We start from the raw sequence: 72,089 nt of genomic DNA on the forward strand, positions 1-72,089 counted from the left end.
TAGCCAAGCTGGCACATCACAGAGCTGCAGACTTAAGAGTAACAGTTACAGAGAACAGCAAGACCTGATCCAAATAATGAATGGTCCAAATGTATCATTAACCTTGCAAGCTAATTTTTCTTTTTCCAAAGAGAAGGGCTACAGGTCACCAGTTCAATCCCTTAGGGATTGAATCTAGGGGTGCTTAACCACTGACCCACATCCCCAGCCTTTTTTTTTTTTTTTTAAATGGGGTCTTGCCGCAGTCTCTCGGCTGGGCACAAATCACCGAGTCTCCACACAGCTTGTAGATTCAAACAGCAATTCTTTATTCCCGAACTCACACCGGCCGTCTACAAACACGTTCTGGGGGAATCCCCGTTCTCTTTCCAAATCCACACTCTGCCCTGATCCACTCTCTCCCAAATCCACTCCACATGGGCTTCTGTCTCCCAAAATATACTGTCTGACCCTAAGCACTCAAGAGGAACTCAGCAGCAGGATACGCCCTATTCCAAAAGAGGAACACCCTAATCTCCTATTATACTAAACCGCCCTATTCTAAAGGGGAAACACCCTACTCTCCTATTATGCTAAACTGCCCTATTCTAAAGGGGGAACACCCTACTCTCCTATTATGCTAAACTGCCCTATTCTAAAGGGGGAACACCCTAAACACGGATCCTGCCCTGGTCCTTGAGCAAGGTCACCTTTCAGAAGTCCTTCCACTAGACAGCGTGGGAGTAAGCTGGCAAGGAATTTGTCATACCTACTTGGCTGATGGCTCCCAGCAGGGTCTCCCTAAGTTGCTTAGGGCCTCACTAAGATGCTGAGCTGAGGCTGGCCTTGAACTGCCATCCTCCTACCCCAGCCTTCTGAGTTGCTGGGATTACAGGAGTATGCTACCATGCCTGGCCAAAAGTAGCTGCTATTTAGTGGTGCTCCTTATGCACCAGGTATTATCCTAAGCATCTAATATGTAGTGACTTCTTTCTGGGCCTTTTTGCCTCACTCCTGCCACTCTGCAATCCTCCTCCACATGGTGGTTTAACACACCCATCACACCATGCAGCTCCACTGCCTCCATCTTCCAATGTCTCTCCTTCCACACAGTGAAATCTGGGTTCCTGAGCCTGGCACCAAGAGCTCTGCCCCCTGCCTTCTTCTCCACCATTCCTACTGCTCCTTCCGGCCGTCTCTTCAAACCTGAGGCTCATTGTTCACGTTCCCCAATGATCTTTCTTTTCATCCTTCAGATTCCTTTTGAAATAGAACTTTTTCGGAGAAGCATTCCCTGACCAATACATCGTTTTTCTTTTAATTAATACATAACAATGATACGTATTTATGGGCTACCAAGTGGTGTTTTGAGGGACCTACACAGTGTACACAGTGCACAATGATAAGTAATTAATATATTCATCACCCCAGCATTTCTCATTGCTTTGTGATAACAATATTTGAAATCCTTTCTTCTAGTCTTTTTTTCTTCTTAACTTTTTTTTCCTTTTTAGTTACACATGACAGTAGAATGTATTTTGGCATATCATACACACATGGAGTATAAATACATAACAGAGATCCTATGGTATATAATGTATACATATATAGTATAAAACGTGTACATATGCTATATATAGTGTATATATGTATATGTATACATTATGATCTCTAGTATATAATGTATACATATATACACTACACACACACACACACACACACACACACACACTATAGTCACCTTACAGTGCAACAGAAAACCAGAACCTATTCCTCCTGTAGGTATCTGTAGCTTTCTCCCTTTGTTCAACCCTTCCCTATCCTCTTCTCCCCTGCCGTCCCCAGCCCCTGGTCACCACCATTCTACTCTCCACTTCTGTGAGATCAATTTTTTTTTAATTCCACAAATGAGTGAGATCATGTGGTATTTGTCTTTTTGTGAGTGCCTTATATCTCTTAAGAATATATCTTTAGAAGTGGGGAGACACACACACACACACAGAGAGACACTGTCTCTCTCTCTCTCTCACACACACACACCATTTACTTGAGTTCCACAACATGCAAATATTTCTTTGATAGACACTGTCACTGTCTGAAGTGATGTTGCTTATTTGTCCCCTCCCGCCACCCCTGCCCCCAGAAGATGAGCATCATAAGGCTAGAGACATAGTTGCCATATCTTGCTGTGTGACTGCACAAGGGGCCTCACCTGAACCCAAGAATCTGTGATAAATCTCCACAATGACGCCATAACGTAGGGGCGTGTTGCCCTTGGTTTTACAAAGCAAGAAATGGAGAATGGGAACGTTGAGTTCATTTGCTCAAGGTAATTGGCTGGGAAGAGCATAGCCCATATGGGAGCCTATTCCTCTGCCCTGCCTCTCAGCTCTCCTAATAACAAGTTAAAACTATTCTATCCTGTATCTGAAGTTACTCCATTATTCTGAAATGAAAGTTACCAGCTTAGCAGAAATCCCCTAACATGTACTGCTTCAGAAGTAACTCTTTGTTATAAGAGGCTACTTTGTTTGGCCACCCTGCTGTCTACCCTCCAGTGAGCATTTGAGGTTGCTTCAGCCCCGCGCACCTTATACAGCAATATCACCATCCCTCATTATCTGTTCTGGGTATGTGTTTTAGTAAGCTTTTCCTCAGCGAAGAAGGGTGTGTGATTGTTGCTGCACAAAATATTCATTTCATTTCCCTTTATTTTTTGTATTAGGTTTTAAATGTATTTTTTCATGTTGCATTTTTATGTAGGCCACTTTAAATCCTCCTGGGGACAAGAAGAATATAAATACCAGAAATAATTAAATGAGAATACCTGAGGGGTGTTTTGGGGATGCATTGCTCTGAGTAGCCCTAACATTTAATATAGGTAAAATAATGAGATAAAATCTGAGTTTTAGCATTAAGAAGCCAGAGGGGTAGTATTAAAAATGATGATTCCTAAAGACTCTAAAACTGCAAAGTTGCTTACACTATAATGTGGGTAGAAAATCTGGGTGGAAAAGTGTTATCAGTATCGGTTAGGACAATTTGATATATAAGACTAGAAGGAAATTACAAATGTCCTCTCTTTTGCACAAATCTGAACTGTGCAAATTGGAAATGGGGTGTTGCACAAATACAATGTCTCACTCTATAAATCCAACCTCACAACTGTTCCACTTTAACTCTTCATTATGGAGAATTTAAAGCACACACAACACAAACAGAACCCAGCCATATACTCCCACACAGGTATCACCCAACTCCAACAACTGCAAACATTCTGCCATTCTTGTTCTGTCTCAACTTCCACCTACTCACACTCTTTCTGGAATGTTTATTTGTTAAATTTACATATATTTTAAATTCAAAACTCTTACATGCAATCTTCTTAATACTCCTGTAACCTTAATCTGATCCCATTATTTTAGAAAAAGCCCTTGGTATAAATTTCCCCCATTCCACCAGAGGAAATTTTGAAGTTTCCCACAAGAAATTAGTTTTACATATTCTAGAACATCATTTAAATGGAATCCTGAAATATATAACTTTTTTTTTTTTGGTGTGGCATCTTTGGATCAGCAGAAAATCCACGACATTCATCCAGATTATTCTATTAGCAATCCATTCCTCGACTTTCTGAAATAGGTCCTGTTGATTTGGTATTGGTTCCTCCTTGAAATTCCCTCATTGAACTATCTGGGCCTGAGTTTTCTTTGTGGTGAATTTGGGTAATAAGTTTAACTTTTTCGAAAATAAATGCTATTTTGTATCAGTCTTGGGAATTGTATTTTTTTAAACATATCGGTCCATTTTGAATACATTGTTAAATTTGTTGACATCAAGTTAATTATAGCAGTTCCTCTGAGGTGTTTTGGTAACTATACCATCTATAATAATAATTTCTCTTTCTTCTAGGATGTTGAAAATTTGTATTCAATTTCTTTTTGTCTCAATCAATTTCTGGAATCATTAACTTGTTGACCGCTTCAAAGAAGTAACTTTGGGCTTCATTGTTTTTTAATTTCATCATCATCATCATTATTATTTAAAAAGCTAATCCAATTATTTCTTTCCTTCTCCCTACTCTTAGCGTCACCCCCTCATTTGGTGGTGCTGTGAGATTGGAACCTCTCGTATGCCAGGCGAGCACTCTACCACTGAGCTGCTTAGGGGTAACGTCTCTTAATCTTTATCTGAATTTCTAAAAGCAGAAAATTTAGATCTTTGATTTTAGACTTCTCTTTATTTTATCATAGAAGCAGTTGAAACTATAGATTCCCATCCAGAATGACGGAGGACAGGGAGAATCAAAGCCCTTGGGTAAGCAAAGGGAAATGCCATTCTAGACATCAGTGTTGAGACCAAGTTCCGGTTAGTGGTGAAACCCTCTCTTTAGAGCCAGAAGACTGGGAAAGGAAATGAATTAAAATGAGGACTTACAGATGCTGGCGGGGAGTGGGGAGGGCTCCCATCTGACATTTTCTCAGTCAGCATGAGGAGAGATCACCAACTGAGTATGTGGGGGAGAGAGTGGGGAGGGGATGAACAGAAAGGAATCTCTGTGATGCAGTGTGTCAGGGTGGGGAGGAGGGGATTTCATACTGAAGGGTAACAGATGCCTCAGGCAGTGTGCCCTGCTCACATGACAATAATGGCTGTGATTTTTCAAGCAAAGCAGTGAACCTGGATCTGTGATTTTCTACCTAAAGTCGCAAAGCTCTGCTATTCATATGCAGGTAATGGAGAAGACAGATAGGTGGGCTCAGCCAAGGCTGGGTTTCACCAGGGGCCAAGACCATGAGATAAGAGAGGGAGGGCTCTCTCATCTTGTGGTCTTGTATTTTTATTTTTGATGACAGTTTCAAGGAAACTGTAAAATTGGGGAATGTGCATTTGGTCTTCCTTCCTAAAGTCCTTGAAATTTCCAAACTGATGTATTTTTGATGCTAATGAATTGAGTGATGGCTGCCCCCCACCATAAGTAGCTTCAGGATGGGGGTGGATCACTACAAAGACTAAGGCATGGTTAGTCATTCTTAGTTCCAACCCCCCAATCTACAGGGAGGGGAAAAGGACTAAAGTTTAAATTGATTACTAATGGTCAATAATCTAATCAATTATGCTACATAATGAAGCTTTCATAAAAACCCAAAGGGCAGAGTTTGGAGAATCTCCAGATAGCTGAACATGTGGAGATCCCTGGGTACGTCTTTCCCAGAGGGGACATGGAAACTATTTCTTACAAGGCTTTACACGTCTTCCATCTGCATCCTTTATAATATCCTGTACCGTAAACCAGCTATTGAAAGTAAAGAATTTCCTTGAGTCCTCTCAACTGCTCTAAAATTAATCAAGCCTGACGAGAGGGTCACAGGAACCTCTGATTTACAGCTGGTTGGTCAGAGGCACAGTTGACCCTCTGGCCTTGGGAAAGGCACCAGAAGTGGGGGGGTCAGTCTTGTAGGACTGGATCTCGACCTGTGGGACCTGACACTATTTCTAGGTAGGTAGTATCAGAACAGAAGTGATTTGGTATCTGCTGGAGAACTGATTATGTGCTTGAGGGTGGGAAGCAACCTCCATGCTTTTAGGGGTCACAGAAATCTGTGTTGTGTTGTAAGGGTACAGTTAAAAAAAAGAAGAAGAAGAAGGAGGAGGAGGAGGAGGATCATTTCTTTCCTCTCACAGAAGTGATTCAACTAATCAGCTATGAATTTTTGGCTGTGCAATTAGATAAGTGAGACGAAGTTTGGAAGTTTCCATGAAATCAAAGCATTGTTGCATTGGAAGACGAAGACCTAAAAGTGGTGGTGATTGGATGGAAGCTTTAAAATCGCATTTCTGAGGAAGATGTGGTTGTTGGGGATGACAAAGAGCAGGTGTGACCGTGGAAGTGAGTGGATGAGGGACAGTTGGAAACTATCTTTGGAGAAGATAAATGAAGGAATTGAGAGGTCAGGCTGCTGGTGGGTCATCAGTAGAGAGGCAGGGGTAGACAGTGAGACCAAACATCTTCAGTGCATGATGCAGAGTGACTGACAGGCTCACAGATGGGAGAAAGGAGAAGGAGGAGTAATGATGAACTGAGTGGCATGAGCATTCCATAAGAAGGAGTTTTGCTAGAGGGAGACGGTTAAATGGCCTCAAGGTGACAATGGTAAATTAGAAAGATATAGGGTGTTCCTTCTGAATCTGAGGTCTTTAGGCTGTGAGAGAAAACTCAGCCTCTGTTTGAGTGGCCTTCAGAGTCACAGGGCCTTTGGGAGTGTTCAGGATCAGAAAGGAAGACAGGAGTGGGAGGGGGTAGATGAATAAGAGTTCCAGAGGATATAGGGACAGGGTTTAGGCAAAGAGAGGAGTGGTCTCTAAAATGGATCCAGATTTGGAAGCTTTGTGTGTGTGTGTGTGTGTGTGTGTGTGTGTGTGTGTGTGTTTTAAGTAGGATAAGATTGGAAGAACAACAGATGTGAGAAATTCATTAAAAATTTGGTTAGGTCTATAGCTGTGAGTATCAAATACGTCCTGGAGTGTCTTCTATTATGGAGTATGTATTAGTTTCTTATTGCCGCAGTAACAAGTTACTTCAAAGTCAGTGTCTTAGAACAGTATAAAGTTATCTTATAGTTCTGGAGGTCAGAAGTCTAAAATAGGTCTCACGGGGCTAAAGTGATGGGGTTGGCAGGGTTGTGCTCCTTCTGCAGGCTGTAAAGGAGAAGCTGTTTTTGGCCTTTTCAAGATTCCAGAGACTATATGCATTTCTTGGCTTATGTCCCCTTCCTCCGTCTTTAAAAACAACCATTTCTCTGATTCTGATTCTTCTTTCTCTCTCTTTTCCTCATGTAAGGACTTTTGTAGTTATATTGGACCCACCCAGAAAATCCAGGAAAATGTGCTTATGGTAAACTGATTAGCAACCTTGACTCCCCCTTGCCATGTGACATATAAAATAGTCACATGTCCTAAAGATTAAGATGTGGACATCTTTGACGGACAATCATTGTGCCCACTAAAGAGTGCCCTACTTAAGATGAAAGAGTATGCACAGTCACCTAAAGGGGCCATGCCAGAAAGAACAAGAGGTAACAGAGGCAGGGGAGGAGGGAGATGGCACATAAGCTACTACTTGGTTTTTAGGGAGAGAATCTCAAACTGTTCCAGAATCTTGACACCAAGGATAGAACCATTCTCTCAACAAGTGGTCTCCAAACTTCACTAAGATATGAATCACCTAGAGGGGGCTTCCCCCTCTGTGGATACTACTTTAAATTCAGTAGACTAGGGCTGAAGGCTGAGAGTTACATGTTTAACCAGCACCTAGGGCATGCTAATGCTGCCCAGTCTAGGATTCACACTCCGACAACCACTATCCTCATGTGCTCTTGCTTCTAAATGCTGTGACTCAGATTGTTTGTGTTTTGATTATTGTGTTTTTATTTTTGATTCAGAGCATGGACTTTGGAGCCCATGAATCCCAGTTATGTCACTAATTGACTGTGCCTCCTTTCTATAGATTAGTCCCTACCTCTGTAAAAGGGGCATACTAAGAATACTCTTTGGATAGTAAAAGTTAGAATTAAATGTGTAAATAATGGAAAGCATTTAGTAATGTCACAAAAAGGGTTAGCTCTTAACCACTTTATCATCCAAGAAAAGATGAAAGAACTAGAGGTCTTGGAAACACAGGATGGGTTATGCAGGGGATGGAAGAGCTAAGAAGCTGTGATTAGCAACAGTGGGAAGTCACTGTTGCTAAGTCACCTTAGGAGCCTAGATCACAGGAGGAGATGGTCCCAGATCTCAGCAGCTCAGACCACAATGGGGTCCACCTAGGAGGAGCAGTGTAAGGGAAAAGTGAGTAAGGGCTATGGTGCACCATCCCAAAATCTGACCCAAAGATTTTAGGTATAAAAAGAGCAAAAAGGAGACTCTTCCTGCCGAGTCCCATGATCTGGTTAATTTGATCTGCCTCAGCTCAGGGGGTGGTTCAGGTAATCCCCCTTCATTTCCTTCTCTTGGAAGGCTGAACTCGGAAACAACATTTAGAGCAGACATGGAGAGAACATCTCCTCCCACGTACAATCTGTGCCTGTGCTCAGTTCTGCACAAGAAGGCTTCATTAGTGCCTGAACAGTCGCTTGAATCCTCTTGTGGCTCTGAGGGTGCGCCATGGGGCTTCCTGGGAGGGGCCTTCCAGCACATGGAAGAGGCCAGAAGGTGCTGGATGAGAGGTATCAGATGCAACAAACTCCAAGAAAATGGAAAGAGGGGGCTCCTGGATGTGTCCGGGGCTCAGGGGATTGCAGCATGCCTGTTGGCTTTCTGAAGCGTTTCAGGAGGATCATTTCACCCTAAATGGCTTTGTTGTACTGCATGAGACAAGTGCCTCCTTGTGCCATTCTGATGAGGAACAATCATAAGCTGTGTGGTCCCTTCCAATCAGGGTGTGAATTCCTGAATGCTAGGGGCTCATGCTCAAAAACAGAGCCGCTAGGATAGAGCTTGGAGAAATGGAGATATTGGTATTGAGAATGCTGTTCTCACCTGGTCCCGGCTTCTTGGGAGCTATGGGGTGGATCTGAGCAAGCTGGGACTGGAATCAAGCTACAACTGTAGGCATTAGCCAGACCAGACAGGGTGCAGAGAGGGAGGGTGAGGGCTCCTCTGGGCTCATGGAGGAGCACACACGGGCTGTGTGCAGGCTGGGAACACCTTTCCAAAGGGAAGCTTCTTAAGGTCAAACCCAGGGAGATTCAGCAAGCCACATTGAAGGAAGCATCTTGAGATTAACAGATTGACAATGAAATGTCCTGTGTGGCCTGAGTCTTTTGGGATCTCTAAATTTCCAAATGGGGTCTCCTCTATCTTATGACCCGCTGCGAAAGTCTTTTTCTCCACTCCACCAATTCTGGAGTCGACATCATCCCTTAAGACAGGGAACTGAGGAATTCTTGTTCAGATTTTCATTTCTTTAAGTCCCACCCACTTCACTTTTTCTTCAATCCTGGGGACCCTACCTCTGTTCCCAGAGTTTCTGCTTGTCATCCCACTCCTCCTGGGAGGGTTTGAATTTCCTGTACCTGAGCTCTGTCTCCCCTTGCTGGGTCTTGGTTCCCTGCAGCCTGACAGCCCCCACAGCATCCCGGACCTCAGATGGCCATCCACCCTGTCTATACATACAGACCCTGGCCCTGAGGCTGAGCTCAGACTTTTAGTTAATGACTCTGGCATCTCATCCACATTCTTCACTCATCCCACTTTGAAATTGACCTCCCAGGTTAAGAGCTGCCTTTTCTCTCATGCGGCTGGCTTCATGCCTGGCCTTCAGACTAATTTCCTTCTATGTTCTATCACTAAACTATCTCCTGTGTCACCAAAGATGTTTTACTTGTGATACTGACTTATTATTATTTTGCCAAGGCCTAAGACAGCAAGTAATTTTGTATCTCAGACATATAAATTCTTCCAGGAACATAAAAAAAAAATGTGTGATAGGCATATGCTGGCAGCAAGGCTTCTACCCAGGTAGTAGTGACGACTTATACTGAGATGTTAAACCAACCCTGGAAGCTCACTGTTACCACCCAATATCAGGGCAATGGAGTCAAAGTCTTGAGGAGTGATTATAACTAAGAACCATTGTGTTCACTTTTCCCTTTCTTAAAAGATTCTGATTTGTTAGACCTGCAGTATGATCTGGAATCCAAAGTTTTAACTAGTACTCCAAATGATTTTAACCAAGAAGATAAGGAATCTTTAGCAAACATTATGTGTTTCTTGTAAGACATGAAATGTCACAGCCAAACTACAGAACTCCAGATGCCTCAAAAATTCTGTCTTCTAAATGGGGCTTAAACCAGTTAGCTAAAAACCATGGTGGGAAAACCCCAAAATGGCATCAGCCAAGAAAAACGACACTTAAAAATTAGCAAGAAGAGTCTTAAGTTAAAACCTTCATTTTTGTATTTAAATCACTTTGTATTTTTAAATCTTCCTGGGCTTTGTTTTTCCCAATATGTTTTTAAAAAGTCAAGGTTGGCTAATGCTTTGCATATTATTTTCATTACATTTGAGATTGTGTTTTGAAAATAAACCAACTCAGATCATATTCTATATTTTTTATTGGTCCACCAACCTGTTAAAAGTCAGAGCAATGTCCCACCAGGTCCTAACTGGAGGATGCATGGGATGAGGAGTATGCACTCTGAAGCCAAGGACCTGCTTCCCACTCTGTGCCTCAAGACCTATAAGCAGATGGCTAATCTCTGGTCTTGGTTTTCTTACATCTACAATGTAACCTAGGGATAATAGTAAGCCTTACTTCCCAGGCTTCTTGTGAAGATTTCGAAGGTTAGTAATACACTTTTTTTTTTCCCTAATTAAAACACTTAGAAAAAGGCCTGACATTTAATAAGCACCTAACTACAATCATCATTTCTACTATTTGTCTTTTGGCAGGTCCTCATGATACTTTACCAGAAGTCAAGAACACAACTCTGAAGGCCTGATCTTGCAAACCCAAGCAAATCACGTACCCAATTACCTCACAAGACCCAATTCATTTTCTAAGCCCTTTTCTAGAAATGTCATACAGGATGCAGTCACGGGGCTCCACTGGCTTCCAATTTACTGAGTAGTGTGATGGTTACAAAGGAAGGAGAAACCTTGCAGGGGAATATACGTCTACTCCCTGCATACCTTGGACTTCTATCCCTCCTTTATCTGATCTGCCTTCCCCAACCCAGTCTGGGGTTGACTTTGGTTCAAATTGCCCATGATTGCAAAGGGGGCCACGGTGGTTGAGCTTCTTCTAACTGGCTCTGACTTGGAAAGTGATTTCTACAGTGTAAGTGAGATTCCTATATGTATGTAATATAGTTTCATCAATTTACCCAAAGAGTTGTGGCTTGAGGGGACCATCAAATGAAATATTTATAACCACTGCTTTTTATGCGGAGCTTTCTGAGTACAGAAATTTGTTAGGAAGACATAATGAATAGACATGCTAGAGCTGAAATTTGGAAAATAACAGCTTTCCTGAACACCCTGTCCACATAACGTCAGGATCCACATGGGGTTTTCTTATCTGGGTTTGTGTCTGCTAAACGGTATTGCTTTCTCATCTCATAGGGACTCCATTCAGTCAGAAGAGTGACCATGTTGGTCCCATAAAGGACAGAAGCGGCTCAGCAACCAGGCGGGAGGCAGCTCGTGAATGTGGACAGGAACTTGAGTCAGGAGTGGCCCCTGTCTATTTCCATGGTGAGATGCTTGTGCTGTTTCTCAGGACATTTAAGTGAGGGAGTAAAGAGGAGGAGGAGTCCCTATCTCCTACCGTAGCCAGCCATCCCAGGCTGCTGGGGCCTGCGAACTGTAAAACTTGGCGTTGCTCCTGGATGATTCTGTAGAACTTGGTGAGACTGAGACGGCATAGTACGTGCTTGGCATAGGATGAGCGCTCAGTGATTGGAAGTTATTAATTATGTGATGATTCTTAGCAAGTCTCTAGGGTTCTCGCTCTTGTCCCTATCTCTTTCAGAGGATGAATGTAGAAACTGTAGGATGAGAGGTTGCGTACCCCTTATTTGAAATGCTTAGGATGGGTAGTATTTTGGAGTTTGAAGTTCTCCAGATTTTCAAATATTTGCACAGGTTTAGCTGGTCGAATATCTCTCACCTGAAAATCTAAAATCCAAAATACTCCAAAATCTAAAACTTTTTGAAATTAATGTATTACAGTTAAATATAATATGGGGGTTCATTTTGATATCATCATACGAGCATGAAATATAATTTACTCTAATTTGGTCCCTAGTGCTTCCCCTTACCCTCCACTCCTCCCTTTTTCCTGTTCCCCTTCCTCAACTCTATTGGTCTTCCTTCTATTTATTTATAGTTTTTTTTTCAATTAGTGATATATATATGTGAAATTCACTGTTACATATTCATGTATGTACATAATATAGTCTCATCAATTTCATTCCACTGTCTCTTGTTAAGCATTGTATGAGTGCTCAAAAAGTTTCTGAGCTGGATATGGTGTCACACACCTATAATCCCAACAACTCCTGAGGTAGGAGGATCACAAGTTCAAAGTCAGCTTCAGCCACTTAGCAAGGCCCTAAGTAACTTAGTGAGATCCTGTCTTAAAACAAAAACTAAAACAGTCCTGGGGATGTTGTGGCTCAGTGGTTAAGCATCCCTGGGTTCAATCCCCATTATCAAAACCAAAACAAAAATTTCTGATTTTGAAGTATTTTAGATTTTGGTTCTTTGGATCAGGGATGCTCAGCCTGAAATAATAATGTGACTCAGATGTGTACAAACATCATATGTCGATCAAAAAAGTAATGATAATTTTTTTAAAAATTGTGTTTCTATAAGAATTTTATGTTCTTTCCAGATAGTTCAGGCTTTCCTCAGGTTTGGGAAAACCATGTGTACTAAGTTTCAGGTCAACTCCTGGCACGTCTCTGAGAACACTGTCTGGATGCTCTATCTTTTGTATAATCCCATTTGTTGAAAAAAGCCCAAAAGCAAGGTACAAGTTGGGAGGCAGGGGGAACACAGAGCCTGGAGATCTAATTGGGAACATGGAAGGGGCTGGAGGGATTGGGGGAAGATCAAGGGAAAAGATACAACCACAAGGTAATAACACACAAGTGGAGGCAAGTCGTATTGGCAGTGCTTGGATGGGCTGAGTAAGAGAAGCCCCCCCCCGCCCCAGAGCAGGAGACTATGCAGAGGCTCCTTGGTGGGATAGGATAGACTCACCCTCCAGAAAAAGAGGAGATCAAGGGAAGTCCCAGGAATCTGAGAGAAGACTCCACAGCATTATGGGAAGTCTCTGGGCCAGAGAGCAGAAGGTTGAGGGTCTCCGCAGCTTGGGGTCTTTATGTTCTGAGGGCTTCTCTATTGTCAGCAAAGGGTGTGAGGTTTCCAGGGGTATGTAAAGGAGGCAGGTTCTTAGTGGCTACAAATCTGCTTGTTTGGGTGATTTCTGAAACAATTGTATATGTGAAAATATTAGTTAAGCATCAGCTTTTTAGAAAAAAAAAAGCAATACAAGGGTTAATTTAGAAAAACTGTCTCTTTGGCATGTTTATGTGACAGGATGCCAAGATAATAGTTTCCTGGCTGTGTGTCACCCTGGAAGAATTCTTTAATGTATTTGGGTCATAACTTCTTCATCCATTAAACGGTGGTAACTATTTCAAATACTTGTTGAAAATTAAAACCAGGGAACCAAGTCCAGGAATTTTAAGTACTTTCATGGCAAGTCTTTTTTTTTTTTTAACCTTTTTTAAAACATTCACTTTATAAAGTGAAATAGCAGTTTCTACTTGACTAAGAAGTCTTAAAATGAGAGGAATGAGGCCTTGAAATCAAATCCATTCTCCTTATCTTACCTTGTTAACCTTGACCTTGAACATGACCAGTCTGATGCTCAAACTTTAGAAAAGCCTAGGGTCAGGAAAAATAATCCAGGGAGAGCAGAAGGAGAGAAAAGGGGTGGTACATGCCCACATGAGAGGGTCTCGGGGGCTCCTGACATAGGAGCATAGGCAAGGAAGTAAAATGAACATCCCTAACGTAAAACCCGGGTGTAACTCCCCTCCAGCTCTGCACACAACTGCATCCTGCTCCAGCCTCCCTGTGTATGACACACTTTGGCCCTGAGAATTCATCCCCTCACCTGACAGCCCTGACCACCTGACCTCAGCAGGGCCAGGACTTCACTTAAGAATCTGCTGATCTGCCTCTCTCTGATCTCTGGGGACATCAACATTAGGTTAGTAGCACATTATTCCCATGCACCAGGATCTCTTGGACCTCCTCACTATTGACATTTTCTGGAGGTCTATTTTGCACATGATTGGATATGTAGCAGCACCATGGCCTCTACCCACTACATTCCAGTAGCTCCTTCCCTAGTTGTGACCACCAAAAATGTCATCGTCAGATGTCTTCTGGATATGGGGTTGGGATCCAAAATCTTCCCCAGCTGAGAACCACTGCTTTATTATACCCTCTTTCCTATTTTTTTAAAATTTTAATTAATTATTAACACATATTCATTGAACAAATTAATGGGATTCACTGATATTTGCATATAAGCTTGTATCTTTTTTTTTCCTGAAATGACGTGACATTAAAATACAAGAAGACAAAATTCTCCTTCCAGTGAAAACATTTTGCAGGATCCCTGACATATGTAAGCACCAGCTAAAGGCAGTGCCTCGTGCTACCTCCTTAAAGACTCCTGCTACAAGGAACTACTCCTTCCTGAAAATATTATGGCACTTTGTCCTATCATCACCTCACCTCTCTGCTAAAATGAAAGCTCTTATAAAATTCAAGCATCGATATCATTGATCTGGAAATCCCTGGAGAATCTAGCAGAGAATCTGAAATGCCATCACATAGTGGTTGACTGGACAGCAAAAATTCCATGCCCAGCCCCATTCCTTTGGGTTGTTTTGGAAGTGGGCTACGCAGGAGAAGTAGTCCATGTGACCTTTTTAGACTGTGATCCCCTTGCACGGAGGTGCTTTATCCTGTTCATTTCTGAATCCCCCGGTGTCCCATGGCCTGGCCCAGATGCAGTGCTCGGTTACCATTTCCTGAATCAATTGTGTCTCTCTGCTGCTCTATGTCCCTTTGACATCTCTTTGCTTCTCCAGGGCTCCCCTAGACCTCCATAAAATCTCCACCTGCCAGAGGAAAGCAGCTGTATCTCCATGGAGCCAGAATCCAACTGTTTCTCAGAAGTCTGCTTTGCTTTGTGGCCCAGCCAGCACCAATTATTAAACGTCATTTTTCAGCAAAATCTAGAGCAATGATGTTCCCAGCCCACTGGCAGGGATTCCTCTCAACAGAGCCTTCCTATTGGCAGGGGAGATAAAATGAGAAACATGGAAATTTAATATCTTCACATTATGCAGATCTGATTTAATCAGGGACGAGGGTGAAGTGCAATAAAAACTATAGTTTATGACTATAGTTTATTAAGTTTATGACTTTCAGACTGTATGTCACTTATTTGGTTTCCATGGATACTGGCAGTAACAGCCTCTATGTAATTGTTTCCCCCACAGAGACCAGGACAGGAGGAGAGGGATCTGAGACAGGACTGAATGTCCCATTCTATGCCCTTTTTCTAAGTTGGAGATTTTTGGAAAGGATAAATCAAGTTGCAAGCGTCTTGCTGATTCCTTCTCAGAGAAGAACCAGGCAGAGAGTAGGATACAAAGGAAAGAAGTTCTGTCTGGTTTTACTGGTTCCAAGACAATCCTTATTGACTCTCACCTTTTGGGGATTCTCCGGCCCCTGACAGTATTGCCACATGTCAATCAAGTCCTAAACTTGAGTGGCAACAGCTCTACTGTTACCCAATCCCCTTTCCCTGCTTATCAGCATGGTGGCTAATCCTTTACCCTGTGCTCTTCTCCAGGATTGCCTTAAACAGCTACAATTTATGGAAGAGGGTCAATGGCAGCTGCTCAAATGTCAGATTTTCTAACTGCCTCTTCTACACGATGCATGGGACATCTGGGTGTAGGAATCACTGAAGTGCAATGGAGACAAGTTCATGGTAGAAAGTTTTGGTTGGTGGTTCCTTATACAACTCCATTACCACACTGCATGATTTATGGATGTTCAGGGGGTGGGGGTGAGCTCCACCTAGAACTCTTATACACGATGTTGAGTAAATCATGCCAGTTGCCTGTCCAATATCCATTCCCAGTCTTCCTTACTGAGTGTACTATCTTTTTGTTCATTATGGCCCTTGGAAAATTTTCTCTTACTCACAAACTGACCCCATCCAAACCACTCAATTCCCCAGGTTCCCTTCCACCTTACATATTTCTGGCCATTAAGTTGAGGTTATAAGAGAAAGTAATTTGTACTTTATTGATTATAGCATATGATTTTATTTTTCCTACCACATCTCCTTCACCTGCCTCTAATATTATCCATAGCTGTGGTGGGCAATTCCAAACTCAAAGCTAGTGTCCCCATCTCAAGGACATGTTATAGCATTAATTTTGTTTTTCCCTTAGGCCTTTCTTCCAAACCACAAATGTCCACTTTGGAACAGCCAGGAAAGACTGGCGTGTAGTGCCTCTGGGGTTCACTCTCAATAAATGGGTTCTCTTAGCTAGTGAACTAATGCCTCAGGTTCCTATTCTTCAGAAGAAAAAAATCTAGGAAGCATTCTATATGCTTCTCCAAGATCCCTGAAGGGCTGAGCTCCCTACAGCAGCAGTCATAATAAGCCATCCTTTCTTGACTCATCTTGTATCTTTCTCTGGCATACTCTTCCTTGCACTATTATTGTGTCCTGGACTTATGTCCCAAATAAGCCACTTGAACCAAGTTTTTGTCTCAGGATTTGCTTGTGTAGAAGCCTAAATAAATACATAAAGAGACCCCAATCCAAACTTGACTAACATGAAAGCAGGAGTCAAATCTCTTCTGTTATACCTATTTGTTTTCCCCCCTCCTATCTTTACCTCCATAGATAACATCCTTCTGTCTCCCTTCTAAGTTTGCTGTCTACAAACAATATTTGGCTTTTCAAAAACTCACTGTGGCCTGCAGAGGATTCCCTGGGTAAGTCTTTTCTCTACAAATAAATCAGAGTTTCTCTAGAATACGCACTATCCCTTGATACTGTACTTGATGGTTCATGATCAGTTCATGATGTGGATTTGTAATGCCATGTATTAATTTTGCCATGGATAATACTGGGAAGTTAGAAAGGATGTCACATAACAATGCATATGGTTTTAAGAAATTTCCTGTTTACTCGATGGATTTATCTGGTCTGGAGGGATGTTTAGAAACCAAGTTTTCTGTATCTCTTTCTCTCTCTTTTATCTCCTTGTCATCAAGAAAGCCAGATGATTTTGTCTCTGAAAAAAATGAATCCATTCAGCTGAACAGAACAAGATCCTAAGGTCACTGTGATATTTGCCCAACTCCAGTATGTAACTCATGCCCTGGGATCTCTTCCACCTTATCTCTTTCTTAGGTCTTGTGCCCACTCTTAGTTCAATGGCATTCCAACTGAGTGGTGACATCTGTTGTGTGAAGCATCCTGATTTCCAATCCCGACTCTGATTTCCCCTGCCAGTCTTTCCTCCAGCACAGATGCATGCTCCCTTGGTTCTCTTCTTTCCCCATCACAGAAGTGCTCTCCATTCATGCTCATTTACTCATCTCGCACAGGCTTCCCATTCAGAAATATCATTTTGATTCTACCTCTGAGATTTTGGGCAAATCACTTAACTTCTCTGAGCCTCATCACTGGGTATGACGTGAGAATATTGCCAATCACTTAGTACCGTGCCTGGGACATGGGAAGCACTCAGTACCTAGTTTTCTGATTTTGTCATTGTTTACTTTTTCATGTCTATCCAAATATCTTGAACACTTCAGAGAGGATTTTTATTAGGGAGGCAATTTCATACACAGAGAGGTCAGGAATACGGCTCAGCAGAGAGTAGATGCAAACTGAAATCCAAACTCAGCCAGTCTCTGAGGTGTCCCCTAAGGATTGCCTCCTCCTGGTAGCATTGCCCTTGTGTAGAAATGTCCCCTGCTGGATCATGTCACTTCTTTTTGCCCAGTAGAAGATAGTGAAAGCACTAATGTGTAAGTTCTAGGGCTAGGTATAAAGATACTGAGATTTCTGTCTTGTTCTCTTCCTTGGATTACTCATTCTGAGAAAAAAATCAACTGCAATGTTGCAAAAATATTATTCTGTCCCCTGGAGATGCCCATGTGGGGAGAAACTGCAGCCTCCTCCCGGAAACATGCACCACCTCGGCAGCAGGATCTTCCAGCCCCTGTAAACTTCCAGATGATGGAGTCCCAGCTGATATTGTGAATGTAACTTCAAGAAGGATCCTGATCTCAAAAGACCCAATAAAGCAATTCCTGAACTCCTGATCTGGAAAGTGTGCAAGATGATGAATACATATTATTGTTTAAGGCTGGTAATCTGTTATGTTATTTATTGTTATGAAACAATAAATAGCTAATATACACCTATGTTGGTCAGATGGGGGAATTGCTTATAAAGCCTTAATTTCCTTATATGCAAAATGAGAATAACAATGGCATTTATTCCAAAGTGGCGATAAAAGAGAATTCAATATGCTAATGCTTATATAGCAATTATAAAAGTTTCTTGCACATAGTAAAATAATAAGCAGTGGCAATATAACACATAATCAATATTTTCTCATTGTAATGTGCATATAGGTAGCGCTGATCTCCTGAAGGACATTAAGAAGCTAGCTTTCGATTTACAGCAAATTCTATCTGCAACAGAAGGAACGTGCTACTGTCTGATTCGGGAATCAACGGGACTCAAAGGATCAAAGACTTCCCACACCAAGGAACACTGGGAAGATATAGTTTAGAAGACATGTTGTTCAGCTTTTCTTCAACTTGTTAAGGGTATTTACAGAGTTGGTACTCTGTTTGTTGCTCTGTAGAAAAAATTAGGGTTAAGTTTTAGCTGTGCCTATTATTAAACAAACAAAAAGATCATCTCTGTTTTTGTTTAAAAAACAGGTACATTTGGGGCTGGGGATGTGGCTCAAGTGGTAGTGCGCTCTCCTGGCATGCGTGCGGCCCCGGGTTCGATCCTCAGCACCACATGCAAACAAAGATGCTGTGTCTGCCGAAAAATAAATAAATAAATAAATAAATAAATAAATGAACAAACCTCTTTCTCTTTCTCTCTCTCTCTCTCTCTCTCTCTCTCTCTCTCTCTCTTAAAAAAAAATAAAAAACAGGTACAGACTGTGGAATATTTCTGTGTTCTTTAAGTTCTTTAAGGCAGAGCCTGGTGGTGGAGGATGAATCCCTGTGCACTCTACTGGATGAAGACCTAGGGCAGCACAGACTAGGAGTTAAGGGATCTGCAAGCTTAAAGAACTACAGAGAGTCGAAGTACATGCTGTATTCGTTCAGTTTTTAATAAAAAGGGCAGTCTTTTGTTTGAGAATGGGCCTAACTAAAATTTAACCCAACCTTCTTACACAGAGCAGGACAACATTAGACTAGCATTCTTTGGGACACCCTTCTGCACTGTCATCTGCAATTGAGATGATTGGCAAGAAGTGTCTGAAGAGCCCCCTTTGTCAATTTAGCTTGTGCAAGATACCTAGCTGCCTCCTTGGTGAGGTTTGTCTGAAGCTGCCCTTCAGAAATGCAGTGCTAATGATTTCATAGGCTTCCACCTTCAGAATGCCTTGAGAATTTAAGAACAGGATGAGCTGTGTTTGGCTGTTGAAGTCCCCCGCACACACACACACACACACACACACATCTCCTATTTGGCGTGGACAAGTATTTAAAAATGGAGAGAAGAACATTTCCCCTCATCTCTATTACAAACTGAGCACCTAAGGGCCCTCTTCTTCTTTCTCAAGTGCAACCCACCATAAAAATGTTGACTCATTAAAGCATACGAAGTATTTGAATGCCCTTGGTGTTATGAACATTGTGATGACAGTGAGATAACACTCATAAATAGATCGTCTTGCATGTATCAGAAGCCTCTGCTCACCGTGGGCTGGTCGATTCTGGGGATAAGGGTAGGAGGGATGAGAGATAGGTAAGGGCCTCAGGTTTTTGGGTCACTGTGGGGAACAATTCTTTGTAGACTTGGAGCCTTGCATGTCTTCAAGCATAATAGTCTGGGCTTTGAAACAAATGACGCACCTGCCCTCCTTACCCTCTCTTCCTGTCCACAGGAAACCAGACATTTTTAAGCATCCCTACCTTATACCCATAAGTACTAAGCAAGGAGCATCCACCTACGCCTTAGACCAGCGCTTTCCCCGGGCTCTGCCTGTTGTAAGCCAGTCATGTTGGGCAAGATTTACCTCTGGAGTTTTTTTTTTGTTTGTTTTTCAATCTGGAAAAAAAATGGAAACACCTACCTGGTGCAATTTCCTGGCTTCTGGTATAAATCAGAGGAAGAAAAAAAGCACTCTGATTTGAATGCCACTCTGAGCCGGGCTTTTTATAGATATGATTTATTTAATCTTTGCACAACCTGTTAGATAAGTGTTTAGTCACATTTTTATAAATGAGAAAGCAAAGTTCAGAGTCCAGTCATTCAATGTGCCCCTTCTTCTCCAGAGCACACACTCCCACCTCTCATCTGACCACCTGCCTCCAGAAATGTTTCTCATTTCTGAACTATAAAATTGGGTCTTGGAACAACCTGGTACTTTGGTGCTCCCAGACCACCCTGAATGTCTTTCCACTAACTGCTCCATAATATTTTGTAATAATTTGTGCAAATCCATGTATCTCCCACCTCAGTGGGGACTCCTTCAGAGCAGAAGTTGTCTATCTTTGCAAGGTCAGCTTTGGATTATCACTTTGTGTATAGTAGGTGTTCGGCCAACATTTTAAAGTCATATTTGTAAGGTTATGTGTTTTGTTTTTTAACCTGAAAAATGTGAAGAATGTAAATGGTACTTTAGCCAACCACCCAGATAATACTGTTAACCTTAAAATAATAAGAAATTATTGCATGTATATTGTATTAAAAAAAGATAAATGCTACCAAAATGAATGGGAAATAAATTTGTCTTCCTCCCTTTACCCCAAGTTTCTTTCTATAAAAGAAAGAAACTAAACTAAAAACAAGTTTTCTTTCTTGGACATCTTAAGAATTTACATGCATATATACATCTCTGCATATGTGTGTATATGTGTTTTCTTATTACATGTATATGTACAGTAATGAGCATCTGGGTTGTATTCAGCTTTGTGCTCCCATAAATAATCTTACAATGAACACTGCCTTGCCCCTTTCTCTATGAGCTCCACAAAGTTTCTCCTGACTACGGATGGGGCAATAGATCCCGAGAGATAAGTTTTCTTAAATTCACTGAGTTCTGCCAGTTTGCTTTGAAGAATTACCGCATTTCTACCAGTAGAACATGAAGGATTCCTATTTATCCAGTATCTGGGTGAGAATAGAACAAGATGCTTTTCTTCCTATACTAACATCCATACTTCAACACCTCACTTCTGGTCACAACTCAGTTCAATTCTGACACTAACTGAAGTTAGGGTGGAGGACACAGGTTAAGGCTCGGTTTCACAAGACTGCCCCATCTCCCCACCTCAGACGTCAGTCACACGCTAAGGCTATTACCTGTGTTTCTGATCAACTGAATATAAATAGGAGATTCCCATGACCCCCCCCCCCCCAGTTCTATTGTTACTAGTTATTTACACAGTACCAGGGACATATCTCAGGTCAGCCAATGGAAGAGATGCACAGGAAAGATACAGGGGCACAGACAACCCAAGCCCTCTCTGGGCACATCACCCTTTCAGAACATCCATGTGTTCCCCAACCTAGAAGCTCCCTGGACCCCATAATGTTGGGTTGTCATAAAGCTTCATTACATATGCATGATTGACAAAATCATTGGCCACTGATAGTCAACTCAATCTCTAGCCCCTTTCCCTTCCTTGGAGGCCAGGAAGTTAGGCTGAAATTCCAACCCTCAGATCTCACAGTTGGTGGGGCAACCAGCTCCTATCTTTAGGAGCTTTCTCTCCCCCGACCCCTATCTTTCTTTCACCAGGGATTGAACCTAGGGGCACTCAACCACTGAGTCACTTCCCCAGCACTTTCTAATTTTTATTTTGAGACAAAGTCTCACTAAGTTGCTTGGGGCATCACGACATTGCTGAGGCTGGCCTTGAACATGTTATCCTCCTGCCTCAGCCTCCCAAGCTGCTGGGATTACAGGTGTACACCATAACACCCAGCCTTAGGAGCTTTCTAAGAGCTAGGAACTCAGGGTGGTTGAAAGGAGCTTGTTATGAATAACAAAAGACACTACTTTTACCTTCATACGTTTTATCACTTAGGAAATTATAAGGGTTTAAAGAGTTTTTTCTATGAACAAGGATTCAAAGGTGGACAGATATTAAAATTTCTAATAAATAAATAGACTATCATTATAAATTACAATAGCATGTAGAGAGTCTAGATTTTGTCAATCTGATGGGTATAAGGTAGAATACCTCTAAACTAATTTTCTTCAGTCCAACTCAACAATCACTGCCTCTCATCTTTCCAAACTGAACCCAACTCAAAAATCCTTTCTCTACCGGAGACTATCAATAAGTCCACCGACCTCACTTATTTTCCTCATCCCTTACCCTCTCCAGTTCCCACAGTAATCCTCACCCTGTTTAAATGCATGGTTTGCCATAATGCCTTAAAAATCACCTAGATCCCTAACTCTTCTTTCCTTTATCTGTTTCTTGGTTCCTCCACCTCCTCCACCCCTCCACCTCCAGGATGCGCTGGAGACTATGGAGCTGGGTGTGGTTGGAGTCAAGCACACAGCCATACTGATCATTTTTATTTTAAATGTATCATCCACTAGCCTCCCATGGCATGTGTTGCTGACTGTACCATGTTTCCCTAGTCCATCCATTCTCCCCATTTTCTTAGGTAGCTATTTCATTTCCCTCTCTTCTCTAACATCTCCCCCACCTTACTATTTGCTGATGATCCTGTTTATTACTTCATGGAGGACAGGGCAGTTCTCAGAAGAGAGTTTCCACGTACTCCCACCCACAGTACCAACATGACCCTCCCATGGTCTTGTACCCATCCCTTACCTCTCTTCTCCACTTATAATGGATGAAGTCTACTCATTAGCTAAGGCCAACTCTTCCACAAGTGGAAAAATATGGTTGGCCCTAACTTCACTACCTATCTGCCTACCTCTCACCACCCCCGATGCCACCATCCTAGCCTGAGTCTTCCTGATGTCTTATTTCATGGGTCTCTCCAGTATCCCCCGGAGCCTACTTCCAATGCAGCAGCCAAAGTGTGCTGTTAAAAATGCGTGATGATAATTGTGCATATTTATGGGGTACGGAGTGATACGTTGATCTATGTATAGAGTGAAGAAAGATTCCCTTCAGTTCATTAACATATCCATCACCTTATCAACTTTGGGTGTATATTGTGTGCCGAGAATTTAAAATGAAATTTTGAAAAATTAATTACAGCCCGACACACACAGCACCCCTGCCTAAATGTTTCTAGGGGCTTGTTATCCGCGACCTCTTCCTCCCTTCCAAAAGAAAAAGAGAAGTGAGAAAGGCAGGAGCCTGGGTTCCCTGTGGTTATCCGACCCCACGTCTCCTCCGTGAGCTCATCTCCCACGACTTTCCCCTTCATTTGCCATTTGCTGCTCGGCAGCAGTGGTCTCCTGGCTATTCTTGGAACACACTGTGCAGCCTCCACCCACAGGATCTCCACACCTGCTCTTTCCTGCTCATGCACCAATGACTCGCTTCCTCCCTTCTACTGGGTCTTTATTCAAAAATCAATTTTTTGTTTAGGTGAGGTTTGTGCATAATGTTGGGGGGTCCTGGAGACACCCCCAAGCTAAACTTTCTTTTCTTTTACTAGATAAGTTCATACTATTAGTTTTTACTGATACAAAGGATTTCATTGAGCTTACTTATCTCATAACAATTTCTTTCTTTCAAGTTTGCTCTTTCCTACGTAATCCGTGTTTCCTTGGTTTCTGGGTGTTTCTGTACCTGTGCAGGCACACACACTCCCACCTGTTGTCCTTGGGGTCTGGAGGGGCTGCAGCCTGTCAGTAGTCCTTCCAGAGTCTCAGCTTTCATCTGAATTTCCCTTTCATCCTCCAGTTTTCTCCCAGAACCTTGTTTTATGTATTTTTCTCCTTGTCTTCTGTCTTTTTTGAATCCTTGTTTCTTCCTAGGGATAATTGCCTTCCACTGATTATCATCTTTCCACTTTTCCTGTCTATGTTTTTCTGTGTCTGGTGGGATCAAAGTGGTGGGAAGGGCTTCATCCCTCTGGTCTGGGGCACCTATGTCCTAGGATGGCTGTGTAGCTCTCAGTCCACCTCTCCCGATGTTGTGGGCAAGTACTGGGATTTCACAGGGTTGTTTCACATAGGCTCCCTTCTCCCCTTCCCACCCTCAAGTAGTATTTCTGGGGGAAGTGACCTAAGTGGAGGGGGCTCCCATACAACAAAATGCAACCAGTTACACAGCATCCAGGGATCTTCTGATCTCTTTTTCTGTGACTGATACTTCTTAAAGTGTGTGTATTAAAGTGGTCTTATTTCTTTTTACTACTGGTGGAGTGTTGCTTTTAATTTCCTGTTCATTATAATAAGTTTGACTGGGGTGAAATTTATGATTATTCCCATAAAACTTTGATTTTTGACTCTGGAAGGAAATGAATGCCCTTCAAATAAATAAATAAATAAATATCAGGGCCAATTTGATGGGTATGTTCTGGCCCTAATCGTGGGGTGATGGAGCTGCTACCAGATTAGGGCTGCTTATTAAATATTTAACCAGTCAGTTGTGTTCTGTCATAGAAGGACAACACTTCTTTTCCCCTGCGAAGACAACTCTGCATTAAAGAAATTTATTAAATATCAACATGATTCCCATTTCTACTTCAAAAACATTTTTTTAAAAGTAAAGACTGGTTGGTTTCACAGTTTAGCTATTGTGAATTGTGCTGCAAATAAACATTGATGTGGTTGTGTACCTGTAGTATGCTGCTTTTAAGTCCTTTGGATATACACTGAGGAGTGGAATAGCTGGGTCAAAATGTGGTTCCATTTCCAGTTTTCCAAGGAATCTTCAAACTGTTTTCCATATTGGATGCACCATGTTTTCAGTCCCACCAGCAATGTATAAGGGTGCCTTTCTCCCCACATCCTCGACAACACTTATTGTTGTTTGTTGTCATAATAGCTGCCATTCTGACTGGAGTGAGATGAAATCTTAGAGTACTTTTGATTTGCATTTCTCATCAATGTTTATTCCTGCACAATTCACAATAGCTAAACAGTGGAACTAACCTAGATGCCCTTCAGTAGATGAATGGATTAAAAAAAAAGTGGTATATATACACAATGGGCTATTTCTCAGCAATAAAAAAGAATAAAATCATGGCATTTGTAGGTAAATGGATAGAGTTGGAGAATATAATGCTAAGTGAAGTTAGCCAATCCCCCAAAACCAAATGCCAAATGTTTTCTCTGATTTAAGAAGACTGAATCATAGTGGGGTAGGGAGGGGGAGCAAGGGAGGAACAGACAAACTCTAGATAGGGCAAAGGGGTGGGAGGGAAAGGGAGGGGGCATGGGGGTAGGAAAAAAGGTGGAATGAAATGAACACCTTTACCCTAAGTACATTCATGAAGACATGAATGGTGTGAATATACTTTGTATACAACCAGAGATATGAAAAATTAGGCATATATGTGTATATGTGTAATATGAACTTTAATGCATTCTGATGTCATATATAACAAATTAGAATAAAAAATGAAAAAAGGAAGTCATTGAGAATGAGAGAATAAATGGGTGATGAAATGGTTAAAAAAAAGTCAAGACTAAGGCAAAATTAATAGAAATAGTACCTAAAGTATTTAGGTACTCTTAACCTACGTAAATACTGACTAAAATAGCAACTGTGTTAGTGGGCTCAGTATTTTAAATCCATTGTTGGATTGAAACCTGGCCATGGGTTCCAGTGAGATCACCTAAGTTGTCCTCAAGTTGTCTCCAGGTTTCCAGCTTGGCCTGCCAATCCAAAATGCAAGGTCAGCCATTGTGACTTTATACAGAAATTCCCTGTGTGATTTCTCCCACACCTGTGCCAGCACTACCTGAGGTTTGGTTGGTAATAGATAAATTGATATTTGGGATAAAATTTTAAATCATTTTAAGTATTGATTTTTTTAATTCACAATTTTTTGTGAATGATTTTTCCCCTTAGAACTCTTTAGACCACTGAGTAACTAACATCTTTGAACCAATCCTTCCCACCAATGTTATTTTAGCAAAGGCCCCACAAAATGAGAGAGCCATTTAATTCCAGTTACAAGCTGACCCATGATGGTTTTACCACCTGCTTTCTCACTTACAACATATTTTCTTAATTGAACTGAAGTTTATATTTGACCTTTTAAAATGTTATTTTACTTAGCAAGGCTGACTAGAATAGATTAAATTGTATCTCTCCAAAATTTATATGTTCAAGCCTTTACCCAAAACATGGTGTCATTTGGAAATGGGGCCTCTGGGAGGTCATTAGCTTTTGGTGAGGTCAAGATGGTAGAACTCTCATGAGCAGATCAATGCCCTTGCAAATAGAGAAAGAAAGACCCTCTATGTACACCCACTGAGGAAGACCATGTGAGGACACAGCAAGAGGGTGGTGGTCTGCAAATCTGGAAGACAACCTTCCCCAGAGCTCAACCATGCTGGTACCCTGATTCCTGATACCCAGCCTCCAGAATGGAGAAAACTAGACCACTATTGTTTAAGCCATAAAGTCTATGGGATTTTGTTACAGAAGCCAAAGCAGACTGACACTGACTTACATTGCGTTTATTATTAAAACTCCCAAATACTCAGTCATATTTGAACACAGCTTCCCTTCTTACACATGCACTGAGTTTTTTAAACCCAAATGCGAAGATTTCTATTCATCCCTATTACATTTCATCTACTTATTGAATCTTTTTATTCGTGTAAATCTTAAATCAGTTTGTTGTAACACTTCCCCATCATTCCCAAGGTGAATTCTGTAAATTAGAGAGCTAGAGAAGGGGGCCCAATTTCCTGAGGAATCAATCCTCAGACATGCTGTCTCAGATTGGACATGAAAACTCACCTACTCGCTTAAACTTGGAGGATGAAATGCAGACTGGAGAAGACAGACAGTTGAAACAGAGCCAAGGACAAGAAGTCATCTCTATAGCTCCAAGTTACTGATTCTGCATATACATCACCCCCTGAAATTCTGTCAAAAAGTGTCCAAGATGTTTCCACCCTGGAAAGCTGACTCATGGACTTGACTATGCATTCTCTTCTATAGTGAAGGAGAGTACAAAAAAACAACTCCAAGTGGGTCAGTGACTTGGATTTAAGACAAGAAACTTTGCAAATTATTAGAAGAAAACCCAGGGGAAACACCTTAATATTGAGAGAATAAATGGGTGATAAAATGGTTAATGGCCTCCTGAATAGCAAGCCATAACCAGGTAATAAAACCAAAAATTAATAAATGGGATTGCATCAAATTAGAAATCTTCTGCACATCAAAGGAAACCATTAACAGAGTGAAGAGGTAGCCTACAGAATGAGAGAGACTCCTTTGTCAGCTATTCTTCTGACAGGGGATTCATATCCAGAGTAGATAAAGAACTCAAAAAACTCAACCCACCAAACCCAATAACCCATCCAATAAATGGGCAAATTAACTATAAACAGACACTTCTCAAAAGAACAAATAGGACAAATCCAAATGACCAACAATGATATAAAAAGATATTCACCATCTTTGGCCATCAGGGACATGCAAATCAAAACTACATTGAGATTCCATTTTGCTCCAGTCAGAATGACAATTTAAAAAAAAAAAGGCTGTAGAAGATGCAGGGGTGGAAAGAGGGACTTTTATATATTTTTGGGGAAAAGTAAATTAGTACAACTACTATGGAAATCAGTATGAAAGCTCCTACGAGAACCAAATATTGAACTACCATATATATGATCCAGCTATACCACTCCATGGTATTTACCCAAAAGAAATAAAGTGAGCATACTTTAGAAATACATGCAGATCTATGTTTGTTGAAGCACAATTCACAATAGCCAAGTTATGGAATCATCCTTGTTGTCGTCAGTAGATGAATGGATAAAAAACAGGGTGATAAAAAACATAAGTATAAAATATGTTTTATTTAGCCATAAAGAAGAATGAAATTATGCCATTTGTAAGAAAATAGATGGAGAAAATAGATAGATCTGGGAAGTAACATGTTAAGCAAAATAAACCAGACTCAGAAAGACAAATAATTACCTGTTTTCTCTCATATGTGAAAGCTAAAAGAGAAAGAAAAAAATAGGGATGTCATAAAAGGGAGACCCTTGGGGCAGAGGAAAAAGACAATTGGCAGAGAGGACAGGGAGAGTAAAGGGAGATAACCGGGGGTGAAAGTGACCAAATGATGCTAAACATGTGACTCACATGTCCAGTGACTCACCACTCTATGTAATTAATATGCACCAATTAAAAAAATGAAATCCAGGATGAAGAAAAGGTAAAGAAAAAGGGCATATGTAGTTTACCCAGACTTTCCTCCCAGCCTAGCAGTGTGACCTTATATAATAAATTAAATGACATCTCTGAGTATGGATTATTGCGGTGATGTTCCTTCCACCACCCATATGCTATATTTCAGGGATACAGATATAAAGAGTGATGAGGTAGAAGATGCCAGCAAGTCCCTTGGTGTCCTACAACCTGCTTTTCCCAAAGTGGAGCTGGGCACAGATATACAGAAGAGCCTGCTCCCTATAGGGTTTTCACATATAAATAATCTCTGAGAGGAGGGAACAATTGATTGGTAGGGCATAGCCCCACCTGCTCTCTAAGGCTAGCCTCCTAAGCCAATCATCGATGTGCCAACACATCGCAGTGGGTTCCCCTGAATTTCTGGGGGGATGTAAAAGAGACATGAACACATCCCAGCCCCTTTCTGCTGACTCTGGGATTGCACAGCAAGCTGCAGCCGTTATTTTTATTGCTGATGCCACTTCCTATCGAAACAATTTGGTGCTAATAAGCCCCTATAATAGTAAGCAATGGTTTGGCTGAATAATTGTCACTAAATACCATTCAAGCCTTTGTTGCTTCTTGGGCTTATTGCTAATTATTCCGCATCTGAAATAACACCCAGAGGCCCAGTGAATGCTAGAAAATAGGGTTTCTTCATTGCTCCTGGAGCCCGAGGCAGGTACGATGAGGAATGCCAAGGCTCTCATCCGGTAAACAATGGCCGCCTCGCAGTCTCAATTCCTAGGAGATCACAGCCTTTTGTAAATTGTATCCGAGCTCAGACAAACCAAGGCATCCGTCTTGTGCCAGAATTGGCAGAGGAGATAGGTGTGGGTGAGGGTCTCCTCAGGGCTGCCCAGGAGGGCTTCTGGGGTGAACAGAGAGATGGTGATATAGAGAGGAAGATTCAGGATCTGAACAGTTTGCTGCAAAACTCCAGTCTATGCTCTAGTCAGGAGAATCAGAGGCTGCTGATAGAAGGGTGGGACGTGGGGGTGCAGGTGGGGACTTGAGAATACCCATATCAAACCCCAGTTTATAGACCCATGTGTGTAGACTTCATCTTTAACCTAATCAAGGCAGCAAGTAATTTTTCTCTCCCATCTCCTGGTATGGACCCTCAGCCTCCCACTATGTACTGGGAGTGTGGTAACCATTCCTCCTCCAGTTAAGGATGCTTCAGTCACCCAAAGGCCATGTTGGGAGTCACAGGAACTAAGGCAGGATTCTGCACAGGAGCTAACGTTTATGAAATTAACATGTTACTTCACGCCTCGACCAGGTTGGAAAAGATCCATAAGAAAGGCTAACGGTGGTTCCACCAGAGGAGGGAAACTAAGGGAACTTGGAGGCAGGGATGAGAGGGAGCCATACTATTCATTGTACACCTTTTTGCATCATTTAAACTATAAAACAATGTATGCATGTTAAAAATGTTTTAAAATGTTATAGTATTTTTATAACATAAAATATTATGGTTTAGTTCCATGCTGAAATGGTCATGGGCAAATGGAAGCCCCCACAGGATTCTGAGGCTTGTCATTTTTCTTCCGATTCCTATTTCATTCATCCATCCATCCATCCATCCATCCAACCATCCATCCATTATGCAGGCAAAATTCTAGTCCCCAAAGAATAATTATAAATCATTCCAATTAGAAAGGCTAATAATTCTTAAAGAATCAAAAAGTCAATAAAGATAGACAGGTTCATAAATAATTATAGTACAATTTGATATAGCCATCCATTTGGGGAAGCTCATGGGAGAGAGGGTATTGAAGAAGGCTTTCTGGAGGAGGAGAGGGTTTCAGAGGAGGCCAGAATAGGCTGTTGAATGACTGTGTAGCTTAGAATGTTGCTCCTCTGAGCATTTAGAAGACTCCTGCAATTAGAAGAGACACTACTCAATTTCAAAATGTAAGCAGTATGGGGAAAATAGGCAGACTTTGGAAAATGGCCCATCATATTTCTCATTCATTAGAACACTTGTAGAGGAGGAAAGGTTTATTTAGGGGCTCACTGTTCCAGAGATCTCAATCTATACACAGCAGGCTCCATTCCTTGGGGCTCATAGTGAGGCAGGACAGCATGGCAGAAGAGTGTGGCAGAGGGAAGTAGCTCACATGGTTATCAGGAAACAGAAAGAGAGAGACTCCACTGGCCAGATGTAAATACATACCCCCAAACCACAACCCATTTCCCACCTCCTCCAGCCACATGTTACCACTCCAGTTACCACTCTGTTAATCTCTGTCAGGGGATTAACCCACTGATTGGGTTAAGACTCTTACAACTCAATCCTTTCTCCTCTGAACCTTCTTGTATTGTCTTACCCGTTAGCTTTTGGGGGACATCACATCTAAACCATAACATTTGCTATTAAGAAGAAGAATGTTTTCTGAAAGTCTAAAATCAGGCCTATGGTTTGACACTGGTGCTATGAAAAGAAAATATTGCTTAGATAGAGTGAGAAATACTAGAATCAGAAGTCAGTAGCATGAAGAATCACCTGGAGGTAGTCGAGTCAGATGCTTCTTCACCTGCAAACATGCAGGAGGGAGAGAGGGAAGTACTATATGTTCAGGACAACCATCAGATGAGGTACATTCCTACATACCCTTCCATTTAAAAGGAAATCACCACTCATGGTCTCTGATCCACTTGTTGGACCCATCACAAGAACCAAAGGTAAAACGGGAAGAGATCACCTAAAGAGGAGCAAGAGAGACACCTTCTTACTAAGTTGCTTTGTTCTTCTAAAACAAGGTTCAGTCGCACAAAACTTAAACTCATAACCACTTATCCTACTTGGGGCAGATGGATGACCTGTGTGTTTTGACTGAATTAGGACCTGAATCTGACTTTAGATTGGATCCATTTTACTCTGGAAGCAGAAAGTATTTTCTGGGATGGAATGGATGGAGCCTCAACCCTAAATTATTTTCTTTGAGGTTCAAAGTCAATGAAACCTGTCAGCTTGCCTAAGATAGAAATGACTATCAGATCCTGCCCGGGTATTTCAAAAATCAGTCACATACTTGGAAAGGTTCACATTGGCATATGACCATGCATGGCAAAGGGTTGGTTGATCACCCAGACGATAAAAGAGGGCTAATTCTGAGACTCTGAGTAGTTGAGTGCTTAAGTATGGGTGACCTCATCATAGAACATTTTCTGACTAGTTACCTTGACAATATGGAAAAACTCCCAAGAAATTCATGCACATAAGAGGCACTCAAAATTTGTTTGCTGAATAAAAGAAGGGAAAGATCAGATCATGAGGAGTTTGTGACCCTCAGTGGTCTCAGATACTCTTTTGTCCTTAATTGTCGTTTATATAATGATGGTTTTAAAATCTCTGCCTCCAGCCCAAATTTCTTTCCTGGACTACAGACTCATATGTAGCCAAATCATAGGAGCAAAACATTACACCCAGTTCTGTGATGATATTGGAGTCCTCAGATATAGAGAGTATACAAATATATAATTTTGGAGGCTAATTAGGCCATAATTCTCAATCTAAAATTATGCAAGTACTTGCAACTAACATTTGATTTCTAAGAATTTATTTTGTAAATTATTCCATTTATATAATGTTTCTAAAATAGATAAATTTAGAGAAGCACAGAAGAGACTGGTGGTCACTAGGAAATGGGGGAGTTGTCATTCAGTGGGTATAAAGTTTCAGTTATACAATAAGTTCTAGATATATAGTAAATTTCAGAGATCTGTTGCACAACACAATGCCTATAATTGATGATATGGGATTGCACACTTCAAAATTTGTTAAGAAGAAAGTAGAACTCATGCTAAGTATTTCTGTCACACAAAAATATGAAGGGATACAAGAAAACTTTAGAAGTGATGAATATGTTTATAATTAGGATTATGATGATGGTATCATAGGTGTATGCCTATGTTCAAAGGCATCCAACTGGTTTCATTGTTTATTTTAATACAAGTATACCACAATAAAACTGTTTTTAAAAAACATCGAAAAAATAGGCACAAAGTGTGCTAAGACGTATCTGTGAGATTATTTTCATGGGATTTTTCTACAAAAGCAAAAACAAGAAACAACTTAAATAACTACCAATCATAGACAGATAGTTTCATAAATTGTAGTACATGTGTGGCTGTTGTCTACTTCTGTGCTCACTGTTTGAGTATACTTACAAACACCTGTCACTCTAACATTAAGAGCTAATATTTTTGTTTTCTCTAAGAGTTTTTTTTTCTATAAAGGGCCAGATATTTTAGGCTTTGCAGACAATCCCTCTTGCAACTTCTCTGTTCTGTCCTTCTCATGGAAAAGCAATCATAGACAAAATGGAATGGGTACAGTTGTGTTTCAATAAAACTTGATTTGCAAAACTAGGGGTACTGGATTTAACCTCTAGGTGGAAGTTTTCTGAACCTTGATCCAAGGGCTTTATTTTAGCTCACATGTAAGATGGGCTGAAAGTACCAAAGACAAAGATCAGCCAGTGATAGGGAGATGTGGGGAAATAAATTCTGTATGCTCCTCGGCCCTTGCAGGGCAACAGCTTTGAGATTCTTATTACTATTGAGTATACTATTGTTATTATTACTAATGAGTATACTATTACTTTTGATTCTTTTTACTATTGACTTACTCACAATAGTAACTTGCTCATTAATAGAAACTCCATAGGTTTTGTCTTTGTCTCCTTCCTCTGTCCCTGAGCAGATTTTCTGGATCATCTCCCTAATAAACCACTTAAATTTCAAGTGTTGTCTCAAGACCGGGGGTGAACCAGCCCATGACAAGTGGTAAAGAAGAAATACTATGAAGAAGACCCTCAGGTGGGCTTCTGAAACTGGATCATTCCCCACCCAAATAACAAGGAGGGGTCCATTTCCATTGTCTGATGTGAAGGAGAGATGTTATCAGCCTGTAGAATCATGTTGACTAGGATTCTCCCTGTGGTTAGAAAGAGATGTGCAGGCTTATGTAACAGAACTAGTGGTTATAAGACACAGGCACAGAAGCTGCTTTTTATGGGGGGAATTTGGGACCAGGAATTGAACTCAGGTGCACTTCACCACTGAGCCACACCCCAGTCCTATTTTATATTTCATTTAGAGACAGGGTCTCACTGAGTTGCTTAACCCCTTGCTGTTGCTGAGGCTAGCTTTGAACTCACAATTCTCCTGCCTCAGCATCCTGAGTCACTGGGATTACAGGCATGTGCCACCATACCTGGCACAGTAGCTGCTTTAAGGATTATGAAATTGGATGTTGTTCACCACCCTAGAAGCACTAAAGGAAGAAAATAAAAGACTCGGGTTGATCAATTATCAACTCAGGGCATGATGAGAATGTCAGTGTATCCATGGTAGCATTTACAGAGTCTCCCATCTCCTACTGGCCAAATGTGCTAAAGATGAGGCTCAAGACTTCATTGTAAGTGGCAGAATATGCACAACCCAGTAGGTTTTCTATGCTGGTTATTGAGAACTTTGAACAAGCAGATTCCTCTGAACTCTGTGAGCAAATAGAGGTGGCCGTCTCCCCTCTTACTAGAAAAGATCAGACTTATTTCTCAGACATCATGCAAAGGGGACTCCTAGGGAGCATGCCTTAAAAGAGTAAGTTTGTCCTCAAGATCTGTCTCTGCTTTCTCTCATTGTTTCAAAGCCAATTATAAGGATCAAGATTCAGCATGGCTCAAGCTGAGAAGTGTTATTTGTGTTTTGAGAAGAAAGTGATTATTTTTCAAAATAACTGCAGGGTACGATTAACATGTACTGGAAAGACTTATGACAATGTAACTGGGCTCTAGAGGTCTTTGGACTAACGAAGTGAAAGATAAGGCAGAGTAGGGGAAAGTTTATCTATATAGACCTATTCTCCGGTAACCATAGACTTAACATCCTGGCAAGGATGCTAAGAACTGGGACACATATTCTGCTAGAATACCTTCTCCTTGAATCCCAGAAACAATGCTGTTTTGCAGGTAACAAAGCAGAGATGGAATTGCTTTGGCAGAGTTTTGAAGAAGGTATCAATAGGTTCTGAGGTACACATGTTAGAATGAATTTTTACCTAAGACCAGACAATTCACCAGCTGACCATCTTGGCTGGAAAAACTCAAAGAAGAGTACTGTCGCTAAAAAAATATAGAATGTGCTCGTGAAGGAGAACTTGACCTTGATGAAAAGCTCAGTGGTATCTTCCTCTAGCGTACAGGGTTGATAGTTAGAGATGCTTCCATGAAAGTAGGATCCCTAATGCTAATAAAAATGATAGAATTCCAGAACAGAAGAAACAGGCAGCAACTCTTAACCATCAGAGGCAAAGTGGATTTAATAATCATAATAGACAGCAATACTGGAAAAGCACAAAGAAGCCTAGAACTACAGGGCTCTGTGACAAAGAGAGTACTAGACCTTGGTATTTCCAGGGGAAGCTAGTTGGGAAACCAACAAGGGCATTGCTTGTCTTATATCACCAAAGTAGACCAAGAGCATATGATCAGGGTTCCAGAGGTAGCTGCTCAATAGAAGATTATAATCTCTTACCTTGTTTCCAAAACTGAGCCAGTTCTCAGATCCAGAGTCCTGTGACCTGGGGAGATGCTAGATACTCTTGCAGAAAATTCTACAAATCCTCTGCAAGAATAAGCAGAACTAATTTTCCAATTTTTCTCCAAAGGATCATTCGCTAAATAAAGAAAAATACCTGTGCTATAGGGATGGATGCAGCCCAGATATTTCCAGGGCTGTTGGATCCAGCATTTGAGCTGACACTAACACTAGAGAAATGCCTTTATTAGAGTGGGTATGTGAAAGCCAGGTGAAAAATGGAGTCTTGGCCCAAGTGCATCTCATTAATGTTCATTGGGTCTGCCAACCCACACTGTGATAATTTTTATGGTTACGAAGCGCTTAATTGGGTCAGATATACTTAGCAGCTGGAAGACCCCCTCACATTGGTTCCTGCTCAGCAGAATGACAGCCATTATAGTATAAAAGACCAAGTGAAAACCCTTAAAAATACTCAATACCCTAGCCAAGAGAATAATTTAGAAGCAATAACTCAACCCAGCTGAAAAGGCAGGAACCAGAGCCACTCTCAAAACATAAAGATTGAAGAGGTTTTGGTCCCCCATATATCTCATTTAACTCACCAATATGGCATTTGTTGCAACCAAGTGAATTGTGAATCACTGTCAATCTAAGTAAATGATAGACGCAACTGCAGCAGCTTTGCTAGTGTCTTAGGATTTTCAACGGAACAGAGCAACACAGATGTAAGTTCTTGGGATTCAGCTACTGATCTGGAAAATGCATTTTTCTCAATACTCAACAAAAAGAAGAAGAAAAGGCAATTTTCAGTCACATGGGGTAGATGGCAATCTTCCTTTACAGTTTCACCCCAGGCCTATGTTAAGTCTCATTTTCTCTGTCACTATCTTATCCAAAGCAATGTCAATTGTCTTGAAATTCTGCAGAACATGATAGTGGTCCACTATACTGATGATTATAGTAACTAAGAGATCTTGGCAAGTAATAGTGTTAGTATTTTGGATTCCCTACACACACACACACACACACACACACACACACACACACACACACAATCAGTGGGTAAAAGAAAAACCCTACAAGTTCATGATCTCCTCACATTGGTAACCAATACAGGAATCCAGTGGCCACAAAAACTGTACTTTTCAGTGTAGGTGGGGTTTGTGAACTGGAGACTTCAGCATCCCTTTGGAACTCATTAGCAATGCAAATTTTCAGTTTTTACTCGAGACCAACTGAATCAAAATCTGGGGGAGAAACCTAGGAAACTGAGTTGAATAGCTAGCTCCTCGAATGATTCCTTTGTGTGCAAAAATTTGTGAAGTACTATGTTAGGACCACACTGAGATAGTTTTCTCCAGAGGAAAAATGCACTTTGCCTATCATTTCCCACCACCAAGCAGCAAGTGCCCATGGTAGGTAAGGTGCCATGTAGAATCCCTATCTAGCTTCAACAGGAGAGTGCAGTTCACTCTAGTTCCGTAATAAGGACATTGCATCTACAGCACAGAATTATTCATGGTCATAACAAAACAAAACAAAACAAATCCAAATAATCTCTGATCTGCCTTGGGGCCAAGGAGAGACTGAGTAACTCCTGACACCTGAGACCTGATAATCAAGTGATATCAACTGACTATAAAATTACAGCTCCTCACCATAACCTAGGGACCATCCAAACTACAAGTCATAAGCCCAGGTGTTCAATTAGTTTTCTACTCTGGCATAACAAATTACCATAAGTTTCACCAGTTAAAATAACAACAACAACAAAAACTTATTATCTTATAGTTCTACAAGGTAGAAGTGCAGGCATCACTGGTTTAAAATGAAAGAGTTGAGCAGGACTCCATTCTTTCTGCCTTAATTCCCTCTTTCCACATCCTATCGTTGCCACAGGTTCCAGGGATTGGAACACGTACATCTTCGGGTGTCCGTTATTCTGCCAATATAAGTGAACATGAAAATAAGTAATTCATGCTGGAAATGAAATATTTGAAATTGTTCCCAAGCAGGTCCAGGAGGCACAAGTTATATAAATGGGTGACCCAGATTCCCAAGTCACCGGCTTTTTTGTGTTGATATATATGCCTTGTCCATTCAAGTTGCTGTCACAAGATACCATAGACTGGGTCGTCTCTAAAGAATGAACATTTATTTCTCAATGTTCTTCTGGGATCAAGGAACCAGCAAATCTGGAGTCTGGGGAGAGCCTACTCTCTGGTTCATAGATGTATATTCTTGTGTCCTACAATGACAAATGGGATGAGGGACCTCCCTGGGGTCTCTTTAACATGGGCATTATTCTTATTAATGAAGCTCTACCTTTGGGATTTAATCATGTCTTCCAAACACCAGCACATTGGGGTCTAGGCTCCAACATATGAAGAGGGTCATAAACATATATCAATGTATTTCCATCAGCTCATAAGGAGAGCTCTGTGATGGAGCTCCCTATAACTCCACCTATCATGGAGGAAACATACCCAGGCCTGATTCAACAAGGGAGTGTCTCAACATGTCGGTGCAGGAAGAAAACAGAACACAGACACTCAAGAAAACAGACACTCAAGAGCCCAAGAGACAGTGGCTTTAAAACAGTGGGATAAGGGAAAGCCTCCAGAGCAGAGCTTAGAGCAATGCACCACACTATCACTTTTGTAGGGGAAGAGAAATGACTGAGATAAGGACACCTATGAATCCCTTGATGGTAGAGCAGGAGGGGGCAGAGGTCAAGACTGAAAGAACATAAACCTGAAGAAGGGAAGGGGCATACGAATGGACATTTTGGAATGGACACAAAGTGAGTTCTTATGTCTCATACCAGTGACAACTCAAAAGGCACTGGGTAGGATGACGTGCAGAGTTCAGCCGTCCTTCATCCTCAGCCACTCAATGCCTATAAATTAGCACATTAGGCACACTGGAGGGAATTCTTGGACCTACCAGCATGAACTTCTGGTCATCAAGACTAACTGGCCCTTGCTGATGACAAGTGCTCTAGCTTGATCGTAGCAGAGCCCAGAACTAAGCCTGGCATTTTCAAGAGACCAGCTACCATGTCAAGTGGATTACAGTGGACCCATTCTTCCCTTGAAGGGGCATGAATTCACCCATGTCAGCATTGCTACATATTATGAGCATGGATTTGCCTTCCCAAGTACAGTGTCTCAGTCAGCATCATAATCTAAGGGCTCATGCAGGTTTTGACTTTCCAAACTGGGATTCTGAATTACAATTTCTAGGACCAGTGGACTCACTTTAAGGCAAATGAGCTTCATTAGCTTTTTCATATATTTCTTTCTCTATAAATTGCTGATAGAATAGAATATTGAGAGGAACTCTATTAAGAAGAAACTAAGTCACCAGCTCTGATACCTAAACAGTGCCATCCTTCAAGACAGAATACACTTGATGCAGAGATCAAGAGATAGAAGTAAGATTGTATTTCTCAGTACCAGTTCTAGAACCTCAGCTGCAGAAATTGTTGTTCCTATCTCCACAATTTTGGCCCTTCTACTTTAGAGATTCTGCTTATTAGGGTGGTGGGGATTGTTATTCTAGGAGACACATTAAGTTTTCTACTGAAACCAAAAGCTATGGCTGATATATAGCATTTGGGTCTGCCTTAGCCAGCAGATTCTCAGGCAAAGAATGGATTTCTTATACCAGCAGGGGAGATACAGGGAAACAAGAACTGTCTGGAACTCAGGGGATTCACTGGGACACTTCTGGATGATTGCATGCCTAGTAATGACCATGAATTGGGCCATTACAGCCCCCAAGTCTTTGCAGAGGTCCAGGAGATCTGGATTTCTCTAAGGGACAGTGCCAAGACAGAATGAATGTGGAATCTGAGTGGTGCAAGGAGGAACTGTAGTAGAGGCTCCATGTCTCCTTGGTGCTATGTTCCAGCAGCATCCTACATGGGACATTAGCCATTTTCCATGTGTGAGCTTTCTATTAACTGTCTCAAGGAAGGACAGTTGTTCCCTTTTTCCTACGTGGGATAATTCTGAGGCATGTTTCATGCTACCTCTCAGATGTCCACAATGGACTGAGTCTTGGTTGCCCACCATGGTAATCTGCTCAGTATGCTCCTGGATTACTTCTTCCTCTTCTAGTCTCACAACTCCCAGTACTTCCTGGGACCCCCTGCCCGGCATGCCACCTGTACTCAAGCCCTTATCTCAGAATCAGATTCTGGGAAAATTCAAACCTTAGGCTGACACCTATTACATGCTGCACTGAGGGTGCATTGATTCATAAAATTGAGGTTCATCCAAGAATTATCTAATATTTAAAGCATAAACCTGTATTCACTCAATGATATTAGCAATACAGAATTATCCTTCTCACAGCATATTATATAGTAGAGTAGATGGAGTGTTATATGTCTGTAAGGACTGAATAACTGATGAAAGGAAATACTGGCTTTGCTCAGATTAAAAGCTGCTGACCCATCTGTTTGTTCCTCTTGATCTCTCTGACACTGTTTCATGTCATAGTAAAAAGCTTTGACCCACAGTAGTCAATAAAAGTCATGCAACAAAGTATGATGCAAAGATGCTAGAAGAATTTCATAGTATAGATTTCATGCAAATATACAGGTGTGTCCAGGTACATACAAAGAAACTGAGGAAGAATCAGAGTGGCATGTTTATCAGGAAATTGGAGGATGTTGGACATGCTTGGACATTTTGAGGGTCTTATAAACGTGCTACTAGGCTACAAGAATCTACAGATAGAGCCATGTCTTGAGAGGACAAGAAGAAAAAGGAAAATACTATACAATGGATTGAATATTATAAACACATTTCACAAGAGCCTATGATCTTATAGTGATCCCAAGTACTGAGGACTAAATCCTGCTGGGTGTGTGGCACGCACCTGTAATCCTGACAACAGAGGAGGCTGAGGCAGGGGGATTGCAGGTTCAAAGCCAGTCACAGCAACTCAGAAAGGACCTAAACAACTTAGTGAGAGCCTGTCTCAAAATTTAAAAATTAAAAAAAAATAAAAAGACTGGGAATGTAGCTCAGTGTTCAAGTGCCCCTCTTTTCAATCCTCGGTACCAAAATAAATAAATAAATAAAAGTTCCGTCTCCACCACAATATCTGCTGCATTAATTGCAGCCTAGGCGTGTGCATGTGTGAGTTTGTGTATACAGAGTGCTCTGTGCCCAGGATGAGTTACAACAGAAGCTTTAATATCTGTATATGTGTATTAGAATCAAATTTTTGTTGAGAGCATAATTATTATTTCCATATACAAGAAATTAATGTACGGTGGGCATTTTAAGTTACCATTTTTGATGTAGTTTAATTTTCTTTTCTTTTAAACAGGTATACATTTTGCTTATAATCAGAAACAAAGAGTCTTTGCTCTGTTCTTTCTCCTTGAAGCTCCCTGAAAAAAAAAACAAAGAGAAGAAACAGAAAATTCTGTATTCTATATTCAGTGAAATTAAAATGGATTTGTAACTTCAAACTCCAATCAATGAGAGAGAACTGATGTGCATAATAAAATGTCAGCCAGGATAAGGAGATGCTCCAGGATCGAAGACTCCCACTACTAAGGTTTTAGACGTGGCAGGCAGGGTGTGGAATCCTCAAGAAGATAGCATCTAGAACTCTTAGATGAGAAAGGCCAATCAGAGGTACATGGGCAGCCGAGGGGGTTATCCTAAAATTTGACATAGCGGGGAAGGAGAGGTTTTGTGAAATGACATAGAACTACCACCTTTGTAAAACTAGAGATCATATTGGAGAGGTGGAGAGTGTATTCAAAGCTGCTGGAAATAAAAACCAAAGGCTAAGTTACTTCCACCAAGAATGGCTGTGAAATACAGAATTTCCCTATGAACAGGGAGAATTTCTGGGAGATTAAGGTAGGAGGAGAAATCACTGTGTTTTAATGTGTTTAAAGACAGAAGAGTAAATCTCCAGCTGTTTCCTCTTCCAGCTGAATCCCTCAACCCTTTGCTGTGTCTATCCAGGAAGGATGAAGTCCACCCCAATGAGAGCAATGATCCTAAGGAAAATAAATAAGCTGGTGTGAATGGAGAGGGGGAAAGAAGGAGGCCCTCTAACAGAGGGAGCAACTCAGAAATATTATAGAACAAAGGCAGTAAAACTTATGACCAGATTTCTGCATGAAATAAAAAAAAAGAAGTTCCACATGAAATAAAGGCTCAAAAAAGAGATTCAAAGGCCCAAGTCAGAATGATTGAAGGGATAAAATGTATACTGGCAAAGCTCAAGAAATAGATGGAAAAGAAATACACCTGTACTATTTCAGAAATGAGGGTAACAACAGAAGCACTAAAAAAGAAAATTAGATAATGCAGAAATACAGTCAGGGAGATGGAAGATGATGTTGAGAAAGCATAGTAAAATCAATTTGAGAAGAATAAAATGTTTAAAAGAAAGAGGAAGAAAATGGCAAAGCATATTTAAAAAGCTATTGAAAGACAAAACACAAAATCTGAAATCTAGCTGGGCGCACACCCATAATCCCAGCTCTTTGGGAGCCTGAGGCAGGAGGATCACAAGTTTAAGGACAGTCTGGGTAACTTAGTGAAGACTGATGTCAAAAATAAAAGTAGAAAGTTCTAGGAATGTGGTTTAGTAGTAGAGCATCCCTGGGATCAGTCCTCAGATTCAACTTTGAAATCTGTGGATTCCTCCCATGGAAACAAAGAGAGATTAATGAAGAACTACCTACAGCAAAATATATTTTTTATTTTTCTTTTTAAATAAGTTTTTTGTTAATTATCATCTTAATTGTATCAACTTATGGGTATAGCATGATAATTCAATACATGTATATAGTATATCATGATCAAATTCATCTCCTTAACAGCTCCATCTCCTTAAATATTTAAAAAAATTTTTGATTGACAACTTATAATTGTACATATTTATGAGGTGTAGCTTGATATTTCAATTTATGTATATAAAATGTACTGAGAAATTCAGGGTGATTAATGTTTCCATCTCCTTATAAAGTGAGAGGCATTCAATAAAAAAGTGGTGGTTTAAAAATTTATCCAGAGACCTTCTACTAGTCATTCCCCAATATATGATAAGCTCCCCAAAACTTAGAGGCTTAAAAAACAAACATTATTGAACAATTTCTGTGGGTGGGATTTTCAAGTGCAGCTAAGCTGGGTCCTCTGGCTCAAGGGCAGCAATCCTAAAGTCCCTAGGTGCTGCAGACATACCAAGCCTACCCCAGGGAGGATCACTTCCATACTCATTTATGTGGCTGTTAGATTCAATTCCTCCAGAGTTGATTGACTGAGAGCTTTGGTTCTTCTCTAGCTGTTGGTTGGAGACTGTGCCCAGATTCTTGCCATGTGCCATTTCTATAAAGCAGCTCACCATACGATGGCTGGCTGCTCTCTGAGCTAGGATGTCCAATTGCTTAAATTTTAGATAAAGAGCAAATAATTTTTTAGTATAAGTCCCAAACATTGCATAAAGACATACTGACACTAAAAGATTATTCACTGCTTATCTGAGATTTAAATTTACCTGGCCTCTTGTATTTGCATTTGCTAAATCTGGCAAGCCTACTCAGAAGGAGCCACTCAGAGAGTGAGAGAGGATGACCAAGACAGAAGTCAGTCTTTCAGTAAAGGTACTGGAAGAGATATCCCATCACTTTGGCTATATATTATTTGACAAAAGCAAATCAGTAGGCACAGCATTCACCCAAGGAATTTCTCAAGTGCATAAATACTAAGAGGAAGTCATCTCTGTGGAGCATCTCAGGGTGCCTATTTCACTCCCACATCCACACCCATCCCAGAAAATTATATTCAAGGATGAAAGCTAAATCAGGCTGGTCGAAACTAATCGACAGAAACTTGCCAACCAAAAGACTGTGAAAAGGTATCTACAAAGTCCTCAAGGAAGCAAGGGGCACAGATGAACTGAAATTCATATATAAAAGTCACATAAATATCTGCACATCTTCAACACCTCACAATGTAAAAGGTCCTAGAGCATCTCCTAAAATAAACAATAAAGCTGAAAGACAAAGTCCAACTCACTATGAAAGAAATGCAGTGACCAAGCCAAAGGATTGGTTTTGTGTGTCAACATATGGTGTGAAACTAAAGCTAAACCCCTGTAGAAAATATAAGCATATTTACCTTGAGAGTGTTTCATAACATAATTAACCCAACTTTTGAACTGGATGAAAAAAGAAAACAGTAGATTTTATATGTGGACTGATCTTTGTCTTTCATAGCAGGCGAAGATGAATGTCATAGGACAGTATCCGGTTCTTGTGGCTGTGGGAAGGGAAAGAGCATGGGGGTGGAAAAGATGGTGGAATGAGATGGATACACATATGATGTGATGCTACATCTTATACAACCAGAGAAATGAAAAGTTGTGCTGCTAAAAGGAAAGTGACCACAACACTCGGAGCGACCAAGATATCTTTATTGCAGCAGTGCAAAAGAGGATAAAAAGAGAGAGAAAGAGAAAGAAAGAGAGAGAGAGAAAGAGAGAGAGATAGAAGAAACAGAGAGCAAGAGAGAGTGAAAGCAAGAGAGGGAGAGAGAGCAAGAGAGAGAGGGGGCCGGCAGGAAGGAGTTTTTATAACCCAAATCTAATGGGGTCTCTGGGTCTGCAAGCTGCCTTCTTGGTGTACAGTGATTGGATCATACAGTAGTGTCATCGTCTACCTTCAGGCAGATGGGGCAGGGGTCAGATGTGGGTTTCTGTTGCACCAGACATGTGGGGGTCAAGTGTTCAGCCTTGAGTGGGGTTGAGTGTTCAGACTTGATGCAAACAGGTGATAAAGGACCAGACAGAGCTGGGTTTGAGTGCATGGGTTATCTTACAGCTAATTTTTGTCCAGCCTGCCCTGCACCTAACAGCACCCACCTGTAACCCCAGCAACTTGGGAGGCCAAGGCAGGAGGGTTGCAAGATTGAGGTTAGCCTCAGCAAGTTAGCAAGACACTGTCTCAAATAAAAAAAGAAGTCCTGGGGATGTAAATTAGTGTTAAAGAGGCCCCAGGTTCAATCTCTAGTACAAAACAATAAATAAACAGTATAATGATTTAACCCCTCAATAAACCCCTAAATCCATTTTTTAATATTAATAATATTTTTTTTATTAATTTTTAGTGTTGGTTGTTCAAAACATTACATAGTTCTTGATATATCATATTTCACATTTTGATTCAAGTGGGATATGAACTCCCATTTTTACCCCGTATACAGATTGCAGAATCACATCAGTTACACATCCATTGATTTACATATTGCCATACTAGTGTCTGTTGTATTCTGCTGCCTTTCCTATCCTCTACTATCCCCCCTCCCCCCTCCCCTCCCCTCTTCTCTCTCTACCCCCTCTACTGTAATTCATTTCTCCCCCTTATATTTTTTCCCCTTTCTCCTCACTTCCTCTTGTATGTAATTTTGTATACCCCTGAGGGTCTCCTTCCATTTCCATGCAATTTCCCTTCTCTCTCCCTTTCCCTCCCACCTCTCATCCCTGTTTAATGTTAATCTTCTTCTCATGCTCTTCGTCCCTACTCTGTTCTTAGTTACTCTCCTTATATCAAAGAAGACATTTGGCATTTGTTTTTAAGGGATTGGCTAGCTTCACTTAGCATAATCTGCTCTAATGCCATCCATTTCCCTGCAAATTCTATGATTTTGTCATTTTTTAATGCAGAGTAATACTCCATTGTGTATAAATGCCACATTCTTTTTATCCATTCGTCTATTGAAGGGCATCTAGGTTGGTTCCACAGTCTTGCTATTGTGAATTGTGCTGCTATGAACATGGATGTAGCAGTGTCCCTGTAGTGTTCTCTTTTTAGGTCTTTAGGGAATAGACCGAGAAGGGGAATAGCTGGGTCAAATGGTGGTTCCATTCCCAGCTTTCCAAGAAATCTCCACACTGCTTTCCAGATTGGCTGCACCAATTTGCAGTCCCACCAACAATGAACAAGTGTACCCTTTTCCCCACATCCTCGCCAGCACTTGTTGTTGTTTGACTTCCTAATGGCTGCCAATCTTACTGGAGTGAGATGGTATCTTAGGGTGATTTTGATTTGCATTTCTCTGACTGCTAGAGATGGTGACCATTATCATCTCAATGACTTGCTGGTGTCACCTTTCAACCAAAAATGCCATGCATCATTCCTACTTGGCTATGGCTCTCAACAAGACCCTCTCTCAAAATAAAAATATAAAAATGTAAAAAGGTCTGAGGGATGTGGCTCAGTAGTTGAACACCACTGGGTTTAATCCCTGCTAGCAAAATAATAATAATAATAATAATAATAATAATAATAATAATAATAATATTCCTTGTTCATTTTAAAGATCAGCTTCAGGGCAGGCTGAAACCATCATCCTTTTGGTCTTAGACTCTCTTGAATCTGATACAGAGCAAGTATTTTCTACTATGCTTAACCAGTGAGGTGGAGCTCACAATGCATTCTATAGTTGGTTAGCTTTCACCAGTTCCAAACCCACCTCACCATCAGTCTTAATTCTCCCTTTTGTAGCATCACAGATAAGGTCTTTCCACTCTGTCACTTAGTTGGTTAAATATCCAGAGGTAGCATTATATCGTCTCACATAAGTCAATCTCTTCTCTGGGTTTATCATCCAAAGTAATATTCACCCCCTTTCCTGAGCTTATAGAAATTTGGAGGGGAGGGGTCAATTTAGACTAAGGCTATTTTTTTCATCAATCCAAAGGTACTAAGTGAGTACTTCCTACACACCAAGTACCATGCATGGTTTGGATAGAGATGAGTAAAAGATAAACTCTCAACCTCCAGGGATTCACATTCTCATGGGAAAACTAAGTACATTTAACATTGCCCTTCTATTTCTCTTGCTGAATATATTCTATTTTTCTATTGATTTTGCCATCTTAAAAATCAATTCTTTCCAATACTTTAACATAGTATTCAATATATCTTCTATGAGCTTCCTTGTTTATTTACTGTGGTGCATTGACCATTCACTCAGGAAGTTAAGTAAAAATACATAGTAATATCCATGAGGGAACTCTTCAAGAGTTTAGAGTAGGGTAGGTAAAGTGAACTACAAAACTGTCATGGTTTAAAAACGTGTCTCCCAAATTCTTTGATACTTTCCCCATGAAACAGCTGAGGCTTACGTAGGTCCCTTCTACTTGAGTCTTCACAGTTACAAGGGAGCTTTAAAGAAGAGCAGTGTGTTCCAATGCAATGTCATGAAAATCAATGCACCTTACACCTTGCTCATTGGAACATTCATGTTTGGAATGGTGAGTCCCATAGAAGAAATCATTATATTGCTGGGTGTGGTGGCACATTCCTAAAATCCCAGTGACTCAGGAGGCTCAGAAAGGAGGATCACAAGTTAGAGGCCAGCCTGACAATTTAGCAAGACCCTGCCTCTAAATGAGAAACAGCAAAGGACTGGGAGTGTGGCTCAGTGGCAGAGGTCCCTGGGTTCAATTGCCAAGACCAAAAAAACAAGCAAACAATTAAGTTTTGAGGAGGTTTGGGCCAGCCAAGGTCCTTGTTCATAGACAGCATCAACTGCCATATTTGAATCTGTTTTCATTCATCTTTATTCTTGGTAAATTAGAATCAAAGATTTGTCATGTTTCAAAATCCCTGTCCTCATCTGCTCTTCCATAATTGAACTTTCCCTCCCTCTCCCCTTCCTTCTCTCACTCTCTCTTTTTCTCTCACAGTCTCTTCCTCTCCAACCCACCCTCACTTAGTTCTCCCTGGGCACTGAAAGATCTTATTGCTTCTTCCAACCTTTGCCCAACAAGCTAGTGAATTCACCATAGGAACAAAACAGAGCAAATCACCTAATTACGACACCTGTGAGAGTCTCTCCAGGGCAGAAAGATTTTCCAAGCCTTAGAAGATGACCTGCTTTCTTCAAATGGTATTTGTAAAACAATTTTATAGTCCGATGGAGATATGACTCTGTCCCATTTATCAAACAAATGACCACAATGTGATTTACAGACTATGATTCTTACTTAACATCAACTATTCTGTCTAGGAAAGCTGAAATACATTACTCCTTATGTGTGTGTGTGTGGGTGGAGGGGACAATCTGAGTGACGACTTCCTAGTTCAAGTTAAGGTGCTTTCAATTATACACTCAGATTAAAACATATATAAGGAGCGAATATCATTCAAGCTACCAGTTTCTCCCTTTACTTCCCAGGAATTTAATGTAATCCAATCTTTCTGTGTTATCAGAAGATGAGAAGTCTTATTTTTAAAGCAAGATCATGTCTAAAAACCCTCTAGCAACTAGTCAAAATATGAATATGCTATGGCTACCACTGGCTCGTCAGTGAACATGTGTCAAGGTTCATGAAGTCATAGGGATAATTCAATGGTAGAAAGAGGTGGTAGAAATATTCACTTCATATTCACTTCAATATTCATCAACATGGCTGGACTTATGGTCAGAATAGGGGAGCGAGAATATACAAAGTTCTGGAAGACTCAGGTCTTCGGATAATTGTGATTCCAGGAGAAAAAGGAAAGAACACTCTCCCTACACACACACACACACACACACACACACACACACACAATGTCATTGGCTGAAATCTAAGCAGCCTCAGTGTTAAAGAAAAAGGAAAATCCCTACAATATTGACAATCATGGTAACAAAAAAAATGAAACCTAAGAAGGACTTCAAAGCCAAATGTCAAAAAAAAAATCTGCAACAGATTAAAAACTAACAAAATTTATTAGCCCTGGGAATATAGAGCTCTTGATCATGGTGGCATTTAAATCCACAAGATTTGTGCCTATTCATGTATATTGTTTTGGTATGGTCATGTTTCCCCAGACATGTATACATACACAGACATATATAATCCAAAATTGAAAAATTGTACAGTATAATTTGTGCAGTTTTTCATATACTAACTATACGTCAATAAGGTCACAAAAAAGAACGACAAAATAAACAGATTTAGACAATCAAAGTAAATGCTTTTGTTTATTGGAGTTACTTTCTGCACCTAAAGATATAATCACATCTACTCCCCATCAATTGATAGGTTCTAAGGAAAACTAGTGTATAATTATCACCTGGCCTTATTTCAACCTTCTCTCCAAAACAATTAGACAGGATTTCCTTAAGAGCAAGACATTACCCTGTCTCTTTGACATTTGGTTGAAATCTTTAAAATAAAGCATGCCTAGCAGAGAGGGATTTCTGTCAAAAAAAAAAAAAGAAAGAAAGACAGGCACATAGCTATAGAAGTAGTGTGATTTATAGCAACATAAACTTGAAAAAAGTGGGTTGTCTTCCTTTTAAAGTTAAAGGCTTCTTCCAATTAGCAGTTTGCACAGCTTGTCTTTGAAGAATTGGGGATGACTGCAAACACCCTGTACCTGTTAGGGGCAGAAGACAATGTGTTGGGAATTGTGGTCTGTTGCATGGTTTTGCAAGTGAGGAGAATTGCACAGAAAAGATACAGAACACAGAAGTCTGCAACTCTAACACTCAGTCAAAAATGAGCTTCAGCACCCACCACCAGGTTCTTTCTCAACCAAACGTAAAGGAAGTACCTTAAGGTCGAAGAAGTTGTTTTTTAGTGTTCATGCTTCCTCACTCAATTAGTGCCTATGAAAACATTTACTGAGCTGTCTGTTAGATGTCAAGAACAAAGAAGGGAAAATAGAGATGATTAAAACCCATCCTTGACAAGTTGGAACTCGGATGCTAACTAGGGAGACAAAAGACTAAGCAATTAAAATGCAACTTGCCACATGCTGAAATAGAGATGGATATTAGGTACAACAGGAGAAAGAACTCCAGTTGGAGAAGCTGAAAAGTTCCTGGCATGGAAGAGGGCAATGGCGCTAGATGTTCAAGGAGGAGGAGAAATTGGACGGTTACCCGCCTATAAGGGTGGATAATACATGCTGATACATTCCAGGCATAGGAAATGACACTAATTAACACATGTAGGGTGATGTGTGTAAGTTGTGCATTATATATGGGTTAACACATATCTAATGAAACTTTGATGAAAAGTAGGAAGTTCTGTGCATCAAGAATGACCATTTGTGGTTGGAGGTTATGGCGTAAGGGAAGTTTCTTTTTCATGTAAAAGGCAGTAATTCCAGAAAGGACAAGGGAAATTTTAAGAGCAACTATACTGACAGACCAGGGGACAGTCAACTGCACCATACAATGAGCTGGGACCATAGCAACCCCACCATCCATCACCGTCATCACACAGAGCAACTTGGCTCATCCAGACATGGTGGACCAGGGATGGGAATGTTGGACTATGATGATGGGTGTCCAGTTCAGTGACTTTATCACATAAAAAGTTAACTATTCCTGAAATGTCCTTTGTGTTCCATACTGTAGCTCTCTCTCCTGTCCTCAGACTACCCTCAAGCTTACGATCTCAGTGAGATGATGTCGGAAGAATTTACTCATCCAGTTTGGGGAACAAATACTAGACACAGAAAGAACTTTTATTGTTCTAACAATGAAAAAAAAATAGAAGCAAAATAATAGGAAACCTGTGAAGAGTTTCTAAACACAGATGGGAGAATATAATACATAGCAATAGACGAGCAATCTTTCTATAAAGGTTTGCTGCAGGAAACAGACATAAATTTCCTACATTTGTCTTGTATTGTCAACAATATTAAAACAAAAGACAAACACAGTGAGATCAAAAGGCAGCTGATAAGAGGGAGTTTAAAAAGGAACTAGATGAGATAAGCAAAGAATGTTACTATTAAACATGTGAAAAGAGATGTTTCAAATGCATAAAAATGTAAAGAAAAAAAATAAACAGTGTATAGAGGAATATAGCAATACAGAGGACATCAACTCTATAGAGGATAGTTTTGAGGAACTCACCCACAATCAAGAGTAAAAGGAAAAATAATGTCTTGAATGAGGTGATGCTACAAATAGATGACAAAAGAGAGAGACCCAGATTACATATTCATGGTGTATCTGATGGCAAAGAATAAGAAAATTTTAGCAGAGGCAAATATCAATGATTTAATAAAAGAAAAATATCCTTAAACTGAAGACCTTGAACCTTCAGTTCAAAAGGCTTCAGTGAATATTAAAGAGAGTTCCACCTGGATAGAGATATATCTTGAACTCCAGGGTAAGATAAGATAGATTTAACAATTCACCTCCCTTCCTATTTTTATAAAAATAGATGAACTTTAAAATTACTCTCTGTAACATTAAATGGCAAAGGTAATTGATAACATTTATGGAAGAAAAAAGGTGAGACCAAGATATTCTGTACGTACTCATTTTTTAGTTGAAAGACTTCCCCATTGCAAGAGAGAGAATCCCTGAGAAGGAAAAGCAAAATATTCTGATTGGCAGTCTCAACCATCCCACAGCCTTCCCATAGAACAGAAGAGAAGCTTCATCAAAGGAATAGGAGAACAAGAGATGGGAAATCAAGCCCACTGGTGCCATATTCCACTCTATTCTGTCCTAGGACCTCATGCTCAAGTTGCTTGATTTCCTTGATATTCATGTCTACAAAATGTTCTCAATGTGAAGCTACCATCTGCAATATAATAACAATACCCACGGATCTTGTTCTCCAAAGGAAGACAACTCATCAGCTTTTCTGGTTACTGCATCCACCTACAAGTCCATTGTCTGGAACATGTGCTCACCCATGGGTTCCCCAAAACTTGTGCAACCCGAGGCTAAACAATAGACTTGCCCACTTCTGACAAGTCTAGTGTTGAAGGAATAGGCAGAAAAGAGAACTGACACAACACCAACTCTGAGTTAGAAAAGGGAGGGAGGAGATTGACTCCGGTGGACACAGGGCTCTCACAACTCTGCTGGAGAGAGACAAAGGTTTCCTGCCTAATGGTGGAAGGAGTCTTCCATCAGTCAGGGTTCCTGCTTTCTGCTCTCTTAGTCATTATCTTCCATACCTGAGAGGAGTACAAAAGAGATTTACTAACAACACTTGCTTGTATATATAGATCATCCCTTATAGCCAGGTGGCACACAAGCCTAGGGATTTTAGGGGGAGTAAAAAAACATGAACCCCCATTAGCAGGCATGGGGTTCTCTCTTGGTACAGTTTCCTGAAGACTTAGTTACTGTGGATCAATTTGATTTCTGAAACCTAGACAGCCAGCACTTTTTGGGGGGCATGGTGGTGCTGGGGATTTAACCCAGGGGCACCTTAACACTGGTCTATATCTCCAATCCTTTCTATTTTTTATTTTGTATAAAAATACAAAATAAGTTGTTGCAGCCTCACTAAGTTGCTAAGGCTGGCTTTGAACTAGCCATCCCCCTGCACCAGCCTCCCAAGTTACTGGGACTGTCACAGGTATGTGCCACCATGCCCAGTTCAGCACTCATCTTAATGAACACCATGGTCTCTGTGCCTAGGCCCCACCCATACTGTTCCTGGCTTTTACCAATTGGCCATATTCTTTCTCATCCAGGAACCAAAACTTATAGCATTGTTCTTGGCTGCTGCCTCTAACCATTGACAATTGCTGAGGAAGAATTTAAGTAGTGTTGGTCTTAGCTGTTCATGGAATAGGTTAACTTTGATTGAGAATATGTTGCAGAAGGCCCTTGGAAGGAACTCAGAATAACTTCATGAGTTGGAATCTTATTTATCAATGAATATCTTTGGCAAGCAGCTTTTAAGATGGTGACTAAGAATCATTACACTCATTGCTAATGCTGACTTTGAACTAGCAATCCCCCTGCATCAGCCTCCCAAGTCACTGGGACTGTTACAGGTATAACAAAGGTTCTTTGAGCCTCAGTTGGATGTCTTGGCTGGGTCCTAAGGGTTTGGATTATGAAAAGAATGTAGCTTACATTTTAGGTCCTTCCTCTCTTGCTCTCCCCTCAATCACTAATCCTGGGGAAAGCCAGCTACCATGTTGTAAGGCAACCCAGTGAAGGGTCTGTGTTGGTCAGCTTTTTGCTGCTAGGACAAATACCTGACATAAACAACTTAAAGGAGGCTCAGCTTGAGGCAGCCAGATAACTCTGGGCTCATGGTTTCAGAGGTTTCATTCCATTGTCAGCTGGCCATTATATTTGAGCCTCTGTTGCACCTCATGGCAGAAGGCATGGCAGAGCAAGACAATCCCCTCATAGCAGCTAGGAAACAAAGAGAGATAGGAAAGGGTTGGGGACAAGACATAGTATCTGCAGGCATGTCCCCAAGGACCCATTTCCTTTAACTAGGTTCCACCTCTTACACAAATGCTACTATCTCCCAATAATCCATTTAGGTTATGAATCCATCAGTGAATTAATCCACTCATAAGGTTAGAGCTCTCATGATCTGATTACTTCTTAAAAGCCTCACTTCTGCATTGAAGACAAAGCTTTCAACACATGAGCCTTTGGGAGACATTCCAGATCCAGACCATAATAGAAGCCCGTGTGGGAAGAGATCCAGTCCTCCAATGCCATGGGAGTGCTTGGAAATAAGCATCCCTCTACCCAAGCTCTGTCTTCAGGTGAGACCACAGCTCCAGCCCACACCTTGACTACAATCTTTTGAGACACTAAGTCATAGGTGCATAGGTGTTCATCAGAGTTGTGCTGGAGGTAATAGTGTTTATTGTTTTAAACAGATAAGTTTTATGCAATACTAGATAATTAATACAATTTCTCAACCTCCTGTCCTGCTTTGCATTAACTTGAGTTTGAGAAAAAAAAAAAAAAAAAAAAAAAATATATATATATATATATATATATATATATATATATATATCAAAACATATGATGATTTGACTGGCTACTACCTTAGGTAGGTGGTACAACAGACGACAGTTGCATGCTATTCCTTTCCTGCTTCCAGACAGGTATCTGGGCCTATAGCACTTGATCCTTTATTTATATTTTTTTGTCTCTCAACAACAAAAGGAAAAGGGAAAAAGAAAATGTCAGTCTACTCTAACATTTCAAAGTTGCAATTTCTCAAGTCCCAATTTCAATAGGCACTTAAATTGAGTCCTAAGTTGGAAGGAATTCCAGCTCTAACAAGATGAAGGTTTCTTAAATAACTAAAAACAAATGTACCATGTGATCCAGCTATCCCAATTCTGAGTGTGTATCTAAAGAAAATCAAATAAGCATATCAAAGAACACCAGCATTCCATGTTTTATTTCAGTACTATTTACAATAGGCAAAGTGTGGAATCAACCAAGGTATGCATCAATGGATGGATGAAGAAGATGTGATATTTGTCTCTAGTGGAATATTATTTAACCATAAAAAGTGGAAATGGATAGACAATGTATTTAGTGAAATAAACTACGAACAGAAAACCAAATACCATGTGTTCTTTCTCATATGTGGAAGTTAAAAAATGATGATCTCAGCCTAGAAAGGAGTTAGAATAGATTACTAGAGTAAGGGAGAAGAGGGGAAGGAGGTGAGATCGATGGAACCAAACAACAGATAGAAGGAATTAGTTCTAGTGTTGCAAATAACAGTGGGATAACTATAACTCATAATGTGTATGTATTAATATATGTTTTATGAAGAACTAAAAGAACTCAAATGTATCAAGATAAAGAAATGATAAGGACATGGAAATGCTAATTATCTGTTTAATCACCACACATTGTATATGTGCATTGAACTATCACATATACGCACTACAAGGTATCATACATAAGTATGACCATGTTCATTAAAAGGAAAAAAGTTTAAAAAGAGTTCCAGTTCAACGAGTAGCAGCTCAACCTGTTTCTTTACTATGATACAATAAATATTACCAAATTCCCACTTAAGACCAGGGTGAACCTCACTATTGTGGAAATGACCTCAAATTACCCTGTTCCCCAGGATTTTGTAACATTTAGACCAGTCTAAGGAGGGGAGAGGAATTTATTAACCAAGATAAGTGAGAAATATATTTCGTGATAGATCTTTAGATACAGATTAACTCACGTTGACTCTATTTTTTTTTTTTTTCTTGTTTAGGGGGTAACCGGGAATTGAACTCAGGGGCACTCAACCACTAAGCCACATTCTCACACCATTTTGTATTTTATTTAGAGACAGGGTCTCACTGAGTTGTTAGTGCCTTGCTCTTGGCTGAGGCTGGCTTTGAACTCATGATCCTCTGCGTCAGCCTCCCGAGCCACTGGGATTACAGGTGTGCACTACCACATCAGGCTTCACTTGACTCTTCTATTCATCTTACCTTGACTCTTCCTGGCTTTAGCAGAGAGAATCTCACCATCGAGCAGCCACGATGCCTTCTGGCCGATCTGACTAGCTTGATTCTCAATATAACAACCTTAGGGAAAAGAGAACTTCTCCATAATATCATAGGAATCTTTGTGGGTAGGGAGGGGGTTCTCATAAAAGGATAACAGGATAAATTTCCCTAAAGGCATCTGACAAAATGAAGTGAAAACTCTGTTGGGAAAAACAGACCCTATAACACTTCATTTTGCTCTTGCTACTCAAATTGTGGTCCACGGACCAGCACATCAGTATCCCCCGAGACCCTGCTAGAAATGGCAATGAAGCATCAAAGCCTCCACCTAGAACTTCTCAGTCAGTCTGCATTTAACAAGTTCCCCAGGAGACTCACAAGCACACCACCCCAGAAGTACAGCATTAATACCACCCAAGCAGCCACCTGAGTAGGACTGCAATGGAAAAACATTCATATGCCAGAATGTAGAAAGTATAATACCACCTATCATCCCTGAAAGAAGAAATTCAAAGATGTTTGGACATATAGGAGATTAAGGAATCCAAGAATGGGGGATGCTGAGCTTTGAAAGGACAAACTCTGAGCTTTCAAACCATTTAAAAATAGAATTCTGTGTTAAAAGGATGCTTGTCAAGTTGCAGATTTTGCTCTCAGGCCTCCAATTCCTTATCTCTAAGAAGAAGGAGATGGTCCGTGAGAGATCCTCAGCCCTGGATGTGCACGAATACACTTACAGATATCACTGCTTGGCACCATCCAAACTAATTGAACCAGAATTTCCAGGGACAAAGAGAGGATGTGGCCTTTAAAAACCAGGTGGTTCTCATAAAGATTCATGTTTTCATTAAACTCACCACCAGAGTGATGTCTCAGAGAAGAGAGGCAACTAGCTATTGCCTAGAGTTTATTAAAGCATCCTAGATCCTACTAAGCGAACATGGTAGTCTGTCTTCATGATTGAGTTGGGGAGGGTAGTGGATAGGATTTTTCCCCCTATGCAATTCTGAATGTTCTTTCAGGAATAATTCTCATAAGAGCTTATTTCTCAGGTTCTCCATAGGTTCCTATGTGCAAGTTTGGATATAGATGCCCAGAACATCTTCTATTCTGACTGTCAGATGGCATCAAGTCTGCATAAATGAGGAAGAATTTAGAGTTCTTCAAAGTGGAGAAGAGCAAAGAAGCAATCTGGGAAGGGACAGGGAGAGAGGAGAAATGGAGAAATGGAAAGATAGTAAGGCTATTTATGAGCTGACCATATGAATCTCACATTTTGTTGAAATATGCAATGTGTCTGGTGGGAGTCCATTTCTTGTGAAGGCCTAATCATGATGATGGAAAGGGGTGGAGAAAACAGAGACAGCACCTGCAGGTGAGGTTTTTAGACTCTGAGAAGAGCCCAGGTCAGGGCCTACAGAAGCACTGTGGGAGAAGGAAAGACACCCACGTGTTCATGACAATTGCACCCAGATCTCCAAGGGCAATGGGATTCCAGGTGACAACTGCTTACACCTCCTCTTGGCTGTCCACAGCAGCCTTCACACTGCCATTTGTTCTTCCTGAGCAGCGTCTGAGAAGGGTTGGTGATATGGTTAGAATACGGAACCAGACAGAACAGAGGATTAATGATCTGCAGTGTAGATATCAAACAAATCATCACAGTGTCACATTTATATTTACCAAACCAAAGCAAGTACTAGGAAAGGAAGGGGTGTGGTTCCATGAGAGCAGATGTCAAAAGAATTCATGGTGGGCAAAGTGATCAGAGTATTTCTTCATGAAACAATGATGCTTTGGTAGGGATCAAGAGGAAGGTGGGGGTGGGTGTCATGACATGGAACTTGGACTTCATTGCAAGGTCACTGGGAAATCATTGAAAGTTTCTAGACAGAGGCTGAGAAGATAACTCTGCAGCAGACAGAGCAGTTAGAGGGCTCAGAGTAGATGTGGGGAGACTAATTAGGAGTCCCTTCCTAAGTCCACCCAAGGCTGCTAATGGTTTGGATCCCAGCAGTAGCCGCAGAGGGGTACATAATTAAGTTTGAGGGATATTTGGGAGGTGAAACTAGACAGACCTGGTGCTAGGTCCAGTGGTAAAGGCAGTGGGTGGGGGTGAAGATGATTTTCCCCGGTTTCTGGCTAGCATCATTCTCCAATCCAGTTGCAAAGCAGATATGAACCTAATACCAGTTCACCTCTCCTGTTACACTGCCTACAGTTAGAGGTTCAAAATAGGCAAGCCAGCTATAGTTAGAAAGAAAGAGGTAACCTTTACCAGGCACATATGAGCCCTTTATCTGTGTGTGCTAGCTAACAGCCACTGAACCTCCTATCCCAATACCTGCCATTAAGTTAAGAACAGGGAATGATAATATGTTTCTGAGGGATTTCCTCAGAGCCTCAGAATTTCTAGCTAACCAAAGAGAGACCTTCATTCTGATTGTCCACAACCTAGTTCCAGGCTGTGATGGCTTTGAAGTCCAGCCCCATACCATCCAGGAAGGTACTAATATTTGTTTACATGGTGTCTTATTTTGTTTTCTGTTACTGTAAGAGAACAGCCGAGACTGTGTGATTTATAGACAGTACAAGTTTATATTGGCTCATAATTTTGGAAGTTATGAAGTCCAAAAGCATAGTCCTGGCATCTGAATTCACTTCCACAAGAATTAACCCAGTAGCTGGAGAGCAGTATCAATACTTCTGAATGACCTAATCACCTCTTAAAGATCCCACCTCCTAAATCACTACAAAGGCAATCAAATTTCAACATGAGCTTCAGAGATTACAAACCCTATTCAGACCACAGCACATGGTGAAGGCTTCTAGCCTTTTAATGGTGTTATTCTCTGTCTTCTGAAAGATGCTCTAGCAGGGAAAGGGAAGCCGGCACCCAGTTTGCATTCTCTCTCTCTCTCTCTCTCTCTCTCTCTCTCTCTCTCTCTTTCTCTCTCTCTCGATATTAAAATCCTTTCCCAGTCCACAAGAGAAAAGCTGGCTCTGATCTCTAATGCTTCTGCTGCAGACCCTCTCAGGATATTCCCTTCAGGGAATGCAGACAGAGATGTGTGAGTTAAGGGAAAGTGAATGTGGTACCAAGTTACCAACAGTTTGCATCCGTTTTAGAAAACCACTTCCATGCCCTGTCAGTGTCCCTGTCTGCAAAATGGAGCCCATCGTCTGTGCCTGACAGCATTGCTCTAAGGTACAATAGAGTTGGCCTCATTTATCGTACCCTTATTCCTGAAATATTTTCCTGACTTGACTTCCGGGAGCCCTTACCCTGCTGATATTCCTCCTTGATCACTGGCCACTACTTCTAAATCTTCTCTGCTGACTCCTACTTTCCTTCTTAACCTTTAAAATTGGACTTTCCCTCAGGCCAAGTCCTTGAGCTGCTGTTCTTCTCTCTCCTCGACTACTCCCTGACTGATTTCTGTCAAGGCCTACAGCTTTAAACATTTTTTATTTCATGGTCCATATCTGGGTGGTCTTGCTACCTCCACTAATTGCTCAGTTCCTTTCCTCCTTCATCTCCATTTACATATTAAACTAAATATATCTATGTCTGAGTGAGCCCTCAGTTTCCTGCCATCCATCTTTCCTCTGGTTTCTCACTTTGTTCAGGACACCACTTGCTTAGTTTTACTGAGACCCAACACATAGGGGTGGTCCATGCTCCTCTCTTTCCATCATCACCCATGAGCAGACCACCAACAGTCCCTAGAGACTCTACCCTCAAGGCACATCTGAAACCCAGTCTGTCCTCCTGACCTCCACCAGTGCCATTCTGTCCCATGGACCAGAATTGTCTTTGTTGGGTCTCTGCAATGGCCTCCTAAATGATCTCTCTACCCACCCCTGCATGCTGTCAATCCTCATCCAGAAGTCAGAGCTCTCATCCTACAACATTAACCAGATTATGTCACTGTCTGCCCTTCACCCTGCAAGCCATCTCATCCTACCAAATCAACTCGGTCGCCTATGGCCTTGGAGGCCCTCAGCCCTCCCCTCCAGTCCCACCACCTATTCTCCTTCCCTCACTCATCCAGCTCAGCTGCACTCGTCTCCTTGATGTCTCTTGAAGGTGCATCACCCTGCTGCCTGGGCTTTCCCCACAGGGTGCATGAAGATGCCCCAGGAGGGCATAGCTGCCTCTCTGCTTCATGGTGATTTCTACTTTGGCATTACTTTCTCCAAGAGTCCTCCTCTATCACGTCCAGTTCTATTCCCCTTTTCCACCCTACTCTGCTTTGTTTTTCTTTGGTGCACAAGTCACTATATGACATGAAAATTCTTAATCCTTTGAATATAGGTTAGTCTCCCTATAGAAATATAAGGTAATGAGGGTAGGGGACTGTACTCATCCCATCCACTGCTACTTTTCCAGCTTGTCATGGGTGCTCAGCAAACATTTGTGGAATGGCTACACGGGAGAGTGAGTGAGTGAATGAATGCCTATTTCTCTTTTAAAGACACGAAGGAAGGAAATACCTGTGGGACCAAAGAGAGTTCTCAGGAAAACACTGGCTATCAGACAATGTTGCCTCAGTTTGGGAGCAAGTTGAGAGAGATTGGCATAGACAGAAAGGGAAGATGGTGAAGAAAAAAGCAAGTGGTAATTAAAAAGACAAAAAGGACTTTAAGTGCCTTGTTGGAAAAAAAAAGAGGGTGAAGCAAGAATAAAGAATAAGGATATTGTGCTTAAATACTTCCTGAGACCACACAAATCCTGAAGTGTGAATGCATATAATGTAATCAGGAGAAAGAGGTTCTAAAAGAGTAAAACACATTATGGGAAGCAGAGATGGGGGAAAAAAATAAAAATATGACTCTATTGTGTTTACAAAAAGCTACCATGTCCTTAACTGAACGTTTGTGTAAATGGTTTTGGTTTTTGCTGGTGGTGGGAAAGGAACTGCAAATAGCCTATGTACACTATGGAAATCTATTTTGCAATTCTTGAAAAGCCCATGAGAAGTGAATGCAATAATGGATGTGGAAGTATAAAGAGTTCTGCAAAGGAAAAAAAAAAGGTATTGTCAGGAGAAGAATACAGAGGATGTGAGAGTTAACTTTGGGGAGCCTGCTCAGAATTCTAAGTGGCCTCAAATCCAGGACTGGGAGCAAACCCTGAACTCTGGTTGTCACAAAATTGAGGCAGCCCATGATGACTTGTCAAGGTACTCAATACTAGTAGCAGGCCTGACAAGGAAGAGAGAGAGATATATATAACCCTTGGAGAATGAAGAGCCCTTCAGGATGCACAAAGCTAATATAGCTTTAATGGGAATATTTCTTCAGACCATCTTACCTATCCAGAAGCTTCCTCTTTCACAATATTGATTGTGAGCCAGGCAGAGGAGCAGATGCAAAGGTCATTGCAGGGATGTGACTTAGAATGTCCCAGAACAGGGATACTGATTCCTGTTCCTGATTAACCAGCAGATGATAATATGATTCTTCTCCCAATTAAAGATAATGACAACTTCCACCAGGAAAAAAAAAAAAAGACATCTGCCATTGACCTGTGCACCCTCCTTGTCGACCACAGGAAAAAGCATACTTTCCAATTTCTCCTTCAAGTTTTGGCATTGAATTCTGAAAGTCAGATCCTGCAGCTCTGCTGATAGCCTGAGAGTGCAACAGCAGTGGTAAAGTCGCTTTGAAGGTTTGAGTTCCTGCAATGCAAAAATCCATGGTCCATTGCCCTTGTCCATCCTGTATGTCTTTATAGTAATCTGCACAGAGATCTGGGCCAGATTGCCGCAGTCTGGCTGGGCACAATTCAGGAGCCACTTGTCAAAAGAAACTAACTTTATTTTTAGAACTACACAAGATAAACAAAACAGCTCCTCAGGAATAAAACCCTCAGAGCCCAACTGCCACCACCGGCTTCCCACAAGCCACACACCCCAACAACCTCTTTCTCCCACAATCCTCCTGCTCTTGAGGCCGATTGGCTGGGTCGCATGGGCGGAGCCAAAAAAGTCCCCCAATGAGCAGCTCCGTGGTCTGAAAGGGCAGGGAAACAGCCCAATGAGCATCACCGCAGAGGAGCCAATCAGCTAGTTGTTGCTGGGGCTGCTGTGAGCCAATCATCAGCTGGTAGTCTGAAAGGGCAGGGAAACAGCTCAATGAGCATCTCCACAGAGGAGCCAATCAGCTAGGTGTTGCTGGGGCCGCTGTGAGCCAATCATCAGCTGGCAGTCTGAAAGTTTGCTGGAGCCCCTTCGGCTGTGGCTCTCAACATCTCCCCCTCTCTGTTTAAACAAGAAGCATGTGGCTTAGGGACTGTGTCTGCCTTAGGTTGTCCAATAGTACATATGGTTCTTACCCGTTATTGTAAGTTTGCTGGAGCCCCTTCGGCTGTGGCTCTCAACACCAGATTGCTGATGCTCCCATGGTGGATGGAGGGATCCACACTTTTCTCTCCACCAGTGAGGTTAAAGGGTTAGATACTGCTCTCTGCCTGGGATTAATGTTGGGACAACCAAAGAAGGTCCAGCCTCTGCCATGTGTTGGTACCTTTCTTACCCCTGAATCTTGGAAGCCATGCTGTGGGAAGCATGTCTCACCCAGACATGGAATTATGGCCTTCCAAATCCCCAGACACACACACACACCTACTTCTTGCAATTCTGCAGCCTCAACCTCCCACCTGCCAGAATAGGCTAGAACTCAGAGGCTGAACCTCCTTAGAGAAGCATGAGGTGAACTTTTGTCCTCATACAAACTCTAGATGAATGTTACAGGCACATCCCATCATATGCCTTTTTCCCAAGCCTATTCCAGACACATTTCCAGAATGAGTAAATGAAATTCCACTTGGTTCTGAGATATTGACAACTTCTGTGCTTTCCATCTCAAGAAATGCAAGATTCCCTGAGTAACTGGGGAGAAAACATCAATGGATCATAGGAAGATGCCCCTTTGTCTGTATGCTAGGATTCTCCTGGAGACATAATCAGAAATCTCCCTAATGGTGCAAAAATAGCTACTCTTAGCCCAAAGGGAAGATTATATTGCTACTTCAATATATTGCTTATATTGCTATATTGATGGTTAAGGTAGATGAAAGGAAGAAGCAAGTGGGAATCTGTCCCTTTCACAAGTCTCAGTGCTTGGGAGCTTGTATCAGTCAGAAAAGGTTAGGTTTATGCTGCAAAAACAACTGAACCCTAATATTTTAATGGGTTCAAACCATTAAAGTATACTCCTTTATTCATGCAGTCTTTCCACTAAGGATGGCAGAGGGCTCAGTTTATTAGAGTCACTCAGGCACTCAGGCTGATGGAGGAGCCACCAGATTGAGCATTGTGGACCACCATATCAGAAGGGAAAATGTATCTAGAGGGTATTAAATCAGCAATTAAATACTCTAGTCTAAAATTGACACATGTCACTTGTGTTCTTAGCCCTCTTATCAGAACTAGTCATTTGAATGTATGAATCACAAATGGGCCAGGCAGGAAGCAAAATCCTACTATGCTCTAGAAGTGAAAAAAAGCGTATGCTTTTTTTGCAAATAGCACTAGTGCTTTTTTTTTTTTTTAATAGCACTATTTTGCAAATAGCATGAATACCAACCTTCAAGTATCTGGGTTAGAAAACCAGCTACAGAGGGCCCAGTTTTCCAGGAAAGACATACAACACTCTTGGCTAGAATCTCCAAAGCAGTTCTTCCTCCTTTTTTATAAAGCTGAAGCCAGGAGAGACACTTTAATGATTCAATGGGAGGGCCAAAGATAATGCAGTAACTAAAGGGTCCTGAGGAGGAAAGATTTTGTTATCCTCTCGTGATATTTTTCGAGCAACAACATTTACCATGATGGTGGCTTCTGGAAGCATGACATTCAAATATTTATTGATTCTGTAATGTGTTGGATCAGACCCAAGAGATGTTCAGAGCCAGGAGCAGAGCCAGGGTGGCCAGCTGTGCTACTTAAAGTGGGGCTGACAGATGCTCCAGAATCCAGACTACCAAAGGCAAGGGCAAAACACTCTCATCCCTACAGGACACACGTGAAGACTAAAAGTTCATCCCGTCCCCCAGGAAAAGCCAGGCTGCAGGCTGCGTTGATCCAGGAGGAAGAGCCCCGAGATGAGCTCTCTTCTTGTTTTTTTCTTCAAATTCACATCAAGTGTTTCTTTTCTTGCTCACTTTTCAGTTGTGTGATGAATGTCTGGTAATGGGTACAAAGCCTGCTATCTAGTCCCTCCCCAGCACACATTTCCAGAGCCAGTGTACACTTGATAACTCCAATCTGCCTCCATGCACCCACTTTCTGATATCCTCCACAGAACCTCCCAGAGACCAGATCCTAAACCTAGCAAAAGCTCTGTGATTATCTTTTTCTTTCTTTTTTCTTTTTCTTTTTTTCGAACCTGTGCCAAACACCAAGGGAAATAAAAGTCTAAATGTAGCAATGACATAGAGTGGTGTCATGTTCTGAAGCCAGGCTGGTTTTGAAGGGGAAAACCAGGAGCTCTGGAGAACACAGGATGCTGCAGGAAGGGTTTTTAGAATCTCACTTGAGTCAAGGGTAAAAGACCTCTTGAAGGACAGGCTGGCATGGGCCAAAAGCAGCATAAGGACTTAAAAGTGGCCTAAAAAGGGGCTCACATAAGAAGAAACTGGCATCACTGAATGGACCCCTGAGAACCACGCCAAAATTAGCCTAGCCACCTTGCCTAGCCCAAAACCACTCAGCCAGTTGTTGGGAAAACAGGCAAGGCCTTAGGAATCCTGGCCCAATGCCCTTTGCTCTGCATGCCAAATGGCTGCAAATTCCAGGTAACCAGGGCACAGCTAAGCTATCCCTGGATCTGGAATCAAAGACGGGCTCAAGAGAAAAGCAGTTGAGAGATCATTGCTCCAATTCTCAAGAATTCTAAAGAAAAAGACTATGGCTGCCCCGGAGCTTCCACGGAGGAACAAAGGTAAAATGATCATTATTTCTTTTGTACGATTAATTCTACCTTGATTTTATCATTCAGTCCTTTAGAGAGCTTCAGTTGAAATTCAAGTTAGTTCAATCATAATTTTTTGACCTTGAAAACTTTCCTGTCTCTGCACTCTGTAAAAACTCTTTGAGTTGCAAGTGACACAGGAAAGTCAAATTGGATTAAGGAGGGGAAAATACATGAATCATTGGCTGTATTATTCCATTTTGCATCACTCTACAAAATACCAGAGGCTGAGTAATTTATAAAGAAAAGAGGCTTATTTAGATTAGAGTTTGGAGGCTGAAAATCCAAATAAGCATGGTGCCAGGTCTGGTGAGGGCCCCTAACCCTGGTTTTGTCACACTAGGATGGATGGCATGATGGGAGGAGCACATGGGAGAGGGAGAGATTTCACGGTGAGACGTAAAGCCAGAGAACAGGGAGGAGTGAGTCATATTTTTCTTTATAACAACCTTGTTTCAAAACCTAACTGGAATTCCACAGAACATTAATGGTTCCAAGAGCAGTGATCCAATGACCTAATCACCTTCCACTAGGTTCCACCTCCTATAGATTCCACCACTTTCCATCATTACCAATTGGGAAGCCATAGGAAACACACTCAAACCAAATCCAAACTATAGCATTGACCAAATCACTGAAAAGTCAGAGGGTAAAGCAGAATCTAGACATCAAATCCACTACTGACATCAAATCTCTCTTGTTCTTTCCCTCTCATTCTCCTGTTTTCATTCACTGGCATGGAGTTGACTCTTCTCATGAAGCTGCTGACAGGGACCAGAACTCATTTTACATCCTAGCACCACCAGCAGAAAGACAGCTGCTTAGAAAATGTTCCCCACCATTGCTTCTCCTTGGCCCAGTCCAGGTCATTTTCTTATCTCAAGCCAACAACTACCCTCAGACGATGCAGTTGAGCAGTTCCCCATATCCCAGAGCTGGGTGGTGATGGCTCATCCTCTCTCGAATAGCAAGGATTAAGAATGCCAGGGAATTATCCCTAAAGAAAACAGGAAGCTATAGTACGTGGGAGCATGAATGGTCAAGCAGGCAGAAATGACCACCACTCACTCCAAACACCTGCTCATCCTCCACAGAACTCATTTTGGAAATGCTGTGCTGCATCTTGCTGTCTTCCTAAGCAGATATCAGTTCCTGCTATTAAATAGTTGTTTCGTTTATTTTGGTGAGTTCATTCTTGGGTCTGAAAAGGTTAACTCAAACAAAAACACAGGCTGTCCCTTCTAGAGTTCTTCTGTATGCCCCATGCTGGTTAAGAAAACAAATCAGAAAGTGAGGTTCAGGGTTGCCCAAGAAGCATAATTCCAGTGATTTGGGGGAGATTTAGGCCCTATGACAACTATGGGATGGACTCAATCGAGGTTTTTTAAAGCTTTTGAGTTGTTGGTAAAATGCATTGCTTCATTCAAATTAAGTCTTTGCTTACCTAATTGTTTACAGAAATCCACACAAATGAGATTAACATAAAAAAAGAAAGAAAGACAACAAGATAATTAAGTCTGATTGCTCCAGAGCAGGTTGGTGACAGCCCTGGAAATGTGCCAACACTAATTGGCTGGAGATATTTCCCATACAGTTAATTGCAAATGGTCATTGAAAGCCCTTGAAATTAACTTAGGTCCCCTCAACTGAAGTGTGGAGAAGGGATTTAGAAGTGTGAAGGAGACCAGGGTTTGGAAAGAGGACCCACCAGGGACATCAGCGTCTTTCTGTCCCAGAGTCCTGTTCGACTAACATCGTCAATCTTGTCACTTCTCTGGGTCTTGGTCTTCTGATCTGTACCATGGACTTGGGGAGTGGGGGATAGAGAGGTCATGTCAGTGCAGGATGACCTGACCTTCTATGATCCCCTCCAACTTGACTACACAAAGATCAGCCCATCCCCAGTCCAGCCTCTGGTCTGTGCATCAGCTGGGCAGCTTTTCCTCACACAGATATGGAAGGACTTCTTCCTGCACATTATTGGCTGGTGTCCTAGGAGCCTGCATATTACCTCTACAGGAGAATAAACCTGGGGGTCTCTCCAAGTGCCCCAACATCTCCAAGACAGGAGCTACTGCAAAGAAAAGAAAATAGAATAAGCGTGTGAGCTAAGGAGAAAGGACCAAGTATTCACTGGTCCTTGAAATAATTCCACTTTCCTCCCCAGAACTTTGTGTCCCCCTAGGTCTCAGGTAAGTTATAGGATCCTGGATCAGAGAGCAGAATGGAACCACAAGTTTTTACATGTTCTGGATCCTCCCTGCTGAGGATCTGGAGTCAATATCCCAAGGTCACAAACTGAAGCTCCAAGGTCATTGGACCAAGATTCTATGGGAGGAGAGAATTAGAACTCTGTGAGCATTTCTGCCTCCTCATGTTCGATGTTTCCATATTTCAGAGGCTGATGAGGGTGGCGGCCATGCAGGAAGCAAGAAGATGAGTTGTGTACACACCTAAGTTTGCTGCATATTCCTTTCTGAGATGCATTCTCACTCCATGCATCCAGGATAAGCCTCTTTCCTGTCCTGACCCTGCCCAGCCCCACTGAATCCTGTGTGTCCTACAAGCAACCTTTGAGAAGTCAACCCCTGAGCTTGTTGCAATACGATTCTGCACACTATGCCATGTCCTGCAAGTATCTCTTCATTAGATTGAAGATTCTCAAAGGTAAAGTCTCACTGCCCCTAGTAAAGTCTAATGTATGTTACAGATTCTCAGTACATGTCTACCAACTGAGAAAATCAGTCAGATGTTGTCCTAAGATTTTTAAGCAGAAGGGAAAGATAGAGGCAACTTGAAAGGACCCATTTCCAGAAGCAATTCTCCCTCAAAAAGATAAGAGGGATATTAATTTTTTTAAATTGGTGCATTATAATTATACTTAATAGTGGGATTTATTATGACATATTTTTGTACATGTACATAATGAATTTGATCGACTGAATTCCCACTACCTCCCCTTTCTCTCCTCTCTTGGCTCCCCTTGGGATTCTTCCTGTGTTCTACTGGTCTTCAGAGAGCTATTTCTAATCAATTCGTACCCTGAGGACCAGTTGTGGGTGTTGTATTTCTGAACCCACCCTCCCTATCCCCCAATTCTAGCCTAATGCCTGTCACAGGGTGCTCAATGAAGGATGGCCAATGGAATGCAGTACAGGAGAGAAAAAAAAAAAAAAAAGAAAAAAGAACTAATTATTAAGAGAAGATAGGACTAAGGGATGGATCAGTAAAGGAATGTGCTAGTACTGCCCAGGGCCTCTGCACCATTCCTGCCCTCTCAAGCTCTGCTCTGCCCCAGCAGTGGTTGAACTGGGCAATGCACAGCAGGGGACATCACCTGCAGGATCCAATAATGGCCCCAAATCCAGCAGTGGCAGCATCAGCAGGTAGCTGTAGCCTCCAGTGTTCTCGTGCTGCTTTCTACAACACATCAGTGATTTCTTTGAATAGCAGCTGCCCCCTCCAGCAGTTCAGCCATCAAGGTGCTGCTGGGCTCCAGAACCTCCTGCTTGGGCTCCTCCAGCCCTAGAGGCAGCTGCAGCTTCCTGCCACTCCAATCTCTGGTGTGGCTCATTTTCCTCTCAGCAGCTTTCCTGGCCCTACCAAGGCTTTTGCACAATGTTCCACCGAGTGTTTTCCCTATGTTTGAAATATTTAGCATGTTTCCTGTTTTTCTGCCTAGACTTTGGTAAAAAAGAGCCAGAAAAAGAGAGCAAAAAAGGAGGAGAAAGATACCAAAAGGAAGAGACATCTGGTGCAACCAGAAGCAAAGGTTGGTTCTGATTGCAAATGCAAATGAATTCAGGAGTCCCTGGAGGGCTGCTGCTCAGAAAGAAAACTTCCTTGAATGACCCCTTGGGGTTTGGACTTTCCATCATCCAGCTTTTCTCTGTAACCCTACAATCTCATGCACAGTCAGCACAATTCTCTCTGGTGCCACCACAAACTCTCACACCTGTCTCCCCTGTTCGAAGGGTGAGATTGGACTTCACCTTGTGCTTTCTCAACTCTAAAACTAGATCTTGAATTCTTGACTGTGTTGTGAGAGGTGTCAGAGTCTTCCCTGGCCTTGCTATCGTTGAAATCCTGGGCTCTTCCTGGAATCAAAAACCGGTAAATAAACGGTTGCTTGAATGTGCAAATTCCAGCTTCTGCCACAGAAATCGTCTTCATTTTTCACTAAATCAGGGATGGCATGAATTCATGGGAGGAGGTGAAGCTGGCAGAAGCTGCGCAAGGCTGGGTCAGATAGCTGCTGAGCCTTGGTGAGCACTTAGCATTGTGTTCTCCTCCCATGCCCCCAAATCAGGGAGATCCTTCTTGAACTCCACACTGCATACACTTCCCCACCTCGGCTCGTCCTTTTTTCCTCCCTAGGTTCTTTCTTGACTCCTTTCCACTTGCATTTCTTCTCCTTTTCCCTCTGCCTTACTCACGAGAGCTTCATTATTATAAAGCAGAAGGTGAGGATGTGAGTTGAGAAGGTACAGGTGGGAATGAAACCAGGGGCTTCGAGAGGGCAAAGGAGTGGACCCTCACCAAGTGGTGAAGGAGGCTTAATGAGGGTCAATGAAGTGCCTCTTGAGATCCAGTAGGAAAGATCTGTGGATGGTCTACTAGGATTGTTTCAGCACACTCTCTATAAAGTTCCTGCAGCCAAGAAGGGAAGAAAAATGATAGTGCAATTAATTAATTAAGCAGAAGCTCAGCAGAGCAAATGGTGAAGGAGATGGAAGAACTTGGTCTAAGTTTTGCAAGCAGTTTAAATTGACTGGTCATGACATGAGCCTCCATAAGAGAACAAATTGACCAGCACCAACTCGTTCTGGAATCTTCTCCATTCCCCAACCATACATACCCACCTATGGACTCCCCATCTAGTCCCAAGCTGATAATTGATTCTCTCCCATGATTTGCCACAGTTGGGGAGGTTAATAAGGAACTGGGAGTTATCATGTTTGGTTTTGTCCAAGAGAAAAGAATGAGGACTGATATCCATGTCCACACCTCCGTGGCCCTCTGTTTGAGCCAGTTCTTAACCTTCTTTAAACATGGAACCAGGTGCAGATCCCTGTCTTCATTTGAGCTGTTTAAAGAAGCCAGGTTGTCCCTCACTTCTCCCCACATCCAAACCCTCAATTTCAAGCTAAGACAGTTTGATGGTTCATCATAAAAGGTCTCTCAGGTCCTCACTGGATTGTTAGGAACAGAGCTCCTCGCATTCCCCATGTCCCTTGACTCCATTTGGTGCCACTTGAAGAGGGACATAAGTTTCTTGAGGAGGCTCAACCTTACATCTGGATTCTGATGAGACATTGGGTCCTTCCAGGCCCTGAACCAGGGTGAAAAGGGATGTTCTGAGAGAGACAACACAAAGACTCCCAGTCCAGCCAGGCAGGAGGATACTAATAAATATGGAGGCACATGTCTAAGGGGTGAGTTTCCAGCCTGCAGGCTCCAGGTCTAGAGGCAGAAAGGACTACAGACATTAGCTGGGGAAGGATGTGTCCCATAGGGACTGGGAAAGAGGACAGCTTGAGGGAAACTTTTGTTTGTGATGGAACAAATTACAATATTAAGATGTAAAGTCCTCAGGCATCCTGAGGGCTAAAAACTCTCCATCAGGATAAAGTCAGAAATGTAGAAAAGACCCCATAACTTTATGAGCTCTGACTTTCCTCCTGAAGCTTTTGAATGGACTTCTGTGAAGAGCACCGTAGAGGGATGCAGCCTAAAGTCTAATTTTCTCAAAGTACTCTGGTTGTCAGAGTAGAAGAAAAAGAGTTTGGCTAGATTGAGGCAAAGATAAATGAGTATAAATTATGTGTCAGGTAGTTTATCAGTTTGAGCGGGAGAATTAATCTACAATATGGGTGTCTCTGTATGTGTGGGGAATATATACTGCAGAAATGGCAGCGAGGCAGCATTAGGGTTGAAAAATGGTGCAATTAAAAGAGTCAAGAATCACCTCTGCGAAGGCTCCTGCATCATCATTAATTCAGCCACATTACCTTCCACAAACATTGCACAAGGTCCCGGCTGCAAACTCCAACGACTCACAGAGGAGGACCAGCTGCCAAGCAGCGTCTCTGAGACTCCTTGGGGAAATTAGCGATTTTCCTACTTGACCAGCTCCTAATTTAACCAACTTCTGCCCAGAGCAGTTGTTTAACATTTATATAATGTAACCCTGGAGAGATGTGTGGAGGGGGCGAAGAAATGTGAAGGCAACAGTTACCTAGGAGTGGCTAGGTTTCTGTTTCCATGGGTCTGAGATGGGACCCTGAGAATCTCTGCATTTCTAACAAGAGCCCAGGCAGGGATGACACAGCTAGTCCCTAGACCACATTTAAGTAGCAAGGATCCAAGGATACATTGGCATCACCTGGGCGCTTATGAGAACTGCAGATCTCAAGCCCAGCCCCAGACTTTCTGAATCAGACTTAACATTCTAATGAGAACTCTGGATGATTTACAGACACCTTGATGTTTAAGAAGTGAGTCTCCTTGGTTTTCTTAGAAAGATCTGTGATCCCCCTGACACAGTATATAAAATTGCATGTGTGCTTATGAGTGTGTTGCATACAAATGGTGGTCTCAGACCTGAATCCTAGCATGCATTTCTCAACTGAAAGAGATCGTTTAGGAAAGAAAGATAAGGAAATCAATGGAAAACAAAAGAAAGAGCAAAAGAGAATATGCTGTAAACCAGGACCTCTGATTCTTGCCATTATAATCACTGAACTTACCTAGAGAATATAGAAAAGTCAGATCAACCATCCCTCTTGCCTTTGTGGGAAGCAAGTAAGTGGAGTTATCAAAGAGACAATATCCCCTCACCTAGACCTGACCAAGATGAGTGAAGAAGCAGGAGACCCCATTCCTTCTGAACTAAAGCAGAAATAGTAGGAGAGAAGTTTTCATTGCACAATTGTGGAAAAATTCCCTATATTCTCAAAGGGAACCATACACAAGAAAGGCTTAATATGCTGTCATCTGGTCACCACTTGAAACCTGGGATGAAGAGGTCCCGGGGGCTGCCCTTGGCCAGCTCAAGCTGCTGGTGGGTCCACAGATGTCTGAGCAGGGATAACCAGCTTTCAATATATGATCTAATTTGGGGCAGCAGCTGCTACCCCATCTTCCTCTCCACAGTCCAAAGATGCTTCCAAGGTAAAGGTGGTTAACTGCCCCCGCACCCCACCATAGGTCCTTTTCTCTGCAGCCCATTGGTGCCCCCACCTCTAATTATTTTCTTCACTTCCCATTCACCCCCACCCCCAGGAATCTACTGAAATTTAAGTCCCAACTGTGTGCACAGACTCCCTACAAAATGGCTGGGCTTACAGAATATTCTAAGAGGGGTGGGGACTTCAAGATACAACTAGAAAGTATTTCTAATTCAGCTTTCTTTTCTTTCTTTTTTTTAATTTTTGTTTTTGTTTTGTTTTGCTTTGATTTTTTTTCTGGATAATTGTCAGAAGAGATTTTCAAAGGAAGGTAACTGAATCCCCAAGTTTCCTGTAATTTTATTTTTTGGAATTCTTTTCCTCATGCTAAAGAAATATTTGCTTTTCTAATCATATTTTTTTCTTTTTTTCCTAAAGTGTGCCCCCCCAAATCTTATAAACATCAACCTCCACCCCCACCCCTGCATCTATACCCTACCTGCTGCAACCAAGAAAAACAAAACATGTTCTCTCTCCACAGACAGCTAAGAAAGTTAGGGATTCAAATATGCTAGTTTGTGTGTATTTTTTCTTATGTGTAACTTCACCATTCACTCAGCTAGATATTCTACATAGTTGTCCCAAGGCATCATTTCTTCTCCTCTATTCCTGTTATTTAAAAAATGAGTTTTTTTTTTCAAAATACCTTCACTTCTTAGCCATGTCAAAAATACAAGTCTATAGGTCCTTAAAGGACTTCCAAAAAAATGAGATCAAAATTCAATTTTCTGGAAAAGATACAGGTTCCTTTCATCCCCTTGGAAAACGTTGAATTAAAAGTAAATAATAAAGATATACATTCCCGCTCTTTGTTGTTCATGCTGTGAACACCTCATGTTTGTTCTCTGTTCATTAAAGCTCAAGCACAGAACTTGCTCCCACCCTCAGTCAAAGACACCTAAGTCAGTTGGCTCTTTTCCTACCTTTTTCTAAAGCACCATCTTTGCATCTGGGCTTTAAATTATAGCTTTATCTCCAGGAGACAAGGAAACCAACAGGTCCGAACTCACCCAGAAGTGCAATACACCCATGGCCCCATGATTAGCATATAGATCTGAGAGAGACAGAGAGAGAGAGAGAGAGAGAGAGAGAGAGAGAGAGAGAGAGAGAGAGAGAGAGAGAGAGATTGCCCTATTTGAGAGAAACCCAGGTGGCAAAGACTGGGCATTTGGAACTGATAGCCATTAATGCCAGGATTGCCACCTTAGATTGATTTATTCACTAAAATTAGGCAAGAAATCTACATTTAAGTCCTAGTTCTGTGCAGATTTTATCATATATACATAAAATCCAATATGTATGATATACATATATAAACTACAGATAATTCACAGCATCAATGTGAAGATTCAATGAAATTATACTCGTGATAACTTTTTATAAATTCTAATGTTCAATTTTAGGTGTTTCCATTCCTCAAAATGTTGGGTCTTCCTCAATGACAAAGCAACCATGGTAGAAAGATTCAAATATGCTATTTTGTGTGTATTTTTTCTCATGTGTAACTTCACCATTCACTCAGCTAGATATTCTATATAGTTGTCTCAAGAGAAATTTGACAAAATAGTCATTTTGCTTTGGATACTTAAAAAAAAAATTGGTCTCTGGAGGAAGGGGAGCAATGTGGGCTCCAGCAATTGATTTTACAGGCTATAAAAGCAAGGCTCCCTCCCTCGGCCCTAGACCAGACCAGAGAAGGAGATTCTGGACAACATCTAGAGGAACCATGCTGGAAGTTCCAGAATCAATTTAAGGAGCCCAGAAGCCTTCTCACTTGTGTCAGAGAGAAAGCTCTGAATATTGTCCAGACTTGGGAACAATACAGAAGCCAGGTGAGTCTCCGCCATCTACCTAGCCTCCATGTGTATGAACATCAAGGAGAAGCTCTGCTGCTACCCATTTGGACC

Source organism: Callospermophilus lateralis, chromosome 7, assembly GCF_048772815.1.
Source record: "Callospermophilus lateralis isolate mCalLat2 chromosome 7, mCalLat2.hap1, whole genome shotgun sequence".
NCBI classification, from domain to species: domain Eukaryota; kingdom Metazoa; phylum Chordata; class Mammalia; order Rodentia; family Sciuridae; genus Callospermophilus; species Callospermophilus lateralis.